General features: G+C 45.0%; 2 protein-coding genes across 4 annotated transcripts; one reads left to right on the top strand and one right to left on the bottom strand.

Annotated features, from left to right (window-relative positions):
• Positions 1–14,021: 14,021 nt before the first annotated feature.
• Positions 14,022–36,099, top strand: ACOT9 (acyl-CoA thioesterase 9). 3 transcript variants are annotated; one of them, XM_056861875.1, is made up of 15 exons: positions 14,022–14,109; positions 14,815–14,841; positions 16,457–16,502; positions 17,402–17,572; positions 17,665–17,702; positions 20,533–20,616; positions 22,368–22,471; positions 23,191–23,264; positions 24,401–24,468; positions 25,528–25,639; positions 27,348–27,438; positions 31,377–31,462; positions 33,460–33,547; positions 33,721–33,871; positions 35,913–36,099. In XM_056861875.1, exons 1-15 carry the CDS (start codon positions 14,052–14,054, stop codon positions 35,975–35,977), a joined length of 1,263 nt encoding a protein of 420 aa, XP_056717853.1. In that variant the 5' UTR covers positions 14,022–14,051; the 3' UTR covers positions 35,978–36,099. The 3 variants fall into 3 exon arrangements, with proteins under 3 accessions (XP_056717853.1, XP_056717852.1, XP_056717851.1); XM_056861874.1 differs by lacking the exons at positions 14,815–14,841; positions 16,457–16,502 and having other exon boundaries at positions 14,091–14,109; XM_056861873.1 differs by lacking the exons at positions 14,022–14,109; positions 16,457–16,502.
• Positions 36,100–39,618: 3,519 nt separating this feature from the next.
• PRDX4 (peroxiredoxin 4) lies at positions 39,619–51,326 on the bottom strand. The gene is made up of 7 exons (XM_056861761.1): positions 51,152–51,326; positions 48,158–48,275; positions 47,325–47,441; positions 46,177–46,299; positions 43,984–44,114; positions 41,441–41,475; positions 39,619–39,725 (listed from the first exon to the last, which is right to left on the bottom strand). The coding sequence occupies exons 1-7, from the start codon at positions 51,312–51,314 to the stop codon at positions 39,675–39,677; spliced, it is 738 nt and encodes a 245-aa protein (XP_056717739.1). The 5' UTR covers positions 51,315–51,326; the 3' UTR covers positions 39,619–39,674.
• Positions 51,327–51,615: the final 289 nt, after the last annotated feature.

Here is a 51,615-nt window from a genome sequence, read left to right as displayed (position 1 = left end):
GGCTTCCTAAAATAATTATTATTCCTTTCTAAAATAATTATTATTCTATCTTTTCAGACAATCTATACACATGCCTGGTTGGGTTTGAACTGTTTGTATATGTTGTATGTATGTATGTATGTATGTATGTATGTATGTATGTATGTATTTCTGTAAATGTGTGCAGGCTAACATGGGTATTAATTAACCACTGCTGAAGGCCCAATATATTTTTTCCCCTTTTACCTAACCTTGGGTACCCAGCAAGAAAAGAGGAAGACCCAACAAGAGATGGATGGACTCTATAAAGGAAGCCACAGACCTCAGTTTGCAAGATCTGAGTGAGGCCCAAAGACAGAACCCAACGATCCTCCATGTGGTCTGCCTGCCCGTATATCTTATCTGACAACTCCTCGTCTCTGTAGAGCTTTTTGCTTGGCTAGATTGAGTGCTAACTGTTCTATGGTAATGCAGGGCAGAATTCTGAATATACCATACTCAGACAGGATCTGCCCTTGCTCTTCTGGCTCTATTGACTCATTAGCCCATGCCGTTTTGCAAGGCCGCTTTTACGAGGAACTTCGATCGCACTATATTTCCCCCCTTTTAATATACAAATCCAATACCTCTGTGACTGACATAATGCTTTTTTTACTAAGTGATGGGGGACCCCAAGGCTACATTGTCAGTGGCAAGATTTGTTTCAGTCCTTATATCCCTCCAGCACTAGATATATGCTGCTCAAGATCAATGGATTGAGGAGCTTCTAAGGGATAAAAGGAAAGAACCCAAAGATAGGACACTGTGGAGGACGTGGAGCCAGAGGGTCGCCAGGAGTCGGACATAACTTGAGGCGCTTCACACACGCAGGGTTAACCTGGGCCCCAGATTCCTCCTACAGTTACAAGGGATCCCCAGTATAGAGAGATCCGTTCCTGTGGAAGGAAGGCTGCTTCGGAGGCAGACTCGGGTGCGGCATCACGCCCCTGCTGAGCGGCCCCCCACCCGCACCCCTGCCTAGGCCCCGCCCACCGTCGACCACCTCACGAGCCCCCCCACCCCCCAGGCCCCGCCCACCGTCGACCACCTCACAAGCCCCCCACCCCCACCCAGGCCCCGCCCACCGTCGACCACCTCACGAGCCCCCCTACCCCCACCCAGGCCCCGCCCACCGTCGACCACCTCAAGAGCCCCCCACCCCACCCCGCCCACCGTTGACCACCTCACAAGCCCCCCCACACCCACCCAGGCCCCGCCCACCGTCGACCACCTCACGAGCCCCCCTACCCCCACCCAGGACCCGCCCACCGTCGACCACCTCAAGAGCCCCCCACCCCACCCAGGCCCCGCCCACCCCACCCAGGCCCCGCCCACCATCGACCACCTCACGAGCCCCCCTACCCCCACCCAGGCCCCGCCCACTGTCGACCACCACACGAGCCCCCCCACCCAGGCCCCGCCCACCGTCGACCACCTCAAGAGCCCCCCCCACCTCCGCCCAGGCCCCGCCCACCGTCGACCACCTCACGAGCCCCCCCACCTCCGCCCAGGCCCCGCCCACCGTCGACCACCTCACGAGCCCCCCCACCCCCACCCAGGCCCCGCCCACCGTCGACCACTTCACGAGCCCCCCCACCTCCGCCCAGGCCCCGCCCACCGTCGACCACCTCACGAGCCCCCCCACCCCCACCCAGGCCCCGCCCACCGTCGACCACTTCACGAGCCCCCCACCTCCGCCCAGGCCCCGCCCACCGTCGACCACTTCACGAGCCCCCCTACCCCCACCCAGGCCCCGCCCACCGTCGACCACCTCAAGAGCCCCCCCACCTCCGCCCAGACCCCGCCCACCGTCGACCACCTCACGAGCCCCCTACCCCCACCCAGGCCCCGCCCACTGTCGACCACCTCACGAGCCCCCCCACCCCCACCCCGCCCACCGTCGACCACCTCAAGAGCCCCCCCCACCCAGGCCCCGCCCACCGTCGACCACCTCACGAGCCCACGGAACTCTCCTCCGCCCCCCCCGCACTAAAGGAAACGCTCAACTCGCGCCAGGCTTGGAGCGCGGCAGCCGCTAGGTGGCGCAGGGGCGCGCCGGAGGGAGGGAGGGAGGGAGGGAGGGAGGGAGGGAGGGAGCGGCGCAGGCGGCCTCGAGCGAGGGAAAGAAACCAGCTCTTCCCGGCGGGCCTGGCCGGCGGCGAGGGCCCACTTCCTGTCCCCGGCGAACGGCTGCACCCCCCACCCTGAGGTGGCGACGCGAGGCGAGGCGCTGTGGCCGCCATGTTGGCCCGCAGGTGAGGGCGACCCCCGGCAGGCTCGCGGCCCGCCTTCGCGACGAGGCGGAGGGCGCGAAGCCGGCCGCCAGCCGCGCTCTCTGGTCCGGCGCCGGCGGGAGAGACAGTTGCTGCTGGCGGTTGTGGGAAGGGAGCCTGTGGGAGGCCCATGCGGCGCTCCCACGCGCCACAGGCCCCGCCCCCCTCTCTCTCCCCCTCCTGTAATAGCAGCAGATCTCCAGGGAGTACCTGGAGGATGGTAACCCGAGGAGGCCAAAACAAGGCGTGGAACCGAAAGCTCAGCGGCGCTTTCGGTTTCACGCCTTGTTTTGGCCTCCTCGGCTTACCATCCTCCAGGTACTGTTAGAAAACAAAACCAGTACACAAATCTCTATGCAATACAGTTATATCAAAAGTGCAAGGTGACAAGTGAATACTTAACTCTTAAGATAACGACGAACAATATATATATATATATATATATATATACACACACACACACACACAATATATACACAAATATACAAAACAGATTCTTCTTTCCAAGGTAAGTACACTTTAGATCGTATCTGTATTGCAAAACTGTCAGTGTAGAAGGCAGACCATAGAAGTCCCCAATGAAGTCTTCCTTGGGGACTTCTATGGTCTACCGTCTTCATTGACAGTTTTGCAATACAGATAGGATCTAAAGTGTACTTACCTTGGAAAGAAGAATCTGTTTTGTATATTTGTGTATATATTGTATATATATTGTGTGTGTGTGTGTGTGTGTGTATATATATATATATATATATATATATATATATATATATATATATAGTTCGTCGTTATCTTAAGAGTTAAGTATTCACTTGTCACCTTGCACTTTTAATATAATTGTATTGCATAGAGATTTGTGTGCTGGTTTTGTTTTCTAACGTTACTTTACAGCACGGAGCCTTTTTTCTCCAACCTCCAGGTACTAGCTGGAGCTCTCCTGCTATTACAAATATGATCTAAAGTGTACTTACCTTGGAAAGAAGACTCTGTCAGTCTATTTTGTATATTTGTGTATATATTGTATATATATTGTTGTCGAAGGCTTTCACGGTCTGAGTTCATTGGTTCTTGTGGGTTATCTGGGCTGTGTGACCGTGGTCTTGGTATTTTCTTTCCTGACGTTTCGCCAGCAGCTGTGGCAGGCGTCTTCAGAGGAGTAACACTGAAGGACAGTAACACTGAAGGAGTAACACTGAAGAGACCCTGGCCTTCAGTGTTACTCCTCTGAAGATGCCGGCCACAGCTGCTGGCGAAACGTCAGGAAAGAAAATACCAAGACCACGGTCACACAGCCCGGATAACCTACGAGAACCAATGTATATATATAGTTCGTCGTTATCTTAGAGTTAAGTATTCACTTGTCACCTTGCACTTTTAATATAATTGTATTGCATAGAGATTTGTGTGCTGGTTTTGTTTTCTAACATTATAGCACGGAGCCTTGTTTTTCTCCAACCTCCAGGTACTAGCTGGAGCTCTCCTGCTATTATAACTGACCTCCAGCCGACAGAGATCAGTTCCCCTGGAGGAAATGGCTGCTCTGGCCATTGGACTCTATGGCGTTAAAGCCCCTCCCCTCCCCAAACCCCACCCTCCTCAGACTCCGCCCTGAAAACCTCCCGCCGGTGGCGAAGAGGGACTTGGCAACCCTACCGGCCCAGGAAGGGAAACACTCAGAATCTCCGAATTCTACAGAGGTCACCATGGCCATTGATGCAGGGGCGGTTTTGCCTTGGGCTTGCCGTTCTCTAGATGCGGGTTTCCCCCCCCCCATCCAAATTCTCAAAACTCTGCACAGGGGGCTTATGGTTGAGCTTTGATAATTTGGAGGGGGGGAGGGAACGTGCATCTAAGCTGTAACCCCCCCCCCCCCGCATAAATACCCCGTGTCAGTCTGGTGTAGCAGAAATATCGCAGATATCTGTGGCATTTTAAGGACCAACCAAGAGAAAAATTTGGATGGGCTGGGCCCAGTGGCAGACTGGGTCTAAAAATATTGGCTGCCAGGAGACAAAGGGGCCCCACCCACAACTATAAGGCCATCATTTAATTTTTATTAATTTTTATTTTTACCATATTGTCTAACGTTTAAGGGGCCCCACTTCATCAGGGGCCCACTTGCCATTGGGCAAGCTGACACGATGGCCAGTGCGCCACTGGCTGGGCCTGAGTGTGATTTCGTTCCTAGTGGAAGTTGCACCCCTACTGGTCATAAATAGCTCCTCTACATATTTTGCCAAAGCAGTATATAGATTTTAATTGATCTATGCTATACCGAACTAGGGGAGCAGTCTACTTGCTTGGAAGTGTGACTAAAATCAATGGGATTGATTTATGAGTAAACATGTTGAAGTCTAAGTGCATCGTTCCAGCGACTCGCATGTAGAGACAAAGAGACCTATTATAATAACCAGTGTAAAGAAATAGAAGAGAACAACAAAAAAGGAAGAACAAGAGATCTGTTCCACAGGATCCAAGAAATCAAAGGGAAATTTAAAGCACGGTTAGGAATGCTGAAAGATCAGCATGGAAATACATTAGCTGAACAGGACAAAATAAAGAAAAGGTGGTAACAATACACTGAAGAACTATACAGAAGAGATGAAAGGATAAAAGATTCTTTCCAAGAAGAATCTTTTGAAGAAGAACCTACAGTATTAGAAAGTGAAGTGAAAGCTGCATTGAGCAGTCGGGAGAAACAAATCACCAAGAGCAGATGGGAGCTATTCCAAGCCACAGAAACGGAGTCCATCAAAATCTTGACAAGAATATGCCAACAGATATGGAAAACAAAACAATGGCCCACAGACTGGAAACGATCCTTTTACATTCCAATTCCCAAGAAAGGAGACATCAAAGATTGCAGCAACTATCGGACCATCGCATTAATTTCTCATGCAAGTAAAGTGATGCTCAGAATCTTACAGCAAAGGCTGTTACCATATTTGGAACGAGAAATGCCTGATGTTCAAGCTGGTTTCAGAAAAGGAAGAGGCACTAGAGGTCATATTGCAAATATACGCTGGTTACTGGAGATTACGAGAGAATTTCAGAAGAAAATCAGCTTGTGTTTCATAGATTACAGCAAAGCTTTTGACTGTGTGGATCATGAAAAGCTATGGCTGGTTTTAAAGGAAACGGGTGTGCCACTACATCTGATCGATTTAATGCGCAACCTGTACTCTGGACAAGAGGCCACAGTTAGAACAGAATATGGAGAAACAGAATGGTTTCCAATTGGCAAAGGTGTCAGACAAGGATGTATTTTATCTCCCTATCTCTTCAATCTATATGCAGAACATATAATTAGGAAAGCTGGATTAGATTTAGATGAAGGTGGAGTGAAAATTGGAGGGAGGAACATTAATAATTTGAGATATGCTGATGACACTACATTATTGGCAGAAAATAGTGAAGATTTGAAACGACTACTGCTGAAAGTTAAAAGAGAAAGTGCCAAAGCAGGACTACAGCTGAACATCAAGAAGACAAAAGTAATGACTACAGGAGAATTACACAACTTTTAAGGTTGACAATGAGGAAATTGAAGTTGTTCAAGACTTTCTATTCCTTGGCTCCACCATCAACCAAAAGGGAGACTGCAGCCAAGAAATCAGAAGGAGATTGAGACTGGGAAGGGCAGCCATGAAGGAGCTAGAAAATATTGTGAAGTGTAAGGATGTGTCACGGGCCACCAAGACTAGATTAATTCATGCCATCGTATTCCCTGTTACTATGTATGGGTGTGAAAGCTGGACAGTGAAGAAAGCTGATAGGAAGAAAATAGATTTCTTTGAAATGTGGTGTTGGAGGAGAGTGTTACGGATTCCGTGGACTGCCAAAAAAACAAATCAGTGGGTTATAGATCAAATCAAGCCTGAACTGACTCAGAAGCTAAAATGACTAAACTGAGGCTATTGTATTTTGGTCACGTCATGAGATGACAAGAGTCGCTGGAAAAGATAGTCATGCTAGGAAAAGTTGAGGGCAGCAGGAAGAGAAAGACCCAACGAGATGGATTGACTCAATAAAGGAAGCCACAGCCTTCAATTTGCAAGGCTGTCAAAGATAGGACATTTTGGAGGACTTTCATTCATAGGGTCACCATGAGTCGGAAGTGACTTGACAGCACTTAACACACACACACACACACACATGTGGAAGCAGCTGAGCTGTTACAAAGAGGGCTTCATTTAAACGCCTGATAGTATCTGTGTTGCGGACATGCACATTTTAGAAGTAAAAGCCTTCTGGCAATTGATTTTGTTGTCCTCTTAACATAATGGAAGATTTACTGTGGCATACAATGCATTGTTGACATGGATTACTAGAAGTATTTCCTGCAAGTCACAGTGGTGGAATCATGGCTTGCTTTGGTAGTTAAGCAAACTGGAGGATTCTCAGTTTGTATTCCTTAAAACCTATGTAGCTTGCAGTGTGCACAAAGATCTGAAATACACTGGACATCTATGCTATTTTCCCCCTCCTGTACGGACAGCAGATCTGTACTATTAAATCACCAAATTCAACAACTGTGAGGGTCTCTGTCTTTGTGTCTCTGCTTTCCATCACCTGCTGTGTTATCAGTGAACTCGTAAAAGCAGTTCACACCTTCTGGTCTCAGGCGCCAGGCCTGATGGCCCATGTATCTTCCCCCCCCCCGCTGTTCTTCCTGCCAGTACTCCCTCAGGCCGATGCGGCCTTGGAAGTGTGATAGCCGCCCAGACTTCCTGGGGTCTGTCTGATGTTTTGTATTATGCCAAGCTTGTAACTTCCCATAACAATAAGTGTGAACCCCAGTGCCCCAGTGCCCTGGAGTCAATATATTCTGTAAACCCGTATAGCCCCTCACTTGCAACTTTCTACCTGTGCCTGTCTCATCTCCTGAAGGCTTCAATAAATCGATTGTTTCTGTATCAACGTCTGAGCAACTGATTTGGAGAAGCAAACTCAGAGAGGGGGATCTCTCACATTAAGTTGCAAGTCTTTGCCTCTCGGACTGCAGCTGTACCGCTTTGGACAGAATGTCAGCCGACGAGGACACCACCCCTAACCCCGATGCCCCCAAGGAACCGGACGAGCCGGAGAAGCCGGACCCTAAAGAGGAGGGAGCCAAGCCAAAGAAACCGAAGGGTCGCGCCCCCGACCAAGATCGGGACGGACGTCCCCGGGGGCTCACTTATTGGCTGGACTCTCCCAAGGGCTGGTCGCTCTCGCGGACTGCGGCGAAGGATCGCCGGTTGGCCTTCCCCAGCACGGGACTCGAAGGGGACCCGGCCCGCAAAGAGGCCCTCATGGAGGAAGAACGAAAACAGTGGCAGGAAGACCGCCGGGCTATGCAGGAGCAGATGGAGATCATGCAACGCGTAATGGGTGAGATGGCCACGACCCTAGATGCGCTGAAATTGCAACCTCCAGCCGGTGCTCCCCCAGACGGGGCGCCAGTAGTTCCGCCCGCAACCCCTGCCCCCCCGGCCCGTCGGGACCTGAAAGTCACGTATGACGGGTCGGGAGACCAGTTGACCTTTTTTATGGTCCAAGTAGACATTTTTATGCGGGAACAAGGCCGAACCTTCGTTTCTGAGGAGTCCCGGGTGCAGTACGTGGCTTCCTTACTGCAAGGGGAGGCGGCTGCCTGGATGGTGTTGCAGTATGAACTCCGCTCGCCGGTGCTGCGAACCCTGGACGAGTTCATGGTAGCACTCCGAAACCGTTTTGAGGACCCGACTCTAGGTGAGCGGGCTAAAGCCTCCCTGATGCAACTGCGCCAAGGGACTAAGTCGGTGGCGCAGTATGCAAGTGAGTTCCAGTCACTGGCTAGCCGAATTCTGGACTGGAGTGAGGCTACCTTGGTACAATGTTTCAGGGAGGGTCTCAACCCAGACCTCCAACATTGGGCCTTCATGCAAGGGAACCCCCCGGATGTGGAAGGTTGGGTTCGCCATGCTGCTGACATCGAGAATCGCAAACAACTCCTGAACTTGTCCAAGCAACGGATTGGGCGAGACCCCAGGCCCCGGGGTGACCGTGGCCGGGAACTCCGGCAAGGGGGTGGCGGGGTCCTCTCGGCCGCGGAACGCCGCAAGCGGTTCGAGGCCGGCGTCTGCCTGATCTGCGGGGGAAAGGGTCACTTTGCATCGCAATGCCCCTCTCGCTCAGGCCGTCCGACCCCTCCCCGCCAAACCCAGGCCGAGCCGACGAAACCGGCCGCCGACAGCCAGCCTCGCCGCAGAAGTGGACCACTGAGCCGGCGCTCCGGCGCACCCTCCGCTCTCCACGCACGTCCCCAGGATGGGGCATCCGACTCTACGGTCCCATCGGGGTCCCGGATTACAAATACCGTCTTTGATTCGGACGGCTCCCCGGAGGCCACTACCCCGTCCCCCTCTTCCAGCGAGGAGGAAGAGTGGGAACAGCCGGCAAAAAACGCCGTCGGTCTGCTGTAGAGGGGGCTCCGCAGCAGACCGTCCCTATCGTTGTGCAAGGAGCTCCACCGATGGTAAGCGCCCAAGAGGACAATGTATTTGTGCGTGTCCATCTGTCCCTACCCAAAGGGGGTCCCCCGTTAGAGGTCCCCGCGTTGGTCGACTCGGGGTGTGCCCGCACCATGATAAATGAGGAAACTGCCAAGAAGTTGGGTGTCCGGCGCAAGCGGCTTCCGGGACCCCTCCGTTTTTCCCAAATGGACGGGAGTGACTTTAAACGGGGCCCGGTGACCCACAGAACTGCAGCCGTGATTATGTCCGTGGGGGAACATTGGGAACGGTTGTATTTCACTATCGCCCCTATTGTAACCCCTGTGGTGTTAGGGATGAACTGGTTAAGGGGGCACAATCCCTCCATTGATTGGGTTAAACGGGTGCTTTCCTTCCCCGAAAACCCCTGTGGGTTGCATGACAAGGAACGGGTACTCAGGACTCCAGCCGCCGCACTGGTAGGGTCCCCCGCCCCAGTCTCTCCTCAATTACCCTCTGAGTACTCGCAATTTACTGATGTTTTTGATGTTAGAGAGTGCGACGAACTGCCTCCCCACAGAGAAACGGACTGTGCCATCGAGATTGTAGGGGAAGGCAAACTGTCTAAGGGAAAGGTTTACCCCATGAGCCCTAGTGAAAAGACAGTGTTGCGAGACTATCTGGATGTCAATCTGGCGAGGGGTTTCATACGCCCCTCCAAGGCTCCTTATTCAGCCCCAGCTTTCTTTGTAAAGAAAAAGACGGGAGATTTAAGACTGTGTATTGACTTTCGCAGACTGAACGCAGTCACCCAGTCTAATGCTTACCCCCTCCCTCTTATTCCTGACCTTCTAGCACAATTAAAGGAGGGCCGAATCTTCACCAAACTGGACTTGGTAGAAGCCTACCACCGCATTCGCATCAAAGAAGGAGATGAACCCAAAACGGCCTTTTCCAGTTGTTTTGGGATGTTTGAGTACCTAGTCATGCCGTTCGGACTTTCGGGGGCTCCGAGTGTCTTTATGCAATTAATTAATGAGGTTTTGCATGATTTACTGTTTCGGGGGGTGGTGGTATTTCTCGATGACATCCTTATTTACTCTGAAACCATGGAAGACCATGTGCGCCTAGTGCGAGAGGTGCTCCAGCGGCTGCGGGAACACAAACTGTATGCTAAGGTGTCCAAATGTGAATTCCACCAACCCTCCATTACATTTCTGGGGTATGTGATCTCCCACCAAGGGTTGGAAATGGACCCCGCCAAGGTCCAGGCAGTGCGGGACTGGGAACCCCCCACTACCCGCCGCCAACTTCAGCAGTTTTTGGGGTTTGCCAATTTTTACCGGAACTTCATTCCTAACTTTGCCCAAGTTGCGCTTCCCCTCACTGCCCTGTTGCGTACCAAGGACAAGGGGGCTAGCGCCGCGCTTCCCTCAGCCCGTTTGCAATGGTCCCCCCAGTGCCAGCTAGCTTTTGAACGTTTGAAGCTACTTTTTTCATCCGAACCCGTTTTGGCTCACCCAGATTGCACCAAGCCTTTTGTGGTGCAAGTGGATGCCTCGGATGTAGCCATGGGCGGGGCCCTATTGCAGAGGGATGAGGGGGGACGGTTGAGACCATGCGCCTACTTCTCCAAGAAGTTTTCCCAGTCTGAAATCAACTGGGCCATTTGGGAGAAGGAGGCAGCAGCGGTCAAACATGCCCTTACCATATGGCGACACTTCTTGGAAGGGGCCGAACTGCCATTCGAAGTATGTACCGATCACAAGAATCTTGAGGCCCTCAAGGGGGCTAGAAAACTCAATGCCAAACAGGTTCGGTGGGCCCAATTTTTCGCTAAGTTCCGGTTCACTCTCAGACATGTCCCTGGCAAAGAAAATGCCCTAGCCGACGCTTTGTCACGACTTCCCCAGTATCGCAACGATTTCGATCGCCCAGTCGACTCCCTGTTCACTCCCGAGCAGCGAGGGGAAGTTCCTAGCTTAGCCGTCACCACCCGGTCCCAAGCCCGACCACCGGAGACCCCCCCTACACTCAAAGGCATCCCGGAAGCCTTCCAACAGCGACTCCGGGACGCCTCCTTGCAGGAGGAGGAGCATCATCTCCTCCCCACTGGTCTGGAACGTACCAACACTTGGTGGGTGCAAGGGGGGAAACTGTACGTCCCCTCCTCTCTTCGCAAGGAAGTATTGGGACTTGTACATGGTGCCAGGCTAGCGGGTCATTTTGGTTTCATTAAAACGCTTCACCTGGTTCGAAGACAATTCTGGTGGCCCGGTATGAGATCTGATGTAGAGTTGTATGTGCGCAGCTGCCCCACCTGCGCCACAGCCAAGAAACGGATGGGAAAACCCCCAGGGCTTCTCAAACCGCTTGAGAGCCCCTCCCGTCCCTGGGAAGTCATCGCCATGGATTTTATCACCGACCTACCTCCGAGTCGGGGAAAAACGGTTCTTTGGGTTATCACAGACCTCTTTTCCAAACAGGTTCACTTCGTTCCATGTGCAGGCCTTCCTTCAGCCCAGGGCTTAGCTAAACTGTTCATCACACACGTCCTCAGGCTACACTCGATCCCGAGGAAGGTCCTCTCCGACAGGGGGGTCCAGTTTGTTGCCAAATTCTGGCGGGCCTTCCTAAAGTTAATGGGAGTGGAAGAGCAGGGCCTTTCTTCCGCCTATCACCCCCAAACGGATGGTCAAACAGAACGAGTAAATGCGGTGGTAGAATGTTATTTGCGTTGCTATGTAAATTTCCACCAGGACGATTGGGTCGACCTGCTGCCATTTGCCGAATATGCGTATAACAATGCGCCTCATTCCTCTACCGGCTTTAGTCCCTTCCAAGTTATATACGGGACGGATTTCGGCCCTTTCGGTTCTGCCCCCGTCTCGCCAGAGCTCCAGTCTACCCCTGACCTTCAGGAGTGGATTCAGGTGGTTAAATCCACCTGGCCATGGTTGCTCAAAAATCTGGAAAGGGCAAAAAGCAAGTACAAGGAACAAGCAGACAAACACCGGTCTCCGGGATGGGAACTCAAGGTGGGGGAGCAAGTCTATCTGTCCACCAAAAACCTCCGCTCTCTTCGCCCCTGCAAAAAACTGAGCGACCGTTATGTGGGACCTTTCCCCATTACCAGAGTAATCAACGAGGTTACTGTGGAACTGGACCTCCCAAAAACTCTGAAAGGAGTCCATCCAGTCTTTCATATAAGCCTCCTCAAACCCTATGTGGCAGCCCCCCAGTTCCACCCCCCTCCCGCACACGAGATTCCTACCGTAGTAGGAGGGGACACCCATTTGGAAATATCCAAGGTTTTAGACTCCAAATGGAAGAAAGGGAAACTGTTTTACTTTGTTCGCTGGAAAAACCTTGGCTCCGCTCATGACGAATGGGTGGCCGCACCCCACATGGCGGCTCCTCGCTTAGTCCGGGAATTCCACCTTGCTTATCCCGATAAGCCTCGTCCTCTCGGGGACCCCGGGGGGGGGCCTTAAGGGGGGCAGAATGTGAGGGTCTCTGTCTTTGTGTCTCTGCTTTCCATCACCTGCTGTGTTATCAGTGAACTCGTAAAAGCAGTTCACACCTTCTGGTCTCAGGCGCCAGGCCTGATGGCCCATGTATCTTCCCCCCCCCCGCTGTTCTTCCTGCCAGTACTCCCTCAGGCCGATGCGGCCTTGGAAGTGTGATAGCCGCCCAGACTTCCTGGGGTCTGTCTGATGTTTTGTATTATGCCAAGCTTGTAACTTCCCATAACAATAAGTGTGAACCCCAGTGCCCCAGTGCCCTGGAGTCAATATATTCTGTAAACCCGTATAGCCCCTCACTTGCAACTTTCTACCTGTGCCTGTCTCATCTCCTGAAGGCTTCAATAAATCGATTGTTTCTGTATCAACGTCTGAGCAACTGATTTGGAGAAGCAAACTCAGAGAGGGGGATCTCTCACAACAACCCTTTAAAAGGTTGTTTGGTGTCAGAGCAAATGGCCCTGCTGAAGCAGGAAATGTTTCATACAGTGTTTCTTCCTTCAAAAAATCACTACTCTCTGGAGTGCCACCTTGAGATTCTCTCCCCTCCCCTTTGCATTTGGTTTTGATCAGAAGTTGATGTGGAAGGCAAGTTGTGTTCTCACACTTATTGACATTCTTTCTTGCCCAGAGCTAGGAGCTGGCAACAGTCTTCGCTCATCCCCAAATCAAGCTTGGGAAGGAGAGGGAAGCTACAGCATGCAAATTCTGAATGGCATTTTCTAAAAAATTATAAAGCATGCACCTTGCTTGTGATTTTCACCATGGTGTCTGGCTGGCTTGAGTTTAGCCCACTTTTTAAAAACCTTGATTATAGCTATATCACAATAATGTAATGACGCTTAGCAATATGCCTACTACCGATTAAAAAAATAACAGCAAGCAAAAGCCTGACTGGCAGTGGCTGAAACAGCCAAACAGGGACTGGACTAGGTAGCCTCCAAATTGCCTTCAGACTATAGGTTTGTGATTTGTGTGTCACACTGTAGTTTAAAAAAAGCGGGCTTCTTTTTTAGTTGAACTTGATCATGTTACTGTCGTGTTCTATATAGAAAGTACTATGTCAGAATGCTCATTCATTTTTGATTTTTGTAGACTTCTGCAGATAAATTATATGTCCTGGAAATCCCTTTCACACATGCACTCAGATGGCCACTTGGCAGATAGGGTCACTCATCCCACTGTGTTACAGTGTTTTGACACAGTTATGTTTGGCAGGAGCAGGATTTTTAATTTTTTAAAAAACGTTTATTTACATTATTTATAGTCCACCTTTCTCACTGAGACTCAAAGCAGATTGCACAGCATAAGTCAATACAATCAACAAGATGAGACATCCAGTAAGCATTAGGATTGTAGAAAACTGAGACAAAGCTGAAATAAAACATAAGTATTAACATGCAGAAGCAATGCAGTAATTACATAGTAGGACAATACATATAGCAACAGACAGTACACTGTGGTATAGACCCCAAATCCATTCCCCTTCTTTAAAGCATCTTTCCGAACCATCCTATTATAGTATAGGGCTGTTTACCTGTGTAAAAATGCCCTCCTGAACAAGTCGGTTTTGCACAGGCTGTGGAATGTCAGGAAAGTGGGAACTTTCCTGACCTCGTCAGACAGGCCATTCCATAAGGTGGGGGCTGCAACATGAAGTTCCCCGGTATTAGCAGAGAACAGTTAGGTCTCCTTCCCTCCTTCACTTGATCCTTTTGATCAATATTGCATTCTCCTTATTATGTAGATGGTTTTCATTATGCAAGACCCATCCTGTCCTGATGAAGATGCTGACTTCCACCACCAGTGGCTCCCAGTCTCTTCCTGACATGCATGAAGGTAATATAACTTGATTATAGACACTAGGATACTGTGATTAGAAAGCTTTCCCCATTTATCTGAAGAACAAAAATGTCATAATTATTCTCTTTGGTTTGTTTTGTAATCTTGTACTAATGCCAGAGCTTTGCATGGAGAAACAGTTGGGCCAGTTTTTACTGGGCCTACAAGATTTTTTTGTGCCACAGATAGGGTTGCCAACCTCCAGGTATTAGCTGGCGATTACCTGCTATTACAACTGCACTCCAGCTGATAGAGATCAGTTCACCTGGAGAAAATGGCTGCTTTGGCCATTGGACTCTATGGCATTGAAGTCCCTCCCCTCCCCAAACCCCGCCCTCCTTAGGTTCTGCCCCAAAAGCCTCCCGCCAGTGGCGAAGAAGGACCTGGCAACCCTAGCCGCAAATAGAAGGATAGAGTAAAAATATGATTGATAGATTTGTGGAATGGAGTAGTGGGAGAAAGAAAAAACACACAGTGTTGGAAACTTGGTATCCTGAAGTGTTATATGTGTTTGAAAATATGAAGGAATATATTAACTCAGGCACCGAAATAAATGATTACCAGTAAAGCAGAATTCAATTATATGTTAATGTGCAATTGTGTATGCACGTCTGTGTGTTTGTGATTGAGTACAGAAGGACTAGAAAAACTATTATTTCTACAATTACACTGATAATCTAAATTGCTTTTTCTACTTCACAGGGCATTTACCCATTCATGTGAATAATGGTGTGTTGTGGTAACCTGTATGCATTTTAATATGACTGTATATCTGCTGCCGTCTTGCTTCTGTCTGTCTTTGTTAGAGGGCTAATGAAAAATTTGCATTAATATTTTTCTGGCAGCTATTCCAAGTCACTGGGGAAGGCACTGGCAAACCACCCCGCAAACAAAGTCTGCCTTGGAAACGTCAGGATGTGACGTCACCCCATGGGTCAGGAATGACCCGGTGCTTGCACAGGGGACCTTTACCTTACCTTTATTCCAAGTCATCGTTGTGGGTGGCACTAAAATGGGTTTTCACTGCTAAGTAAAGAAAGCATGTCTTATCAAAATCTTATCTATGTAATAGATGACTAATACAGAAACATTTACACGGTTATATTGAAGGTAGAAGTCTGAAGCCAAAGCTTTGGCTGGCTAGCTTAAATCAATATGTAAAACTCAGCCCCTGCTACTTACTTAGAAATCCTATGTCTCCCTTGGTTTTTGAGCTCACTGTCACCAGCTCTTCAGAGTCTCATTGCATGTCCATTTCTTTCCTGCCAGTTATTTATAGTCCCCTCTGTTCTTAGGCCCCATATGTAGTTTTTTGCCTTGATCCTATTTTCTCCTTGGGACTTCCTTTTTTCAGTTTCTTGTCTCTGTTTCCTAAAGTCTCTTCAACTTATCACTTACTTTCTCCTGCTTCCTTTAGCCACCCTAGCTTCTTGGGGCAGGGACCTGTATCTCTGATTTCTGTTACTCTGCAAAGCACCCTGTATACAATATTATAGATAAAAATAAGACTGATCTGTGCTTAACCAAGATCTGTACAACGCTGTTGGAAGAGTCGGGGCTAAAATTATTTAAAACAAACAAAAATGTGTGTTTCCAGGTTGTCCTTTTGGGGCCTTGCTCATGCCATGGCCTTTATCTGAAAACAGCTTACTGGCTCTAGAAGCAGACTGTGCCTTATTTAGTCACAGTATTGTAAAATTGCTGTAAAACTACCGTAAGGCATGGTGCTGAGAAAATTCAGTAAGGCACAATAAAGTAAATGGTTACTATTATGAGTGACTGACAGTGCATTCCTGAGCCTCCAGGGCATTAGTGGCCCCAATGCCGGTGTGGAGGGCTGGACGCTGGTCTTTGGCTGCTGCCGCGGCTGCACCACCCCAGGACGCTGGCGGGGCCTTCCACCGGCATCTTGCCGGTGTAGAGGCCCACGCTGGCATTCCAGAGGGTGGAGCTGTCGTTAGGCAGATTTCAGCTGTGCTGAGCTTAGGGGAGAGGGAAGAGTCGGGTTAACAGACGAATAGGAAGACCCGGACATTGCAAGGGCTGGCAGCAAGGTCATTTCTAATGGACTGAAAACTCATGCAGAACTCCATGGAACAACCGAGTCAGACGGGGTGACCGTGAGTCCAAGTACCCATGCTTAAATGACCATTAGTGACTCTGTTACCCACTCATAATGGTAATGTCCACAATATCAGGGGTGAAACTGACTCTTTCTTATAGCCACTCTTTGCATGATTTAGCTTAATCTGCTTCTTGAAATGGCTATTGCAGCTTTTGGTCACAAGCAACCTCATAGTACTCCTTGTTTCAATGTTTCTGACCAATCTTTGCTTTGTTTTAGTGCGAAACAAATTGAGAATTATAGTGGGGGCGTCTACCAATTGGAGGTAAATGATGCATACAAGTGATTTTTTCTTTAATTTTTTTGTTAGTTACATTTCTGGCAGTGCAATCCTGTGTAGTCTAAAAGCTTATTGATTTCAGTGGACTTAGACTAGAGTAACTGCATAGGACTGCAAGGTAAGTGAAGCAGCCTTGAAAGAGGATAGCTCAGTATATCCTACAGATATGTTACCAGTTCTGTTGTGAACTGCTGAACACCTTTGACCCCACAGGGAATATTTCTTGTATCAATTTTAGCCTGCTTTGTCTTTGTATCACTTTTTCATTTTATCTCATGGGCATTCTTTTATTGGATAGATGTTTTAGATCTCTTTTTATTGTTTTAAACTATCTTGTTTATTCGGGAATAGAAAGTTTTCTGAAGTAAATAATAATAATGGCTTAGATCCCAAGAATTGTGCATGGAGCCACCTTTGCCTTCTTACTGGAACTCAACCCCAGGTCAGGAAAACTACTCCTGAGGGCCAAGAGACTCTTGACATGGTGCACAAGGGGTTCCAGTGGGAAAGGGAATCTGTAGAAATCATGTCTCCCTTTTGCACGAGTGGAAATGCCTTTTTGCTTGCTCAAAGAGTGGGGGTTGGGTCCAGTTCAGTAACAGCAAGTGTTCATAGCATATCTTTGGTACCATAGTAATCCTTTAAAAAATGCTATACTGAAGAGCAGCATTATAGTGGCTTGCCTATGGTCATCACTGCATTTGTGGCTGCTCCAAGATTTGATGAATGGCTTGGGTCTAATGTTTATAATTATGTCTCTGTTGATCATCCTTACTGCATTCCTGTCCCCACTGCTCAAATAGAGTTTTTCAGGCTTTAATGCCAATTGTATGCTAATGATTTCCCCTACCCCTTGGAATAATTTGATTTGTTTTTCTGCCCAGTGATCATGTACAAGCAATGAATGAAAGAAAAGCCCTGCATACGCTCCTTGCTAAAAACCAAGCTGACCTGCCACCGAGGAAAATGAGAGACAGCTGTATAGAAGTTATGCTGCCTTTAGGAAGTCAGCCTGAAATAAGAGAAAAATATCTGAACGTCAACAACACTGTCAGGTAATGGCAGAGGTCTTTCTGCTGAGCAAACAGGGTATGATTTTAATGTCTTGCCACTCATGCATTTTAATGTAGTGTCTTTTCGTTAATAGGTTTGGCAGAATTCTTGAAGACCTTGACAGCTTAGGAGGTAGGTACCTGCTGTACAATTTAATTTATCTGGTGACCTTTTTAATATATAGGGCTCTTTTTAATTTAGTGCTTGAAACATAAAAAACATTCTTTACATTTTTGGGCTCAAAGCTTTATGCAAAGGAAAAACGTAAGGCTGAGAGTGAGCCTAAGGCCCACCTAGTGAGATATAGTGCAATCCTGTACAGACGAGGGCCCGTGTAGTTTGGTGGACTAGGACCTGGGAGCCCCAGGTTCACATCTTTACCCTGCCATGAAGCTTGCTGGGTGACCTTTGGCCAGTCATGCTCTTGCCCTGACTGACCTCGCTGTGTTGTTGTGAAGATGAAATTGACATGAGAAGATTGAAATGTGTTACCCTGAGCTCCTTGGAGGCAGGGCACAATTAAAAGATACTAAATAAATAAAAAAGAATTACTTCAGTCTAAGCCCACAGAAGTTAGAACTCTGCATAGGATCATACTGTTAATACTGGGATTTGAATTCTGTCCTGCCAGGTCAAGTCCAGCATCTTTCTGGCTGGACCACTGGCTATACAGGTCAAAAACTGGTGGTAGATCTGTGATTAAGCAAAATGTCCAACAGGATGATGGGCAGGTCAAGCTTATAATTTCATCACACTGGTGTGCTGTTCCCCTTTCTTCCCTTGGATAACAAATAGGATGTCACTAGGCTTAGAGGACAACACTGGTGAAGGCTACTGAGTTAATTACTCAGAAGTCCTTTTAATCTTTTAGCAGTGAATCACAACTGTTGCACTACATGAGTGGTTAATGTGGAAAGAGCTTGGATATTTTTGGAGCACAGGACTAGACCAGTAGAAATGTCAAATGAACCTGATGTTGCTTTCTGACATCATGAAGTAAATGATGTCTTATGAAGAAGTTGGGAGGGGGTGAAAGAAGAAAGCGTGACTGACTGCGGGGAGTCCTTTTTCACACTTTCTGTGGGTCTTAACTACACATCTTGCCCTACAGGGCAAGATGGGGGGGTGGGGGCTTCTATGGATTGGAACTACAGAATTGTGCAATGGCATTTATCTCCCTTCCCTGACTGGAAATGACTCCCTTGACCCTGAGTTACGTTCTAGTAAGAAAAAAGACAGGTACCAGTTTTGTGCTTGCCTTTTCCTCCATTAGTGCTTAAAGCATCCCAGAGAATCCATTTCTAAAGGGAGACTCTGTGTGTGTGGGGGGGGGGGGAGGGGGGAGAGTTAACTTTCCCTTCCCCAACACCATTGCCCTTATTGGCTGCTACAGTTTTCTTTTCGAGCCATAAAATGCATCAGTTCCAGTTATGGATCCCCCAAAATATGACTGACCATGTGTAACATTTGAATTGGGCACCCATCCCCCCTCCCCACACACACTGTCCGGGGTTGGCTGCCGCGGTGGTGATGGAAGATGCTGCAGCAGCTTCAACCCTGGACTGAGAAGCTGGGAGGAGTAAGGCTGGTGCAGCTGCTCAGCCCTCCACCCAGAGAACACTGTTCAGGGGATTCCCACCCTGAGAGGAAGAGAGTCCCACATCGGGGAGGCAGGGCAGAGAAGAGCAGCAAGTCCTGCCCAATGCAATCTGGCCCCAGAAGACCCAGAGCCTGCTGATTGGCAGGCGGGGAGCTGCCAGAAAGGGGGAAACCAGTGCCGTGGCCCAGAAGCAACCAGGGAATGCGAGCATGGCCTCTGCCCCCCACTCCCAATTTCCCCAGTCCTTCAGGGACCAGTCGGGGGAGACCAGGGAGGGCCAGGGAGAACCCGGGACCGGCTCTTACCTGCGATGGGGGGGCAGCCAGAGAGCGGATGCCAACTGCTCCGCTCTCTCCCCACTCAGCCTCGACGTCCAGCGCTGATCCCACCCCCTCACAGCAAGCAGCCCCTCAGGAGCACATGCTGTCTACCTGGGGAGGGAACCAGAGAAATGCCACCAACTCCCCAGACCAACACCAGGTGGCAGAGGGGGAAAGGAGGAGAGATGACGTAAGCAGGTGACTCACGAGGAAGTGACTCACGAGGACTCACGAGGAAGAGCAGCAGAGCCAGGCCCCGCCCCTGAGGGAAATAGAAAGGAAAAGGTAATGGGGAAATGGGGGGTTGGAGAGGAACAGGGGTTGGAGATTAGGGAAATGGGATAAATAGAGCAGGGAAGGGACAGCTGAGGAGGAAGATGGACAAAGATCTTGGAGCCCAGGGAGATTGCTAGGCAGACATCCAGAGCAGGAGAGGTGCTAGGAGCATTTATCCAGTGTTGCTGACCAGTCTGAGACTGACCCAGCAGGGATCAGGAGAAGGTAACAGGATGGAGGCAATGGGGGAAAGTCCTGGAGGTGGTGCTCGCACACACACACAAGTGGTTGGGTGGGTGAGTTCCAGATATGTACTGTACTCTGAATCTCACCATGAAGAAGATGTGCAAATTTGTGCTTCAGGCCCTCCACAGTAAGCACAAAACGTGGATGTTTGAGTCACTGGTGCTTCCTGCTGTCCTCCTTTTGTGTCACTTCCTGTCTCCCCCAGCTTCTTAGAGAAACCAGACAAACTGTGATGCTCCATAGAATTAAATGTCCCTGACGTTGACGTGACTTGCTTCTAAGCAAGCTTTTATATCTGGGGGGTATCTAATCGAGCTCTTCACATGCCCGACTGAACTAATCTTAAATGATAGCATATGATGTATTCTGTGTGCTTTCCTTGTTTATATGGGTTCTGTGAGTATCCTCCTTTAAACAATACAAATACTACACTGAGAAGTTTTGTTCCACTTCTGAGAAAAAGGCCAGTTTATAAATGCAGAGAATAAATAGTGCAATGTCTTGTTTTATCTTTCTACAGTTCTCATTTGTTACACTCATACTAAACATGAAGCTGTTCAGAGATCTCCTTTATCAATTGTTACAGCACTGGTGGATAAAATTGGTATAGTATTATTTGATTTGTTAATAAATGAATACCTATATTAGCATGCAGACTGTACTGGATTTAATTCTCACCCAGATGTTAGGGAAGAGGGGAGAAGTTCTTCCACCTCCTTTGCGTGAATTTTTTTCTGGTCAAAGTTTAGTAATGTGCACTGGCTCCTCCAAACAGCAGGTATGCATCTAGTTCACTTCTTTTCACTATAAAGTCTGATTAGGGAAATGTGTGACATTCTGAAGTGTTTTCTCAGCCACCTCCTTCACCAAAGCAGTCAATAATTTGAAATAGGATAGGAAAAGAGACAGCATGATGATGTCCTATGACGCATTTTTCTAACTAGACATTGTATCTGGAAGAGAAACATGTAGTGAAGTTTGTTACTTGTTTTAATTGCTTTTTAGGATGCATCAGTGTGTGTTTGTGTGTGGGTAGAAAGTTGGGGATGTGCATCTTCAGAGGCCTCTGGAATTACTTATGTTAGAGGGGAGAGGGATTAATTCCCTGCAGCTACTACTCTTGAGTTCTCTCACCTACCTGTTTGCATGGGCTGATAAATGGAAGCATAGCAAATAAGTATGTGCCAACAGGCATAAGAACATAAGAAAGGCCATGCTGGATCAGACCAAGGTTCATCAAGTCCAACAGTCTGTTCACACAGTGGTCAACCAGGTGCCTCTATGAAGCCTGCAAACAAGATAACTGCAGAAGCACTGTCCTGCCTGTGTTCCAAAGCACCTAATATAATAGGCATGCTCATTTGATCCTGGCACATGCCATTGCAAGCCATGATGTGGATCTTTCTGTTAAGAGTCTCAAACTTTCAAGGATGCATTTTGTCTCTGTACTGCACCCTAAATTAATTCTACTTCTCTAATTTTTGTGAAAGACATACTTTCCAATGCCTTATTGATTTGTTTGAAATAATAAGATGTTGGTAATTGTTGACAGGTTACAGATGAGATCTTTAGATGGGGGTAAAGTGTAGATTACTGGGGAGGGCAATGGCAAACCACCCCATAAACATAATCTGCCAAATAAATGTTCTGATTTGATGTCTTCCCATGGGTCAGTAATGACCCGGTCCTTGCACAGAGGACTACCTTTACTGCCTACAATAATGCTCTCAGAACTGACTTTCCTCTTTTACAAGCCAATGAAGATTTTTATTCAAAATGGTTCTAATCTGGAGTGTTACTCCTAGATGGTTAGATGTTGAATTAAATCCTATGCGCTTTGAGTCAGCGGCATACATAGAGTGAAATTCTTTTCTTCCCCCCTTCCCACTGTAGTTTGCTGTACTCCTTGAAATACAGCTCATGAGGGATCAGTGAATTCTCAGGAACAGTGTGAGGTTCTGTAGTGGAAGGAGAGCATTGCCAGAACTCTCATGTGAGCTGAAGTACTACTTATGTGGAAGCATAGGATCCAACCCTTCATCTTTCATTTGCCAACCTAAATTTATTATTTATGATCTTATCCCTTGATTTCAAGCAGAGATGCATGATATATCAAACAATATAAGGGCTTTGTTTTTTGATAACTTACCTCTAAAATGTCAGTTTCATTTCCTTCCTTGAGGGGAGGTCACTGGAAATGCCTCTGTATCATATTTATTATCTTTTTCTGGCATTTTACAGTTTATACTGGCTAATCATGCAAAGCAATTAATTTTTCTTAGACTACTGGAGAATCTAGAATTTGTTTTTAATAACTATTCTTCAGTTTTCATTATCTGATCCTTCTTTGTTTAGGTTTATGGAAGAAGGTAATTCATCCAGATTGTGATATCAAGTTCACTGGGAATGTTTCATGGGTAGGAAGAACATCAATGGAAGTGAAAATGCATGTGCTTCAGGTTAGTGGCAGCAAATGAATATTGTTTGCCTATAAGGAATCCATCCTGACCTGAATGGCTCAGGCTAGCCTGATCTCATCAGATTTCAGAAGCTTGGTCCTGGCTAGTACTTGGATGGGAGACCACCATGGAATACTAGGGTTGCTCTGCAGGGGAAAGCAATGGCAAACCACCTCTGTTAGTCTCTTGCCTTGAAAGTCCTACTGGGTTGCCATAAGTCAGGTGTGACTTGACGGCCCTTTACACACACATAAGGAATCCAGGATTTAACTAGCTAAATGCATCCTATTATCAAAAGTTTCTATTTATACTTTGAAGAGTGTTCATCATCTTTTGTCAGGTTAATAGTTATAGAAGAGCTGAAAGACCTTTGTGGTGAATATAAGCAACTGTCTAGATTTATTCACACACTTACATACACACACAGGGCCAAAGTCCACATTTGTGCTTTTAAAGAGTTGAGTCTGGGTTCCCTGGTCCCATCTTGGGTTCCGTGCAGCCACAGAGCAACTTTGGGGAATGACTTTTAAAAATAATGTGTTAATTGCCCGTGATGAAAAGCACAGCATTTACTGAACTTCGCTCTTCCCCTTTTGCCTCTGATTAGTTACAGAATGTTTGAGCAATTTGAAGACACATCATCAGTCTTCATCGCATTATCAACAGAAATTGGAAAACTTGCCAAACACAATTCTGCCCCCCCCACTTTTCTTTTTTAGCTACAAAATGATGTTTACTGTCCTGTGTTAGATGCAACTTTTGTCATGGTGGCTCGTGATCCAGAAAACAAAAGGTAACATTTTCAATGAGATCTTGAAAATAGTTGTATACTTGGGGGGCGGGGGAGGGAGGGAGAGGTTTTTTGTATTGTCTTGGAAGGGTTAATAAAAATGAAGCTTAGAAATAGGTAAGATTTTAAAATTACTTCTTAAGAGGGGGGAGGTGACACATTCAGTGACTTCTGTGTGATCAGTACATAAACGTAGTTTTCGATATCTCTCAGACCAAAAAAATCTATTAACCTACTTCCTTAAATAGGGTTTTCACCTGATTAAGAGCATGATTAGCACACTGCTTGCAAAATAGGCTGGAACCTCATCAGGAATTTACTGGAACAATTAAGTTTAAATATTCTCTGTAACACAAGAGGACAACACTAACAGTGCAGTCCTATGCAGTTACTCCAGACTAAGCCCGGTGAAATGAATGGGCTTAGTCTAGAATAACTCTATATAAGCTTGCACTACACATCTCAGTTCATAAATGGATTAAAACAGCAAAGGAATGCGTTTTGTCTTTTTTAGCCTTTGAATTAAGTGTATGAGAAAACTAGTAAAATATTTGCCATACCAATAGTCTTTTTTTAAAGAGCATGAAGAAACAGAGAAAATAGAGATTTTTGTAGTATAACTGGTAAAATATGAGAGTTCTTCAATGAAATGGCTACAGGTGCATGCCTTTGTATGATGGGATGTTCAAATGCCTGTCTGCAATATGCATCTGGCAAAGGTTCCAAAATCATCTCTGTAGTCTATGCATCTCAAGTTCATTTATGGCCATTCCCATGTTATAATGTTATGCTCCTGCACTAGGTTTCAAGCCACTTCTCTCCAAAGTTTTTCAGAACACTATAGGGAAAAGCAGTATTGGAACTGGCCCAAATTCAGGTTTTGATTATATATTGTCATTGAATACTTGTGTATTTGAGAATTACATGAACATTTGTTAACCTGCATAGGATACAATCAGACTATTTTATCTCTCTTATGTTGAGAACAGTGCATGTTTCTGAGTTATGAGAAACAAAGGCTGCCGCCTTCAGGCGGGCGCGGGCATGCCTCATTTATTTCAGAAGAAGTCACACAGTTGCTGCCAAATGGAAGAAGTCTGCAAGCATCTCGTTTTGACTACATTTGTATATACCCACAGGCCAGCATTTGTTAATCCATTGATTCCTGAAGGCTCAGAAGAAGAAAAAATCTTCAAGGAAGGAGAATGTATGTAATATGTTCTTTATGAGAGTGGGGGGACATCTGGTCTTGTCCCATTCTTCCAACTAGGAATGAGGTGATTAAAAAATAGAAAACAAGCACTCGTCGAAAAATAACATGGGTTTTTACACATGTTGAGTTTCTGTCTCAATTGCCCCTTCCTACTCATACACCTCTGGGTTCCAAAGTTGTATTTTTTTGGGTTCCAATCCATCTCTGCATTTAAGAATATTTAAGATGGTGTAGAAGATCGTAAGAGCCCCGTGGCACAGAGTGGTAAGCTGCAGTACTGCTGTCTAAGCTCTGCTCATGACCTGAGTTCGATCCCGACGGGAGTCAGTTTCAGGTAGCTGGCTCAAGGTTGACTCAGCCTTCCATCCTTCCGAGGTCAGTAAAATGAGTACCCAGCTTGCTGGGAGTAAAAGGAAGACGACTGGGGAATGCCCTGGCAAACCACCCCATAAACAAAGTCTGCCTAGAAAACGTCAGGATGTGACATCACCCCATGAGTCAGGAATGACTCGGTGCTTGCACAGGAGGGGACCTTTACCTTTAGGAGATCCTAGGCAGATCAAAGTAAAATAGAACCTCCAGGAAGAAGAGTCCGTGAAAATTAGAGCTGCTCTGTTTATTTCACAGTGTGATCCATATATCCAGTGGCTGGCAGTGGTGGGAGGCAGGAAGAACAGCTGTGCTGCTCCCTGTGACCCGGTCAATACATGCGCACGCGCACTACTTGCACACACAGAGCTGCATAGGGATGGCTAAGGAAAAGCTCTCATCTTTGTCCTCAAACTCCTTCTGCCTTCTGTTTTGAGAAATGTGGCACCAGCCTACCGGCTAAACAGCTACTACAAAAATTAAGTTCTTGATTAGGATACTTGTTTTGTTTGAGGATGTAATACTATAGAAAGAGACTTGGTGAGTGAGTTCACAAATCCCTATAGTGTGTTGTCATTACTAGTTTTGGAAATGGAGGGAGATTGAATGATACCTTTAATGGAAAATACTAGACCCTGTAATTTTCAACAAGCGTTGTATTTTTTTTTTTGTTTCATTATTTAGTGAACAAGGTCAGAAGAACTGATTTCAGTAAGGCCTCTTTGCTGAAAATGGCTCCTACTGCAGAAGAAAGAACAATTGTCCATGACATGTTCCTTAATACATTGGATCCAAGGTAAGCGGTGTGGTGACTTAACACTTACTAGAGCTGGTTTGCTCATTACATTATTAACGGATAATTTATTTGTCTTTGTGTCCCACTCTCACTGTGGCAGGTGCTTACAAGGGTCTCCTGCAGACCTTGAATGTTTTGTTGTGCCAGAACAATAGCAAGTAATAACAGCAAAGTTCAGATGCTCTCAAACTCCATTAAAGCACCTGCTAAAGACATGGAATGCCCTCACCTGGATAGTCCAGGTTTCCCCAATCTCACCAGATCTTGAAAGCTAAGTAGGATCAGTACTGGTTAGTATTTGGATGGGAGACCACCAAGAAGTCCAGGGTTGCGACGCACAGGCAGGCAATGGCAAACCACCTCTGAACATCTCTTGCCTTGAAAACCCTACAGGGTGACCTTAAGTGACCGTAAGTCAGCTGTGACTTGATGGCACTTCCCACTACCAAAGACAAGGAAACACATTCAGGCCTCTGAAAGGGGAACAAGAAAAACACAGACAGGCTTCTTTTTGTGTGTGTAGGTGGTAATATGAGCACAGTTGGCATACTCTATGCATACTGGGTTGGATCCAGAGATGCTGTTCTGCCAGCACAATGTAGCTTACTCTAGTAGAGCAGCCTTCCCTTTTGTGGAGGAGGGGGGCAGGTTTTGGCACACCCCCATCTACAGCAACCCCCCACTTTACCCTCTATGCTGTTTGTGATGGTTGCCTGACCCTCAAGATCAGAACTGGGGGAAGGAGAGAAAGTCCTGACCATGAGCTTTTCCCTGCTTGTGGTTCTTCAGATCCAGTCTGCCGTGCTGATTGTGCTTTCCCTCCTGACCCAATAAAGTACACAGAAAGGAGCTGTTTTGATGTTACCTCTCCTGACCTCACTGTGTATTGAAGTTAGTGTCCATACCAACCCCCCCCCCCCAAAAAAAAATCCTGCAGTTATTTTACTGCTGGTTCACCATAAAAACTGAAAATGCTATATGAGGGGGTTTCAGTGTCCAATGTCAGGAGAAATCTTTGAATTGATTTATGAGATGCATTTGTATTGCCTCTCTTCTCGAAGCAGCTCAAGGCAGCAAATGCTGATGCTCCATTTTATTTCTGCAACAGTGCCTGAGGTAGGTTGGGGTGAAAGAGAGAGACCTAGAGCTACCCGTGTAGTTAAGAAAACTTAATGGTACTTAAGTTCTCTGAACGGGGTAGTGATTTTTGCTGATTCGCCCTTTCAGCCTCCTTAGACCCCTGAAATTTACTACTGGGCGTCTGCATAGGAACAGCATAGTGGGGGTCATGGTGTGGGAGGGGGGAAATTGGTGGAAATAGCCACCCTTCAAGAAAGCTTAAATGCCATTACATTTTCTTAGAGGAGTTGGATACAGACAGCTGGCTGGCCTAATATCACCTGGTGAGTTTTGTATCTGAGTGGAGATCTGAAGCCCTGTCCAAGCCCCACGCTGTAATCACTACCTCACACTGACTCTCCTATGTTCAAACAAAATCACAATCTGCTAGTTTGGCCACTTACTGCTGTGTGTGCTAACAAAGGTAGAAGGAATTGTGCAAGCCCAAGTCCCACTTCTGATTTCACCATGTATAGAGTTGGAGATGAAAAGGAAGTTACTTCCAAACAATCGAAGACGAAGGAAGAGCTGGCTTGATAACCTTGGGGTGGCTGTGTTCTTTAGAATCTCACTCTCTCCTGTTTTGTAGGACAGTTAGTTTTCGGAGCCGTGTGCTGCCACCCAATTCTGTGTGGATGGAAGATGCAAAACTCAAGGGTCTGGAGATCTGCCACCCGCAGGTATTTGCAAAGCTATAATATAAGTAAATGGATGTTTTGGTTCCCCCCCCCCCCCAAGTAAGGAAGTGTTTAGCTCTTGATCCAACCCTGGCATGATGTTTCATGCTTAAGATGTTATTTTTAATTAGAAAATATTTATCTGTTGATGGATTTATTAATTTATTTACTCCATTGCTCACTGAAACTTTAATGCAATGAAACAGAATAATAGATACAATAAAACAATGCAATAAGAACCTAAGGAAGGAAGTCTAGATTCATGGTCATGAAATTAGGCATGAATGCTCTTCTGTGTAATTGCAGCATTTAAAGAGGATTGTATAGGTGCAGAGCTCCAATGGTATTTCTAGGTGGGAAAGAGGACTCGCCAAGCAAATTGAGAGAGCACTGCTGGTTAGCGGCTGTGTTTGTGGCTGCAAGCAGTGCAGAGGCAGAGACATTAGGCTGCCCTCCAGAAGGGCATCAGGTCTACCTGTTGTTTTTATATAGAGATCAGAACTTGGTCTCTAGATTTTCTCACCAAGTTTTTAGTGGGCATCGTCCTGCCCCGGGACTTAAGTCATTTATCAGTTTTCCTTTTACATTGTGTACTAAATTTCATAGTTAAATAGATTTGACATTTTATTAGGAATTAGTTTTTTTAAAGGCATTTCTGCATTCATTTGCACCCTGAGATTTTTAACGATCAATTTCTGCATTCTCTGATGTTATCAGTATTTGAGGTAGTATTTATGAACTATTTCTGTAGTTTGAATTTTTTTCTATAGGTAACACACTATTATTGGGGATTGTGTCTTTATCAAGGCCAATTATATTTATTTATTTTAAACATTTTAATACTGCCTTTCTACCCAATCAAGGTCTCCAACGTGGTGCACATAAAAACATTTGTACAATTAAAAACATTTAAAATTATAAAATAATTAAATAAAAACACATAACAAAAGGAGGGGCTGGCTAACGTATATTGGGGGTATGCCAAATGAAAAAAAAAGTCTTCACCTGCTGGCGGAAGACACCAATAGAGGGAGACAGACAAGTTTCCGAAGTTACAAAGTAACTTCCTGAGGGAGTTACAAAGTTTTGATACCACAACCAAGAAAGCCTTTTCTCGGGTTGCCACCCATCTAGTCTCAGATGGCAGTGGCAACCGAAGCAGGGCCTCTGAGGATGACCAGATGAGCAGGTAGATTCATATGGGAGATCTTTAAGGTATGTTGGTCTCAGGCTGTACAGGGTTTTAAAGGTCAATACCAGCACCCTGAATTGAGCCTGGAAGCAAATTGGAAGTTAGTGTTGATGGAACAAGACTGAAGTGATATGGTCCCTACGACCCGTTCCAGTCATCAGTCTGGCTGCAGCATCCTATACCAACTGCAACTTTTGTACAGTCTTTAGGGGCAGCTCCACATAGAGCATATTGCAGTAATGTAATCTAGATGTTACTGTGGCATGCATCACAGTGGCAAGATCTTTTCTGCCCAGGAAGGGCCAAAACCGGTGAAAGGCACCCCAGCCACTGCTGCCACCTCTTTATCCAATAGGAGGCTGGGGTCCAGGAGAACCCCCAAGCTGCGAACCTTCTCCTTTATGGGGAGGCCCCATCCAAAACAGGATAACCCATTTCCTGGATTAGACCTTCTCCCACTGGTAGCACCTGCAGATAAAATCTCTTGCATCTGTTTGAACATGTTCTCTACAATAGCAGCAATAGGATTGGATGGTCCCAGGATGCAGATTTGCCCAGTTGTGTGGGATACCTTTCAGCTTGAGGATATGGACAGGTTTCTTGGAAGTTTGAGGCCTACCCACCGCTTGCACGACCCTTGCTTTTCCTGGTTGCTTAAATCTGGTGGGGAGTAGGGGAGCTGCTGGAGTATGCCTGGGAGACAGTAAATGCCTCCCTGAGAAAGGTGGTGGTCACTCCTTCCTTGAAGCAGGCATTGGTATGCCCACTCCTAAGGAAATCTACTCTGGACCCAGGAGAGTTGAATAACTACCGTCAAGTCTCAAATGTGCCATTCTTAAGAAAGGTGATTGAATGAGTGGAGGCTGGCCAGCTTAAAGAATTCCTGAATGAAATAGGTTTCAGGCCTGGTTATTGGACTGAAATAGCTTTGGTCACTCTGGTGGATGACATGCACCAGGAGATGGTTGGAAGAGTGCAACCCTGTTAATTCTGGACCACTCAGCATGGTATCTTTCTGGATCGCCTTTTGGGACTAGGACTGGGAGGCACTGTTTTGTGGCAGTATCAGTCCTACCTTGATGGTAGCTTTCAGAGTGTGGTGCTGGGGGGACTGCTGCTCTGCCCCTTGGCCTCTGGGGTCCTGAGTCTTTATTGTCACTGAAGCCTGTCTTTTCATCTCTGTGGCCTCTCATTCCATGGCCTCTCAGTAAACCTCCACCTTCAGATCGCCTTCTTTCTGACCAGAGCAGGACACCAGATTAAGTGTGTGACCTTCACAGTGACCTTCACAATGTGTGGGTCCTGTAATTACCTCAGTCAGGCTCATGGTTATCATGGAGAACATGAACCACTCCTGACAAGATAGCCTCGGCATGTATGTTGAAGTCCCCAAGACAACCAGTTTAAGAGTCCTCAGCACCACATCCAAGACCACCTCCTCAGGCAGGAAGACGGGCAGCAGGGTAGGCAGTACATCAGCAGAATCCCAATCCTGTCTTAAACTGCCAGCACTACATATACAAACCCAGCAGGGACCTGGGCAGGGCATCGAGCCAGGGGGATAGAATCCAGATTGACTATGATGACACCACCTCCCAGCCCACCAGGCCGATGCTGATACATCACTGAGTACCTTGGGGGCATAGTTGGGGAAGGTTAATATCCTTCCCTAGTCCCTTGTGTTTTTTTGGATTGCATTTGTTGTCCCCAGTGTTTTCTTACTGCAGCATGACTCACCAGTGCCACTTGTGACTGTTCAGTTGCAATTTTGGCCCAAGCCTAGAAGAGTAACTTTGTTAGAATAGGTTCAGAAGCACTCAGCTATCTTGATATAGTATTCTTAATAAAGAGTTAAGCTTTATATAACGGAAGTTTAGAATTAGTCAAAAGTTGTTAATTAAGGATCACAGTTATAATAGTTCTTTAGCAAAACTAGACGAAGCTGAGATAAGAAATTAAGGGGCTCCGAATCACAAGCTACTTATTGTATTTGTTTTTAGAGATTTATTCTGGGGTGAGGACATGTAGTTGGGTTATGCTGGGCACAGATACAAATTGAAATGTAACATTTTCCCCGTTTGTCTTTCCCCCTCTTTTTCTTTTCTGTATCCCCTATAAAAACAAATAATAATAATAAAAGAAGCACTCAGCTGTCCACGTTGTGGTAGAAAAGCCCTGGTCTTTGCAAGCAGCCCATGTTCAGGGAGTAACACTAGAATTTCTCTCCCCTGATTTGCCACTTAATACATAGAAAGATCTAATCAGAATTCTGAAGTTCCGTGCATGAACAATGCAAACATTTAATTTGGTATTTGCTGCTGAATTCAGTATCCTGAGCCTCTCAGTTTTGTCTTTGTAGATGTTTCTAGTTCTTAGGCTGGAAACTATCGGTGCAAGGCTTGGTGAAAACTTAGAAATTGAGATGGGAGTCTGGTAAAATTTCCAGTGGCTTACTTGGTGTAGAACTTTGAATTTGCTTGATTTTTGTTTTAGTGCAGAGTGGAGCAGGTGGACTGCATCCACCCCCTGAGCTATTATTTGCAAGCCCGTTCTAAGCTATCTTGTTTTTTGTTATGGTGCCATAACCTTTATTGTGAACACAGGTGTGCTTTGTTACAGTGCATTCTGACAGTATGAACTGTCTCTACTTACTTATTTGTGATGCAAAGCCACAGATGTAGAAACACTAAGAGAAGGTTCTGTGTAAATGTTCAAAATTCATTGTTTTTATTGATCCTTCTGAATATAGGAGCGCAACATTTTCAATAGAATCTTTGGGGGATTTCTCATGAGAAAAGCATATGAACTTGGATGGGCTACTGCCTGCAGCTATGGGTAAGCTGGAAACGTTTGTAATATTTGTGCTCATAAAGTTTCATGGGTAGAGGGAGGGTGAGGCTTGCCTGACTCTTTTCTCAAGCTTGCTTCCTTCCCCATGGTGCAGCTGGGCTAGCCATGGGTGGGTAGGATGTGTCTCTGTCAGAACCTGCCTAGTTACTCTGAACCGTGTCAGTAGGGAGGACTTGTAAAGTCATGTATCCAAAACTATATTTTGGTTAATTTATAGGAGCTGGTTTATAGATTCTGCCTCAATGATGAATGAAAGCTCAAAAACTGTAGGATTTATTACTGAGTAGGAGAATACAAGTGTATCTTCACAGTTGCTGCCTTTAAACATCACTTTAAGCCTTAACTTAATTCATGTGTTAATGCATTTATTCATTATCAAAGCCAATTTAAAACTATGTGTCCAACTGGCAATAAGTGTATAAGTGCAACTAGAGCTGGTATGATGCTGTGGTAATTAAATTTTTGCTCTAATTCCAAGCTTTTAGCCCTCTAAGACAAACCCCTTGCTGTTACTTGTATATTTGACAAATTTCTTTCCAATTCAGGATGATTGAATTCTTTCAATTTCAGGATGATTCTTTTCAATTCAGGATGATTGAATTCTTTCAATTGGAATTTCTTTCCAATTCAGGATGATTACCCCCTTTAATGCTGGCAAGATGGTGGCAATCAGGGGTCATAAAAAGCAATAATTGTGATGACATAGCTGTGGATAACATTTTGAAAGTGTTCCTCGGTGACTCAGAATTTGATGGTCAGGGCTCAAGTAAGCAAGGAAATGGAGACAAACATTGCTGGCTCTAGGGAACTGCCTGAAGTTGGACAAGGCAGAGTCAGCTGCAAAAAACAGACTGAGTGTGACAGTAAAACCTCTATGCAAATCTGAATTTCTACAGGAGACCATGAAATATCCAATGATGCCTGAAGAAATACCTAGGAGTAGTGGTCCCCCCTACCCTTCTGGACTCCTACCTCAAAACTGTAACCCTTATTTAGGTGATTAAAGATGGGAGCCTTCCTTGTTTCTTGAAGTATTCTATAAATTGCACTGGCCTTGACCCAGATCTAGCTGCAAACAGCTAGCATTACACAACAGACATTCCCAGCCATATTAAAAGACACATCTAGCTATTTCAATGGGGCCATGTGAGCACTATCGTGGATGCAAATGATCATCCAAACATGTTTTTGCATCAGCAGTGTGTGGCTAAGATCACAAGGTTCTTTCTCGCTGGATCAGGACTTAGAGCTCTTGGAGCTAGTAGTGCTTTCTCAACCACATTCACAGTGACAAGAAACCTGTTGAATATTGAGCATCAAATTGCTCATTTGTCAGATATGCCCCTTTTTATTCCATTGGGGAGGTCATGCACACACAGTCTGACTTGGTCCAGCTCTCAGTGTGCATTGGTGGGAAAGTGGTTAAGTACAAAAATAGTTTGGCAAAATAGTTCGTGATTTTGAGAAGTGGTATGTGCAATGATGTTCCAGGTTAAGTTCATATGGGTGTGAAGATCCACTGAACATTTCACCTTGATTCCCAACCCCATCTGCAGCTTCAGTGCCATCTTAACATGTAGTTATTTTCTAGCCATCTAACATAAGCACTACCAAATCAGGCCTTTGTAGGGAGTGCTCTAAGGCTGATTTTTTGGCTCTGTCAAACAATAACCAAAGGGTTTAGATTTGTAGTATGTAAGTCCTATTATAGTAACATATGTGTTGGAAGAGTTCACTAATGGATTGTCAGTTGGCCTTTATGCTAAATATGATGGTGGCAGTGACTCCCTAGCACAGATTCCGTGATTTAGGTTTGAGAATCAGTAGTGTAGCAGGAAACACTCCTCATTAAACCTCTTCATATAATTAGTATTTACTTAGACACCCAGGAGATGCCTGTTCACAAACTGTTTTTTAGTTGGTGTGTAATTTAGAGTGTAACCTGTAGCCTTTTAATACATATATGTTTTCTCCTATTACAGAAGCTCTAGACCTTATGTGATAGCTGTAGATGATATTATGTTTCAAAGACCAGTTGAAATTGGATCCTTGTTATTTTTTTCCTCCCAGGTAATACTTTTTTTATCAGTGTTAATAGACTATATTAATGTAAATCACTTACGCCACTCTGACAGCCGTTAATACCAAGTCAGAGGAACCATTGTTAAGCATAAAACTTCATGTCTGTCTCATTCAGCTCTGAAATTGCAAACCCAATACTTTTTTCCATTTTAACTTACTAGGTATGTTATACTGAAGAAAATTTCATCCAGGTTCGGGTACACAGTGAAGTTTATAATTCAGACACCAGACAACACCACACAACTAACGTCTTCCACTTTACGTTCATGTCAGAAAATCAGATACCACAGATTGTCCCAAAGACATATGGCGGTGAGTTGCTATTTGGAACTGGAAATCTGTGAATAGTGTTCTGGGATTAATTTAGTGGCCTTGTAAAGAGATGTGAAGGCCAGGGAAAATCTGCAAAAATTCAGAAATTTTCCTCCATCTGTAACCCCCCCTCCCCTACTGTAGGATTCTCAGTTTTCCCCAGTAGAAAAATTGGGAGATGGTGGGTAGCACTGGAAAAATGTTTGTGAAGTATTTTCTCTTGGAATGAGTGAAATGCTTCTTAAGACAAGGTTTTTCTCACTCAAAATGTATAGCATGAAAAAAGGCTGAGGATTTAAAAAATATTGTCCAACAATTAAGTTGGGGGAATGCTGAAAAAACCTCTCCCTTTCCCCCTTTTTGGAATGAGTAAAATGTTTTTTAAAGCAAGGTTTTATTTACATACAACAAAATATACAAGATAATATTCAGTATAATGATAAAAACATATTTTAGTGGCTTCAAAATTTCCAGAATTTTTACATCTCTAACCTTGTAGGATCATAGGGCCAGGGGATTTGAGTGCTCCATGGTGGCTCCTTATAAAATCAAACTGTGTCTGCTTTGTCAATATGAGGAACATGTTGCTGTTGGCCAGTTCCTCCATGGATGTAGCGACAGCTCAGTAGAATTATCAACAGCCACCATTTGGGTCCCTCATCTGAAATCCCATTGAATATGAAGTATAAGGGGAAGGAGCAAGACTACAGACTAGACTGTCCTTTTTAGGATGAGTAATACCTTTTTCCTGGACTGTGTCTGCATTTGAATACTATAAGATTAGGGACTGTTCTTTGCCTTCCCAAGCACTCCAACAAGCAAGGCCATCACAGATGTGTGTATAATTGAAAGCAGAAATAAGAACCACTTTGGGCTACAGCTGCATGATTGTGCTGCATGTGATCTCTTGTTGATTCCAGCGCATTAAATAAGTAAGATTAGAGTCCCGTAGTACCTTAAAGACCAACAAGATTTTTTCAGAGTATAAACTTGGAGAGTCAGAGCTCCCTTCCTCAGAAGGTATCTGATTAAAGGAGCTTTGACTCTCGAAAGTTTACACTCTGGAAATTGTGTTGGTCTTTAAGGTGCTACTGGACCAGAATCTTTCCTTTCAACTGCAGACCAGCACAGCTACCAACCTAAAACAGTACATTAAATGTGTATAATCAATGTAATTTACTTGCTTAAAAGACTGCCCCTTTTCACCATAGATGCACCTTAAGGGAGTTTACAAAATCCATCAAATTACCACAAATTAGCAACACATACACAGAGCTGGATGGCCCAGGCTAGCCTGATCTCATCATATCTCAGAAGCTAAGTAGGGTCAGCCCTGGTTAGTATTTGGATGGGAGACCACCAAGGAATACCAGGGTTGCTGTGCAAAGGAAGGCACTGGCAAACCACCTCTGTTAGTCTCTTGCCATGAAAACCCCCAAAAGGGGTCACCATAAGTCGGCTGCAACTTGACAGCGCTTTACACACACACACACACACAGCTGGTGGACAGATGTTTCTGCAGGCTCTCCTCAGATCTCACTATCTTTCTTCCACTTGTGGCTCTTATTCCTTTTTCAGGGCTACATGTAACCCGGCCCACTTCCCCGGATAAAAGTTGCCCCATTTATACTTGGCAGCCAGATATTGTTAGTTTGTGGAGCTGAAACATCATCCGTTACGTGGCTGTGTCTGGCTGCTTCCTCTCCTCCCTCTAGTGGTCTCATTATTTCTGAATAATTTCTGCAAAGGTATCTAATGTTCTTTGCTGTCTTAAATTCAAGTGCAATTACTGCAGCTGTAGGCTTGGATTCCATCAGTGCAAGAACAGCATTCTCAGGGTAATGGAGATGAAGAGTGACACTCACTTTCATCCCAACTGTAATAAGTAGGCTAAAAAAAATTAGAAACCCCTGCAGAGGCCTGCAAGGTGCAAGGAAACAGTCTGTGAGTTTTCTAGTAATCACTCATGTTGTCTTATGTGGAGGACTTCCTCTTGAAACATCACTATAGATGCTCTGATCACTTTCTTTTTTTCCTCCAGAATCCATGTTGTATTTAGATGGAAAGCGGCATTTTGATTCAGCTATGAAAGAAACCAAAGCATAATAGCCATGCAGCTGTACAGCAAAATGCTGTCTTTAGAAGGTCACTGCTAAGACTTGGAAGCCTATCAAAGGATGGTGGAGCAGCATTTCTACTTATAAAAAACGTGATCATGGATACAGAAACACTTCGGTTTATATACAAATATTGTTTATTGCTATTTGCACAAACAGTTTTAAGTTGTTTTTGCTATTTTTCATCTTTTGTATCTTTCTTAATAAAAAAGTATAAATGTAATAATAAACAAATTTATAAATCGTGGTTCTGAACGGGTGAGTCGGTAAGATAGGATAAAACAATAGAGGGATCCATGGAACGTGCATGGGAGGTAAGTCCCGTGTTTCCCTTCCTTCCCCTTGTGCTGGCTGTGGCTCAGGCTTCCCTTGGTGCCAGCTAACCTCCCCGTCCCTAGCTGCCTCTTCCTAGTAGTGGCCATTGCCAATGTAACATGAGGCATCCATTTGGGTTGCTATAGCAACCAAAATACCAAGCTTTTTGCAGCATTTGCAGAGACATTGCTATTAATGCTTTTGGGGTGTTTTACTTCTGAATTGTTTTTTTTAAAAAATAATGTTTTATGCAAACCTGGGAGTTCTGTTGGGTTTGCAGAACTCTAAATCATAGTTGTAGCTGGCCCTGTTTAGCAGATTTGCCAGATCTGCGTGGGAGTCAGCCACTGGCTGCTAGATATAGGGGTACAAAATTGTGGTTGTGAAAGTTGGCTTTATCTTGAGTCTATCCATACGCCATTAGATTTTTGCCTTTAACTTCTCTGCTTTTACTGACTTGTAGACAATTGAACAAGCATGTACACCAACTGAAAAGGATTAATTATAAGTGCAAGGCCTTCAGGTAACTTCATGTCCTTTATCCCAGCCTATATATTCCTATATGGCATTCATTTCATAGTTGTTGTCATTCTATGGATTAAAAAAGTGTGAAGGCTGGGCAGGCCATGCCACATACATAGCCTTCCCTCTGCTATGCTAGCAAGGCCTATGGTAGAATGTTATGAAAGCTGGTGCCTTCTGCCAGTTTTTTTGCCAACAAGTCACCAACTATGCAGAAAAGTGAGGGAGAATCACAGAATAGTAGATGACACTGCAGCCAGTTACTTGCTGGAATTTTCTTCAATTAAGCTGGAAGAAGTAATGAATGTATCTTTGATCCAGCCAAATCAGAAGTTAAAATGTTTGACCGCACCACGTGTATGCTTTAATAAATATATTTGGCTGAAGTAATATGCCTGTTTTTGTAGTGGTTTTTTATTTTTTTGCCATCAAGTCATAGCTGACTTATTGCGACCCCGTCGGATTTTAAAGGCAAGCGACTGGAGGTGGTTTGCCCCTGCTTGCCTCTGTGTCACAACCGTTATACCTTGGAGGTCTCCCATCAAGATACTGGCCCAAGATCCCCCAGCAAGCTTCCATGGCACAAGTGTGGGTCCTAACCCCTGTATCCCACTGGCTCTCGTAGATACCAGTTACAATAGTATCCTCCACATTGCCTCATATTTGGTTTTAATTGGAAGATATGTGCTTTGCTGAAGCTCAGCAGATCAGTGTCTCGTCAGTACGCTATGTACTCTATCTTGAGTTCCACAGAAGAAAGCTGGGATATAAATGGAACAAATAAAAAATGAGTATTAGTAAGAAGGAACCTCTTGATTATTTGGTTAAACAATGGTTTGGAGCAGACTAGCACTTCTCCTTCCGCTTTTCTCCTGAGCATACTGCATCAGGAGGATGGTCTGCATACTTCAGAGAATGGTCTTCCTGGAGTCCACAAATTGCCCCCAGTAGCCTGGCATATTTCCAGTTGCTCTCTATCACTTTGTAGCATACTTGCACAGGGACATGGGTAGGAAGCTGTTGGACACTGGTATGTGAAACATGGGGAGCCTTGGCTTACCATAAACAGCTGAATACACTGAAGTGTATCAAGGTTGCAGTACATGCTTATGTACAGGAGGGTCTAGATTTTGTCCTAGGCAGTTATATCTGCAAAGTCCCATTCAGTATCATGTTTTAAACATGGTGTGGCGTAGCATACCTATTTTCTGCCAGTGGTGCAGTATCAGATACGGGTGAATGGATGATGGCTGAACCCCAATAAGACTGAGATCATTTGCTTTATTCTTTTTTAGTTATACTGGGCATTGGATTGAATGCACAATAAGAGGACTCGTACCTCTTATGCAAGGAAAATACATTGAAAATACTAGTGCTCTGAACCTGTACCAGCAGTTAAACCTAAACAGAGTTATGCCATTCTAAGCTCCCTGATTTCTATGTACATAGAAGGGTTTAACTCAAAGGATTGTACTGCAATTCTTGTGAGCCATGTTTGCTATGATTATACAAGAACTGAAAATTTCCTGGGAGATACCATCTCACAAATCTTATTGGATGGGAAGTCATCTTGGAACTTACATGGTGCTGTAAGGGTAGTAGTTCGCAATCCAGGAAATGTCAATGAAATTTTGCCAGGGAAATTCATACAATCATGTCTACCTACAATTGCGAAAGGGTCATAAATCAATACCTCCTTCTCTGAAGGTAAGAGTAGTTCTTTGGCAGTGTTAATTTAGAAATCTACTTGAAATTTCTTGTAAGAATTAGATAGCCAATCTCACAAGCATCTAAGACAGCCTTGGAGAGCTTGCATGTGGGAAGTTGGCCTGATGATCACTGAGCCTGAGATTGGGGGTAGATGTGCATCCTTTATGCTCTACTGTGATCGCCAGCCCTTGGGGCAGAGGCCAGGTGAATTGCACAGTAAATTGGAACTGTGTCCATAGGAGAAACAAAAAACCCTGCAGTGGCCTGGCATATCTGCCTGCCTTCAGAGGCAATATATTGACCTTTAATGGCGACCTTCCAGAATAATCTGGAGATTCCACTGGGAACTTCCTTACCCTGAAGAATTTATAATTTAGGGCACAAGGTCCCTCCAGTTCCCATTCTATTTTGGGAAGAATACTGAAAACATTTTGACATGGAAATTGTCTGTTCTTTCCAAAAAGCATCTAGGCCTGATACTTGACCATCCTCAGCAGAAGTGGGGCAGAGACTGAGGATGACGCTCCCTACTCCTCTCCCTTGTGATGGAAGTTTGAAACCTCTCAAAGAGTTGTGGAAGGGAAGAAGAGTAAAAGTATCAAAATGCTCTCCTTATCCAAGACAATAGGTAAGTGTGGTATGAGCTAAAATTTGACATTGTTATATTTGTGTTAATGGGTATTTTATTAAGTCTTGGTCTTCAGTGATTTGCTACTTCTCAAGCACAGCAAATTCTGCACGTCCACCACTGAAATAACAATGTAGTAGTGCTTCTTTCTGTGACAGATAATTTTCTTAAATATTTTGTCCCCAATACTGTTACAATATGTTTACATTGTAGACTGGACAGAAACGATGACTTTTACACAATTTTAACGTTCAGTGAATTTAGTGGCACTTGCATAAAAAAAACCAGTCATGTAAAATATGTTCAAGTTGACTCGGTGAATGTAAGTTTTGTAAGACCTCTGACACCTTACCTGCCAAAGAGTCAAATTATAAGTTTTTGTGTTACTTGTCCAGTAGTGTTTATCACATCAGTGACATATTCTGCTTATGTATAAATCAACACACACAGCAGCGTCAAAATTAACTGAACTTTACTGGCAGCTTCTTAGTTATGAATTTAGAATAAACAATTAGTTAAATTTCCCAAAATACTTCAGTTTTCCTGCAGGATCTGGAATTATCTGTGGAAGGAAAAATTCAGTGTTGTTATAAAAAACCAACAATATGTATAACGTGGAGACATTCCAATGTAAAAGAAAGCCCATCTTGACTAAAGGATGGATTAAAGTCACACCTGCTCTGAAATTATTTGTCTAAATTAACATCGTATTCAAGTGCACAAAGGTACTTACAGCTCTTCTCTTGGCCACAACACTTTCACTGCAGTGTCAGGTTTGATATAACTGAACACATGTACACGGCATGGGTTCAGCTGCCAATGTCCTTAGTGCGCCTAAATACTGACTTGAATACACTGACGATTTTGCATATATGATTTGTAAACATTTAATCCTACCTTTCTTTCCAAAACAAGAACCCATCTTTGTGTATACTTGAGTTCCATAAATTACTTCAATGAGTACTGAATGCATAATTTGTCTATGTTTGACCACAATTTTATTAAAAGAAGATAATAAAAGCGGGTTTTGGAACTTCTACATATTACTGTGCATCATGTGCATCAAATACATATAGAAAGGCCCTAGAGTACAATCATTTTAGCATGAAATTTATGAAAGCAATCAGTTCTTTTTAGACCGCTCAGTTTGTTTTGTGCTGCTTTTATCCCATGGCATGTTTATAGACTTAGTTTTATTTACTTGTTGGTATTGTTTTAGATGTTAGCCTCCTTGATAACATTCTTGAGATTTTTCCTAAATAAATAAAAACCTGTGACGATCACCTAATCATAGCTCCTTATAAGACTGCTACCAAGCAGAAGTTCAGTAAAACAGCAGCCAGAATCAAGAGGCCCACATGTGCAAAGTACTTCTGTGCCCAGATAGAAAGTGGATGGGAAGATAATTTCCCCTTTGGGCATCTTGGCCATCTTCTGGTCACTAGGGATGTGGAGGGGGGAGGTAGTTGTGAATTTCCTGCATTGTGCAGGGGGTTGGACTTGATGGCCCTGGTGGTCCCTTCCAACTCTATGATTCTACAGTCAGTTGCAATATCCTGTGGGTAAGGGTGGAGTGGGCCACAAGGACTGCAGCCAGAAAGGGGCTTCTAACAAGTTCTAGTACACACGGTAAAACAGTGCAAAATTTTAATTCTAGGTTTAGTAAAACCTGCCATACTGCTAATACTTCATGAACTAGCTACCTAGAATGTTAGTTTCTTTTGTAAATAATTAGCTTTGATTTTTCACCAGTGAGTAACAGCTGGGCAACTACTGGATGCTACAAAAGAAGAAAAATCCTATGCAGAGTTATCCCAGTCTAAGTCCATTGAAATGAATGGGATTAGACTGGGGTAACTCTTTAGGATTGCACTGTATGTTAATTAATAAAGCAGGTCACAAATTTTTGTCCTGAATGATTGTGCTAATTAGCTGCTACAGCAAAACCCTGAACATTGGCTTCCTAATGCTAAAGGACTTGAAGGTGGTAGAGGAATGAATTAGTTAAGGAATTTTAACACTGCAGTAGATGACTCAGACCCTGAATGCCACTAGTTCAAATGGGGGTGGTACAGTAATGAAAGATGTATAGAGCATGCAAAATGTTGCTAAAGATTATGGGTGAATTTTTATTTTATGCTGCTGAGCATCCAGCACACTGCTTTTGACCTAATAATTACATACTGTAAGATAATGTAAGAGCAATTTTTCAAAAAGTTATCATAATAGCAGGTTTCTGCCCAAAAATAATATAGCATGCACATAAACCCAACTTACTGTTTCACTGCCAGGTTTCCAACCAGCAGGGCATACTGCAAAGGCAACAAGAGAAATTAATATGGTTGCTAACCTCTTCACACCCAAACATCTATTACTAAAATAGTAAAATAAAATGTGTATTGTGAGAACTGGGGGAAAAGTTCACTCCTGTATTGAAGAGAAAGGGCAGTGAAAGTAAAATCCATAAAAGTAAAAAGTGCACTTCAGAATTCTGTTAACTATAACATATTTATTCAAGACTCTGCTTAATACTATATAGTTTTTTGTTGTTGCTGTTTTTTTTTGCTGTAGAATATGTCCTGGACTCTAAATAAAAAGGTATTTCAAAACGAAGTTATAAAGATAATCAGTGAATGACTGGCATCATTGTATTTTTCTTTTCTTTTGAGTTTCTCTCTTTACAGACAGTAGAAAATGGTTACCCAACATACAAGTGTGATAAAAGTTGAGGGAAATGTAAAAAAATTTATTAGTGAGCACAAGAGATTCCTAATGTAGAGCAGTGTGACCTGATTAAAATCACAATGCAAGCCTGGAGTATCCAGTTCTCCAGTATCCTATGATCTCAGGCAGGAATTTTACATCGGTACAAAGCTGTAAAGAATGGAAGTACTCTCAGATACCATTCTGGTTTTGTGGTAGTTTCCATACATACACCATATATAGGGGAATATAACTATATAAGTTCAAAGCCCTGCAAAACTTTGGAGTAAAAACTGTAATGAGCCCAAATTCAGGACTGCCACAATATGCATAGCTAGTTCAGTAGCTATAACTAGGGATGTTGAAAAAAATAAATTCGGTAAAATTTGGATTCGGCAAAATTTGGCCCGTTTTGATTCGGGAAATGCCGAAGTCCGAACTCCCCCGATTCGGATCTGTGGAATTCGGCGCGAGATTCGGAGTTCAGGAAAAAATTCGGCCGTTTAAAGCTATTAAAAACACATTTGCACCTTTCCGCGGCTCCGGGGTGGGCATGTTTGGAGGTAGAGGTCCCAAATTTTCAGCGTAGCTTGAGGGGACCCTTCTTGCAAGAACCCCCACGTTTTGTGACGATTGGGGCAGGGGGTCCCGAGTTATGGGGCCCGGAAGTGCCCCATCTGCCCATTGCAATAAAGCCATTACAAACACATTCATGGCTTTCCGCGGCTCTGGGGGGGGGGCTTTTTGGAGGTGGGAGGTCCCAAACTTTCACTGTAGCTTGAAGGGACCCTTCTTGCAAGAACCCCCAAGTTTTGTTAAGATTGGGTCACGGGATCCGAAATTATCGGGCGCTGAAGGGGTCCCACCCATTCTTATTGTGCATCTTTATTCCATTCCCTCATTGGAATAAAGCCATAAAGCACAGTCGCGGCTTTCCGCGGCTCTGTGGTTGGGCATTTTTGGAGGTAGAGGTCCCAAAATTTCAGCGTAGCTTGAGGGGACCCTTCTTGCAAGAACCCCCAAGTTTTGTGAAGATTGGGTCACGGGGTCCGAAATTATGGGGCCCGGAAGGGGTCCCCCCAATCTTTAATGTGCATCTTTATTCCATTTCCTCATTGGAATAAAGCCATAAAGCCATTCCCTCTCAAACCAGCACGGCTCGGCCCCAAACGGGAAAAAAACCAAGGAGGAGGAGGCGTGGGTGCCGAGCGGCGCCGGGGAGAGACTCACGCAAGTTGCACCGTCGCACTCAACCCCAGGCTAGGGGCAAAAAACAAAAGCAGAGCACAGCACACACTCCCGCAGAGGCGAGCGGGCACACACCCCCAGGCAGAATGGGCAAAAGCCCCCCCCTCAAACCAGTACGGCTCGGTTCAACGCCAAACAGGAAAAAAACCAAGGAGGAGGAGGTGTGGGTGCAGAGCGAAGAGACTCGCTAGCCGCCGAACAGACTCAGCTTTAAAACTAGAACACACACTCCCGCAGAGGCGAGCGGGCACACACCCCTCGGCAGAACGGGCGAAAGCCCCCACCCACACAGAAACTGCTCCACCCCGCCACGCACAGACTCTGCTTCCCCCCCCCAAACACACACAGGAGAAAAGGTATAGAGATAAAACCCCAAAATCACACTGTGTGGATGTCTTCCAGCAGGAGCACGGAGGAAAAGTAAATCCAATCCTATTCCGGTAAGCACCAGCAGCTTGGCCCAGTCAGGAATCGGATCTCTCAGCAGCACCGCCACCAAATTGGAAGGCAATGAATACAGTCGGGACGGGAGTTTTTAGACTCTTCTCCTGGCCATTTCAAAAGTGAGAATCCCTGCTCTGATTGGCCAGGAGAAGACCCAGCTTGGACACCATTGGCTGTGGGAGAATGCTGCTTACTAACTGACAGTTATGCTGCTGATTCTGAGCCCTCAAATTTGCCGAATTTATTCGGCACGTCCCAAACTTGCCGAATTAGTTTTCCCACCTTTTTTTGAATTCTGTTCCATCTGAACTGAAAACAGCCGAATCGGGGGAAATTCGGCTGTTTTTCGGTTCGGGACGAACTGAATCGACAGCCTTAGCTATAACTACATGTTTCAAATACCGAAATATTTAAAGGGCAAGCACCTTCTCCATGTTTGTCAGTATATTGGAATGCTTGACATAGACGAAGAGTTTCATCCACAGATCTGCCAACAGGTAGGTCATTCAGTGTTATTTGTCGAAGAAATTTCTTATCATCAATAATGAAAAGGCCTCTGTGAAAACACAGAAAATAGCACATGTGAGCAAGGGACACATTAATCATATTAGTGTGTCCAGATATTGGTTTATGCCTGGTCCCATTCCTGTAAGAACCTAAAAAATATCTGAGTTTCCTCTAACAGCTTAATTTTACATCATTAAAAAGGTAAAGGTCCCCTGTGCAAGCACTGGGTCATTCCTGATCCATGGGGTGACATCACATCTTGACATTTCCTAGGCAGACTTTGCGGGGTGGTTTGCCAGTGCCTTCCCCAATCACCTTCCCTTTACCCCCATTTTACCGGCCTCGGAAGGATGGAAGGCTGAGTCAACCTTGAGCCGGCTACCTGAAACCGACTTCCGTCAGGATTGAACTCAGATCGTGAGCAGAGCTTGGACTGCAGTACTGCAGCTTACCACTCTGCGCCACTGGGCTCATTTTACATCATTAAAGTGCATGAATTGGGTTGGGGTCACTGGGGATGTGGGGGGAGGTAGTTGTTAATTTCCTGCATTGTGCAGGGGGTTGGACTAGATGACCCTGGTGGTCCCTTCCAACTCTATTATTCTAATTATGCAGTCCTGTGGATCACTGTACCAATTTATGACAGATCTCCTCCTTTTGTTTTATTTATTTTTCCTCACCAACCACCATTATCACTCCAGAGATTTATGAATGATCTTTTGTTGTTTTCCTGTCCCACTCTTATGATGATGAGGAATCCACCAAAAACTCTTTATTTATATATATCAGATTATGGCACAAGAGAGGCTTAATGAAATAAAAACTCAAAACTATTTAATTTTTCTCTTTTGGGGAAATAGTAAAGTCAAGTTGTTAGAAGTTCCAGAAAATGAACTTGGCAGGTAATAAAAGAATAGGAATGAGGAAAGTTAGGATACTTAAAAACAACAGATATTTTGTATTCAAGATGCAGCTCATGTATTTTGCAGACAAGTGTTGATACTTTGGAGAATAGAATGAGATAGAGAACACTTGGCAGTCACTGCTTAGTTGAACAGACATAAGCTGAGTTGGAAGGGTCATCTAGTCCAACCCCCTCCACAATGCAGGACATTCACAACTACCTCCCACTCCACACCCCTAGTGACCCCTGCTCCATGCCCAGAAGATGGCAAAAACCCTACAAGATACCTGGCCAATCTGGCCTGGAGGAAAATTGCTCCCTAAGTGGCGATCAGCATTACCCTGGACATGTAAGAAAGGGCCATGAGAGCCAGGCACTGACACAATCCGTCCCACTTCTCATGATCTGCCTAAGGTCACAGAATCAGCATTGTTGTCAGATGGCCATCTAGCCTCTGCTTCAAAACCTCCAAAAGAGAGCCCACAGCCTCCCAAGGAAACCTGGTCCACTGACAAACCACTCTGTCAGGAAGTTCTTCCTAATGTTTAGACGAAAACCCTTTTGATGTAATTTCAACCCGTTGTGTCTGGTCCGACCTTCTGGGGCAATAGCAAACAACTCTGCACGATCCTCTGTATGACAGCCCTTCAAGTACTTGAAAATGGTTATCATGGTGGAGTCAGGAACAAAACACACAATTTCCCAGTTTACTTCTTTAAAACTGGTTAGGGACCACCTCCTTCACTTAGGAGCTATTTCTCTTAGAGAGGAAAGACATGCAGTTCATTTTCTTCACATAGGATCCTTCTTGATCCTACACAACTGTGTTCCTCTCTGCCAGCAGTAGAATTCTGTTTTTCCCCCTTTTCGAACCTTCTGCCACTCAGGATTCCAAGACTGGGACGACTCATCAGTATTCAGCTGTCTGCTACACAACTGCTTGATTTGCTAACCCAATACCCAAGGTCTGTTTTCTTGCTGCTTCCAATCATTCTAGGTAGCTATGTTGGTCCATTAGTATCTCTCTCCAGTGGACTGCTATTGTAAAATGTATAAGTTTAACCTTGCAACTTCCCCTCCCCTCAAACGAGATTAGGAATATAACAGAATTTCAGTAATAATGTATTGCAAGAAGAAAAACAAAGCTTGATTCTTTTAACTCACATATGTACAGCAGGAGGTTGCAACAGAACAATTAAAGTTATACCTGAGAGCATGGCCTTGATCTTCCAGATAAACTCCATAATCCTTTGCAATCTGGTGTGTCAGATCTGAAAGGAGTGGTATCTTTATTGGTCCAAGCCCTCCTTTTTTTCGTGGAGTATTGATCCTATTACAATACAAAGACAACCAAATACTTAAGACAAACACTTTCACATCTTTATACAATTAATTTTGTATCAATAACAGAAGCATCATCAGCAATCAGATCTTTTCTTTCTAAATCTCACCAGTGGAACTGGGCTCATTTCCCCATCATTATCCTGTGATCCCCCTCAAAAGCTAATGATGGGGGGGGGGGTCACATTTGGATAAAAACACAACAGGGGTTGGGGAGGGATGCCGTGAGGAAGTGAATCGGCTAAGTTCACCCCATCCTCCTGTAAAAGCTGGCTGGCTCCAACTCTACATATTGAAAAAAAATCTTATTTAACAAAAGATATAGGTTGCCATGTAGGATTATCACCATTAATATCAATTATTATTACATATAATGTAGTAATATTCTTTTTTGACCAAAACATGTTAACATACATTTATTTTAGGACCCTCACGTATTATCAGTTTAACGCAGAACAGTGATAGATGCAAGCACTATAGATGATAAATTTTACTGTGAAATATCTGAGCCGTGTTTCTGTTGGCTCATGGGATGTATTAGCTAACCTGAGATGGCAATCCTGCTGACTTTTACTTTGTTTTTTAAATGTTTATAGTTATTACATGGGTGTTAGTTTACTTCATTTTAGATGTTGTTACCTACCTTTGGTCCCAACTCTGCTAAGAGAAAAACAGGGGTAGAAATATTTCCAATAAATAAATAAATATTGTAACTTTTATTATATAATGCAGTTACCTAGCTTTCCATGTTATATACTGCATTTCAAGTTGGACTTTCATCCTCTCCATTCCTTTCTGTACATGCTGCTCCATGTGTAGATGCACTGTGCAAACAACCCCTTCTTCCCTCCTGGAAACAGAACTATGCACATGCAAGAGCTGCAGGCATCTAATAGTGTGTATAAGAGTCCAACTGCATAGGGTCCTGTGTTTTCTAATAATGTTTGCCATTTTGGCCATACGTTTTAATAAGCAACTGCTAGTAATTTGCACAAACAAAACAAGCATACATACCATGCTAAATGAGTGAACTGTGAATCAACTGAACAAGCTACCACTTCAGTGTTTATTGCTCTGAATTCTTCAATCCTGTCACTGAAGGCAAGTATCTCTGTTGGACACACAAATGTGCTAAAATATAAAAATGGAAAATCATATTCTAAATTTAACAGCGCTCAAAAGAAGTTTCCTGTACAGATTAAATATTCTCTGTAAAGTATGCAGGTTCTCTGCTATAGATAGGAAACAAAACATATAAATTCCTTTATTTTAGGAATTCAGCATCCTAAATAGTTCTGCTAGTGCATCATGTTGCAGTGCTTGTAATGTCCTTTAACATACCAGAATAATATATTGTGAGATTTTGTGGGGCAATAACAAGTACTAGGATACAATATTAGACTGATTTAAAACTGCAAGTAACGATCAGAAAATCTACATTCTTCTGGGTACTAGCACTACTGAACGTGTTTCATTTCTGGAAATCAATGAACCTATTTTTCCCCTTGGTGCTCTATGGAAGCAGAAATGCTTAAATTAAATAATTAGTAATAATCTTAAAGGGACTGAAGGTTTTTCCCAATTGTTTTACAATATCAGAAGTACTGAAATTACTCTTTAATCTCATGTCATATATTATACAAACACGCAAAGATGTACATTTAATTTCCATAGGACTTCTACAGACAAAAGTATCCGATTTAATTTTTCCGTATGCAAAAAGTAAACATGCTTACTGATTCCCTTTGACTAGATTTTTAAAGAAGCAAATAATGTGTGCTAAATTGATTGATAACCAACAAATCCTATACTGTGAAAATATGTATTGTTTCTGCAGTTTTACTTACAAGTCAAGAGGGTAAAAGAAGAATACAAGGTATTTTCCTTCATAATTTGATAACTTCAGTTCTTTAAACTCTCCATTGATGACTGCTGTTCCTTCCCAATCAGGTGCTGGTTTAGAAACTAAATTTTTTAAAAAATTCCACTTTAAATACAATTACAAAACCTGATAAATACATGTTTTTCACTTTAAATATGCAATCATGGAAGTTTACCAGTGAGCAAAATGGGGAAAGCACTGGGAATTGCAGCAAGAACAGCACATTGGGAGAACTGCATGAAGGAGGGGCAACCTCTGACAATTTCTCATAATTCTGCATCCCTACCGCCACCCCAGAAAGAGCCAGTGGTTAAGAGCAGCAGGCTCCAATCTGGAGAACGGGGTTTGATTCCCCCCTTCTCCACATGAAGCCTGCTGGGTGGCCCTGGGCCAGTCACAGTTCTCTCAAAACTCTCTCAGCGGAGGCAGGCAATGGCAAACCATCTCCGAAGTCTCTTGACTGGAAAACCCGACAGGGTCACCCTAAATCAGCTGTGACTTTGATGGCACTTTCCACCACCACACCGCCACTGTGTGCCATTTTGTTCCCAAGAATTCCCCAGGAGTGAACAGCAGACATTCAGGACCACAGGAGGCTGCAGAAGGAAGGTAAAATAGATCTATTCCATGAATTATTCACTAATCCAAGGATATGTCACTTTTCCCCCAATGGACTTATTCTACTCAGCATAAATTGTATGCTAAGAAATTATGGCCAAATGGCTGGGGAACTATATTGCAGAAGAACACAGGGTTACGTTTCTGTGCAAAACATCTGTTGCTCTAGCCTTGCTTCAATTACAGCCACCCAAGGTTGCAATCTATGCCACAGTCATTAATGTGACTGAAAACACACACTCTGGAAGGGTTATGACAAACAACAAAACAAAAAACTCTTCCAATGATTTACACTTATTGCATGGTTTCCAGTGACAATCTAAAGCCTTTGGCTACAACTGAAAGGTCATAAGAGAACTGCACCGGCAGACAGTCACTTGCTATTCATTGCAGAAAAGCTACTTTTGGAATCAAACAGCGGCTTGCATTTTTAACAACAGTAACTCCTGGTGTAGAAGCAGCAAGTGAAGCTCTAGCTGTGCAAATCTTGTGCATGATACTACTTCTTTGTATGATGGCCTTTGCAAGTCATCTGCAACGTTGGTGGCAAACTTTTGCCAGGGCAATTTATTCCTGCATTTTTCTTAAAAAGCAGCACATTTGAAGAAAATTCTACAAGTAAAGTTCAATGTACTTTGGTACAAAACATTATTTTGCTATCTCAGACTTCCTTTAACTGATGTCTGGTCTCCATAAATGAATGTCATCCCTTTAAATAAGCAATTTGCATTAAAATAAGCAAGTTGAATTTTATCCCTTCTCTCTCCACTTCCAACCAACAGGCTTTGCCTGACGTGTCATTTGCTCAACGTTATCATCAACTGAGTCTAGGCAAAAGAAAGTAAACATTTGGCAAAAAAAAAAGGGGGAGGGAACGATATGGCTGGTTTCAATCCATGTTTCAAAAATTCATGCTTCTCATTTGTTCACAGTGGACAGTGTTGTTAGTCTGTCTGCAGCAGTAGAAAAGGGCAAGAGCCCAGTAGCACCCTAAAGGCTAACAAAAATATTTTCTGAAGAATATCTGAAGAATATCTGAAGAAGAGCTGTGGCTCACGAAAGCTCATACCCTACCAGAAAATATTTTTGTTAGTCTTCAAGCTGCTTCTGGACTCTTGCCCTTTTCTGCTTCTCATTTGCGTTAAGGTTAGCTCACACAAGACGCTTCGTGGTAAAATGCTTCCCCTCATTTCTCAGCAGGGTCTCCCACAGAAGAATGGCTAGATCTCCACCCCCACCCCCACCCCGCAACTACCTTTTTCAAGAGGGAATAAGACTGAAGCTGGGGAAAGAGTGGGGTCGTGGCTGAAAAGTAAACAAACAGTGGGTGGGGAGACCTGAGGAGAGCTGCGCCTCTTAAGAACATCAGAAAGGCCCTGCTGGATCAGAGACCCAGGCCCATCCAGTCCAGCAGTCTGTTCACACAGGGGCCAACCAGGTACCCCCAGGAAGCCCCCAAGCAAGACGACTGCAGCAGCACCATCCTGCCTGTGGCTCCACAGCACCTAAGTTAATAGGCCTGCTCCTCTGATCCTGGAGAGAAAATAGGTGTGCATCATGACTAGTATCTACTTTGATTAACAGCCAAGGATAGCCCTCCATTTGCTTCAATGGACTCCTATTAAACTGCCACTTAAAATAAATCTTCCATGGATAATACTTTTGCATGTTAAATAAGATATACGCCATTGCAAATGTTTTCTGGTTAGCTGCTGTAGAATAGGCCTTTAGAACATAACATAAGAACATAAGAAAGGCCCCGCTGGATCAGAGACCCAGGCCCATCAAGTCCAGCAGTCTGTCCCCACAGGGGCCAACCAGGGGCCTCTAGGAAGTCCCAAAACGAGACAACTGCAGCAGCCCCATCCTGCCTGTGGCTCCACAGCACCCAAAATAATAGGCACGCTCCTCTGATAATAGAGAGAATAGGTATGCAGGATGACTAGTATCCATTCTAAATAACAGCCATGAATACCCCTCTCCTCCATGAACATGTCCACTCCCCTCTTAAAGCCCTCCAAGCTGGCAGCCATCCCCACATCCTGGGGCAGGGAGTTCCATAGTTTAACGATGCGTTGTGTGAAAAAATACTTCCGTTTATCTGTTTTGAATCTCTCCCCCTCCAGCTTCGGCAGATGACCCCGTGTTCTAGTATTATGGGAGGGGGAGAAGAGCTCCTCCCGGCCCCCCCTCTCCAAACCCCTCTCCTTTCTTCCCGTCGCCCCCGCGTTTCCCTTTCGCGCCAAGGGTAAAGGGGGGGGCGGCGGGGGGGGCTCCGTGCTGACCCCCCCCGGCCACGAAGCCCCTCCCGGTGCCCACCCGCTCGCCCCGGGCGACCTACTCTTGGCCTTGCTGAGGTGGAGGGAGTGGTCGGAGAGGGGCATCCGCAGCGCCTCCCCGGGGTACACCTCGCCCCCCGCGTAGAAGTGGCACTTCTCGTCGCCCCAGCCCCGCGCCGCCTGCTCCTCGGCCGTCCCGGCCTCCTCGCTGCTCGGCGCCGCCATCAGCACCAGGAGCCACAGCCAGGCGGCGCGCGCGCGACCAGGCCGCAACCGCCGCGCCCGGGCCTCAACCGCCGCCGCCCGGCCGTTGCCCCGCGGCCCCCCGCGCGCCCAACCGCCGCCCGCCATGGCCCGCCGAGCCGCGGCACGTCGCGCGCGGAGACGAGGGAGGCGCGGCGGAGGAGGAGGAGGCCGAGGAGGAGGCCGCCCGGCGGGGCCGGCGCTTCTGGGGGCGGGACGCCGCGGCCACCCCCACCCCTCTCCTCAGGCGGCTGAAGCCTTCCACGCCTGGAGACGACGCCCA

The sequence above is a fragment of the Euleptes europaea genome, chromosome 16, assembly GCF_029931775.1.
Source record: "Euleptes europaea isolate rEulEur1 chromosome 16, rEulEur1.hap1, whole genome shotgun sequence".
Lineage (NCBI taxonomy): Eukaryota > Metazoa > Chordata > Lepidosauria > Squamata > Sphaerodactylidae > Euleptes > Euleptes europaea.
This window is presented reverse-complemented; position numbering and strand designations above follow the sequence as displayed.

Excerpts from the sequence above, each read along its gene's own strand:
- ACOT9 (XM_056861875.1), top strand. The coding sequence starts at position 14,052 with ATGAAGATGCTGACTTCCACCACCAGTGGCTCCCAGTCTCTTCCTGAC. Across the intron at positions 17,703-20,532 it reads AGACCTTGACAGCTTAGGAG|TTCTCATTTGTTACACTCAT; the intron begins GTAGGTACCTGC and ends ATCTTTCTACAG. Across the intron at positions 22,472-23,190 it reads TGAAAATGCATGTGCTTCAG|CTACAAAATGATGTTTACTG; the intron begins GTTAGTGGCAGC and ends TTTCTTTTTTAG.
- PRDX4 (XM_056861761.1), bottom strand. The coding sequence starts at position 51,314 with ATGGCGGCGCCGAGCAGCGAGGAGGCCGGGACGGCCGAGGAGCAGGCG. Across the intron at positions 46,300-47,324 it reads CAGTTCACTCATTTAGCATG|GATCAATACTCCACGAAAAA; the intron begins GTATGTATGCTT and ends GTATTGTAATAG. Across the intron at positions 39,726-41,440 it reads GGAAACCTGGCAGTGAAACA|ATAATTCCAGATCCTGCAGG; the intron begins GTAAGTTGGGTT and ends TTCCTTCCACAG.